Source organism: Pristiophorus japonicus, chromosome 1, assembly GCF_044704955.1.
Source record: "Pristiophorus japonicus isolate sPriJap1 chromosome 1, sPriJap1.hap1, whole genome shotgun sequence".
NCBI classification, from domain to species: domain Eukaryota; kingdom Metazoa; phylum Chordata; class Chondrichthyes; family Pristiophoridae; genus Pristiophorus; species Pristiophorus japonicus.
The window spans coordinates 158,637,397-158,709,485 of NC_091977.1; positions in this window are offsets into that span (position 1 = coordinate 158,637,397).

Sequence of the window (72,089 nt, forward strand, 5' to 3'; positions counted from 1 at the left end):
GGGTTAAGTCATGGCAGGAGAGCCCGGTCGGCTGTTATGCTCCTCCTGTACCATGTGGGAACTCAGGGACACTTCCGGTGTCCCTGACGACTACGTGTGCGGGAAGTGTGTCCGCCTTGAGCTCCTGATGGTCCGCGTTGCGGAATTGGAGATGAGGGTGGATTCACTCTGGAGCATCCACGATGCTGAGAATGACGTGAGTATCACGTGTAGTGAGTTGGTGTTACCGCAGGAGAAGGGTCCACAGCCAGATAGGGAATGGAAGACCAGCAGGAAGAGTAGTGCAAGGAAGGTAGTGCAGGGGTCCCCTGTGGTCATCCCCCTGCAAAACAGATACACCGCTTTGCGTACTGTTGGGGGGGATGACTCATCAAGGGAGGGCAGCAGCAGCCAAGTTCATGGCACCGTGGCTAGCTCTGCTGCACAGGAGGGCAGGAAAAATAGTGGGAGTGCGATAATGATAGGGGATTCAATGGTGAGGGGAATAGATAGGCGTTTCTGCGGCCGCAACCGAGATTCCAGGATGGTATGTTGCCTCCCTGGTGCAAGGGTCAAGGATGTCTCGGAGCAGGTGCAGGACATTCTGAAATGGGAGGGAGAACAGCCAGTTGTCGTGGTGCACATTGGTACCAACGACATAGGTAAAAAAAGGGATGAGGTCCTACGAAACGAATTTAAGGAGCTAGGAGCTAAATTTTAAAAGTAGGACCTCAAAAGTAGTAATCTCGGGATTGCTACCAGTGCCACGTGCTAGTCAGAATAGGAATCGCAGGATAGCGCAGATGAATACGTGGCTTGAGCAGTGGTGCAGCAGGGAGGGATTCAAATTCCTGGGGCATTGGAACCGGTTCTGGGGGAGGTGGGACCAGTACAAACCGGACGGTCTGCACCTGGGCAGGACCAGAACCAATGTCCTAGGGGGAGTGTTTGCTAGTGCTGTTGGGGAGGAGTTAAACTAATATGGCAGGGGGATGGGAACCACTGCAGAGAGACAGAGGGAGACAAAAAGGAGGCAAAAGCAAAAGACAGAAAGGAGATGAGGAAAAGTGGAAGGCAGAGAAACCCAAGGCAAAGAACAAAAAGGGCCACTGTACAGCAAAATTCTAAAAGGACAAAGGGTGTTAAAAAAACAAGCCTGAAGGCTTTGTGTCTTAATGCAAGGAGTATCCGCAATAAGGTGGATGAATTAACTGTGCAAATAGATGTTAACAAATATGATGTGATTGGGATTACAGAGACGTGGCTCCAGGATGATCAGGGCTGGGAACTCAACATCCAGGGGTATTCAACATTCAGGAAGGATAGAATAAAAGGAAAAGGAGGTGGGGTAGCATTGCTGGTTAAAGAGGAGATTAATGCAATAGTTAGGAAAGACATTAGCTTGGATGATGTGGAATCTATATGGATAGAGCTGCAGAACACCAAAGGGCAAAAAACGTTAGTGGGAGTTGTGAACAGATCTCCAAACAGTAGTAGTGATGTTGGGGAGGGCATCAAACAGGAAATTAGGGGTGCATGCAATAAAGGTGCAGCAGTTATAATGGGTGACTTTAATATGCACATAGATTGGGCTAGCCAAACTGGAAGCAATACGGTGGAGGAGGATTTCCTGGAGTGCATAAGGGATGGTTTTCTAGACCAATATGTCGAGGAACCAACTAGGGGGGAGGCCATCTTAGACTGGGAGTTGTGTAATTAGAGAGGATTAATTAGCAATCTCATTGTGCGAGGCCCCTTGGGGAAGAGTGACCATAATATGGTGGAATTCTTCATTAGGATGGAGAATGAAACAGTTAATTCAGAGACCATGGTCCAGAACTTAAAGAAGGGTAACTTTGAAGGTATGAGGCGTGAATTGGCTAGGATAGATTGGCGAATGATACTTAAGGAGTTGACTGTGGATGGGCAATGGCAGACATTTAGAAACCGCATGGATGAACTACAACAAATGTACATTCCTGTCTGGCGTAAAAATAAAAAAGGGAAGGTGGCTCAACCGTGGCTATCAAGGGAAATCAGGGATAGTATTAAAGCCAAGGAAGTGGCATACAAATTGGCCAGAAATAGCAGTGAACCTGGGGACTGGGAGAAATTTAGAACTCAGCAGAGGAGGACAAAGGGTTTGATTAGGGCAGGGAAAATGGTGTACGACAAGAAGCTTGCAGGGAACATTAAGGCGGATTGCAAAAGTTTCTACAGGTATGTAAAGAGAAAAAGGTTAGTAAAGACAAACGTAGGTCCCCTGCAGTCAGAATCAGGGGAAGTCATAACTGGGAACAAAGAAATGGCAGACCAATTGAACAAGTACTTTGGTTCGGTATTCACTAAGGAGGACACAAACAACCTTCCGGATATAAAAGGGGTCAGAGGGTCTAGTAAGGAGGAGGAACTGAGGGAAATCTTTATTAGTCGGGAAATTGTGTTGGGGAAATTAATGCGATTGAAGGCCGATAAATCCCCAGGGCCTGATGGTCTGCATCCCAGAGTACTTAAGGAGGTGGCCTTGGAAATAGTGGATGCATTGACAGTCATTTTCCTACATTCCATAGACTCTGGATCAGTTCCTATCGAGTGGAGGGTAGCCAATGTAACCCCACTTTTTAAAAAAGAAGGGAGAGAGAAAACAGGGAATTATAGACCGGTCAGCCTGACCTCAGTAGTGGGTAAAATGATGGAATCAATTATTAAGGATGTCATAGCAGTGCATTTGGAAAATGGTGACATGATAGGTCCAAGTCAGCATGGATTTGTGAAAGGGAAATCATGCTTGACAAACCTTCTGGAATTTTTTCAGGATGTTTCCAGTAAATGGACAAGGGAGAACCAGTTGATGTGGTATATTTGGACTTTCAGAAGGCTTTCGACAAGGTCCCACACAAGAGATTAATGTGCAAAGTTAAAGCACATGGGATTGGGGGTAGTGTGCTGACATGGATTGCAACTGGTTGTCAGACAGGAAGCAAAGAGTAGGAGTAAATGGGTACTTTTCAGAATGGCAGGCAGTGACTAGTGGGGGACCGCAAGGTTCTGTGCTGGGGCCCCAGCTGTTTACATTGTACATTAATGATTTCGACGAGGGGATTAAATGTAGTATCTCCAAATTTGCGGATGACACTAAGTTGGATGGCAGTGTGAGCTGCGAGGAGGATGCTATGAGGCTGCAGAGTGACTTGGATAGGTTAGGTGAGTGGGCAAATGCATGGCAGATGAAGTATAATGTGAATAAATGTGAGGTTATCCACTTTGGTGGTAAAAACAGAGAGACAGACTATTATCTGAATGGTGACAGATTAGGAAAAGGGGAGGTGCAACGAGACCTGGGTGTCATGATACATCAGTTATTGAAGGTTGGCATGCAGGTACAGCAGGCGGTTAAGAAAGCAAATGGCATGTTGGCCTTCATAGCGAGGGGATTTGAGTACAGGGGCAGGGAGGTGTTGCTACAGTTGTACAGGGCCTTGGTGAGGCCACACCTGGAGTATTGTGTACAGTTTTGGTCTCCTAACTTGAGGAAGGACATTCTTGCTATTGAGGGAGTGCAGCGAAGATTCACCAGACTGATTCCCGGGATGGTGGGACTGACCTATCAAGAAAGACTGGATCAACTGGGCTTGTATTCACTGGAGTTCAGAAGAATGAGAGGGGACCTCATAGAAACGTTTAAAATTCTGACGGGGTTAGACAGGTTAGATGCAGGAAGAATGTTCCCAATGTTGGGGAAGTTCAGAACCAGGGGTCACAGTCTAAGGATAAGGGGTAAGCCATTTAGGACCGAGATGAGGAGAAACTTCTTCACCCAGAGAGTGGTGAACCTGTGGAATTCTCTACCACAGAAAGTAGTTGAGGCCAATTCACTAAATATATTCAAAAGGGAGTTAAATGAAGTCCTTACTACTAGGGGAATCAAGGGTTATGGCGAGAAAGCAGGAAGGGGGATACTGACGTTTCATGTTCAGCCATGAACTCATTGAATGGCGGTGCAGGCTAGAAGGGCTGAATGGCCTGCTCCTGCACCTATTTTCTATGTTTCTATGAATGCAGGGAGAATTGGATACTGGATCCTATGTGAAACATGGCACTAGTCAGAGCATTTTGGAGGGATGCTTTTATTTTCATTAGTTCCCGGGTGCCTGATTTTTCTATTATTGCCACATTCAACAGTACCTGAAAAAAGTTTGAATGAGACATCTGTCAGAATCATAGAAACATAGAAAATAGGTGCAGGAGTAGGCCATTCGACCCTTCGAGCCTGCACCACCATTCAATAAGATCATGGCTTAGGGCTGGATTTTCCGGGGGTCAGCAGGTGCGATCGATGGCGGGTCGGGTGGAAAGCTGTTTTTTTTCCCTAACGGGCCGAGATCCCGCTGTGAACCCGCTGCCGTGTGCCTTTCCCCGCTATCAGGTCTGTCAGCACTGAACAGACCAGACAGACAACGACAGGCGACCCAATTCAGGTAATTAGTGGGTTGTTTAGGGCCACTTTAGAATGATTTTCAGCTCACCTGCATTTGACAACATGCCCATACAGGAGCGTCCTCCAACGAGGTGGAGTGCCTGAGGCAGGAGTTCCGCCCCAGGCCTTAACTAATCCGGGCCCGGAAGGTTACCATCCCCGGACGGGCCGCGGGGCAAATTCTGCCCCTTGTTCTCTGGATTACTACTCCAGTAACATAACCGCTACACTATTATACCCCTAACATAAAGTCAGATGCAAACAAAAGCAAAAAAGTCACTGATTTAAATATTGTGGTAAAATAAGTAGGTGTTAAAATATAATTACAACATGAGGAATCACAATGGCTTATTTCCCACTATAAGGCTGCAGTTTTACTAACCTCAGCGGGTCCAATGTCGGTGGTGGGTCGCAGCCCCACTGCTGGCTCCACCCCGCTCCGTGAAATGAATTTCTCTCGATGGGGCTTGTTAAGACCCGCCCAGCACATTTGCTGGCCAATTAGAGGAAGCAGATCTACTGAAGACATTTGATGAGGTGTCATCAGCCGGTTTCCTTAAAGGAACATGGCCAAATTTATATTGAAGGAGAGGGCCGCTGCGGCCTCTGCATGGTCCTTTGGTGGCCACCACTGGGCCACCAGGGACAATCTCGACCGGACCAGCAGCCCTGCATGCAAAGAGGGGTGCCGGGCTGCATGATGGTGGCTGACGGAAAAGTCGGCAGACAAAAGAAATGGCAGCCCGGAGCGCACATGGCCTCCCCTCCTGGGTCAGCATGGGACGCAAAGTGGTCGGCATGCACGGCGATGACATCATCGCTGGGTGTGCACCGGCCCGGGGAACAAATCGCAGGGCGCAGCACAAATTGCAAATTGCCGCCAAAATCTCGGTGCCTGATTTCGCCCCCGGGCAATAAGGCAATTGTGCCCCGTTGGCACCTACCAGTGGCACTAACCAAGTGCAAAAAGGGGCAATTTCGACCCCCTAGATTAATAATCTAGAGAATGTGAGCTGGGACTATGTCAATTTGAGCATTTGAATTCAGTTAAAGAATAAAAGCTGGTATCAATAAAAGTGACAATGACGTTGTTGGATTGTTCTAAAAACCCAACTGGTTCACCAATAAATTTTAGGGAAGGAAACCTGCTGTCCTTACCTGGTCTGGCCCACATGTGATTCCAATCCCACACCAACATGGTTGACTCTTAACTGTTCTCTGAAGTGGCTTAGCAAGCCACTTAGTTATATTAAACTGGTCTCAGGGCAACTAGGGATGGACAATAAATGCTGAGCTTGCCTGTGTCACCCATATACTCAGAACAAATAAACAAAATCCCAAGAATAGAAAAAAGTTCTAGGACTAGAAATTCTCTACTTTAACTCTCGAAATTCATCAAGGTGTAAGGTCCGACCATTTCTCGGCGATATTCCGGCAGTGCATTGTTTAAAACTGGCGGAATAACGCCGAAACCGAAGACCGCTAGTTTTGTCAAAGTTTTTCGGTGGTATGCGAGCGGTATACGAGCAGTGTGCAGCAGACGGTATGCAGCATTATAGGCGATCAAGATCGACTTTCTTCTTGATGGACGGTGCGGCACTGCACTGCACATGCGCAAATTTTTTTTTTGCTGTTTTTTTACAGATGCTTTTCCCCCGCGATTTCAGGGGTCAGGGGTCACCTGCGCATGCGCAAAAAGTTAGAGTCAAGGGAGAGAGAGTGAGAAGAAGCAGCAACGCATTTGAGGGTCAGTTGTTTTCATCAGAGATTCCAGAGTCAAATAATATTAATAACAAACAATAACTATACAATATCAATAATAATAATACATATTTTATAAATAAAAATCATATAATAATTATAATAAATATAAATATAATGGAAATGCTGAAAAAGAAGTTTAAGCACAGGAACATCAAGAAGGACGGGAGGTTGAGGGCGCCCGTCTTCGACAAAACGGAACTACCTATCCTGCTGGAGAATAGCACGGAGAGATACTCCGACTTAACCAAGGGTGGTCATAGAAAGCCCGCCCCAAAGTTGTACAACAAAATATGGGACAAGATCGGGGAGGCTGTCTCCTCCACAAGTACAATGGTACGCACCGGGGAAAGGTGTGGTAAGAGATGGAACGACCTGGTGTGGGTAGCAAGAGTAAGTAATGATTTTATTTCTGCACCCACCATGTACCATGTAAATGTAGGTGGGCCTATACTCTCTGGAGTTTAGAAGAATGAGAGGTGATCTCATTGAAACATGAGATTCTGAGGGAGATTGACAGGGTAGATGCTGAGAGGTTGTTTCCCCTGGCTGGAGAGTCTAGAACTAAGGGGCATAGTCTGAGGATAACAGGTAGGCCATTTAGGACCGAGATGAGGAACTCCTGCACTGAGGGTGGTGAATCTTTGGAATTCTCTACCTCAGGGGGCTGTGGATGCTGGGTCATTGAATATATTCAGGCTGAGATCGCTAGATTTTTCGATTGACAGGGGCAGCATGGACCAGCTCACACTGCGATATGTGTGCGCACTAGGTCCGTGCAGCAGAGCAGGTCTCCAGTCGTCTTGGTTAATTCTTGCCACTGGATAAAGGCCTAGCTCTGTCGAGCCCATGTGGTGGCTGATGTGCAACGGTCACCACACGTTTAAAAATTCCACGCACAGGCACCTTCCACCCCCTCAATTGGAGTTCAGGACTGGAACATCGGGTCCCTCATTGAACCATCTGTGAACCCATGTGGAAGCAAGTCATCCTCGTTCATGGGACCGCCTATGATGATGAAATGTAGGTTCAGTGTCACATGGATGATATTATTTATCCCAAGGTTACGGCGATGTATTTGTGCATTTCAGGCAATGAAAGAGGATCAACCCAGTTTTTGATGTGTGTGTGTGTGTGTGTGTGCGTGTGAACCTGTATGTTAACGATGTTAAATGGACTGAAGATTTTTACTTACATTTACTTTACTTTCTGCAGAAGAAGACACCTGCAATAGCAGTGGATCAGCGGCATACAGGGGGAGGACCCCCAATGCAAGAACCCTTGATGGAGCTTGAGATCTGTGCTATGTTGCTTGTCGGGGATAGCAACCATGCCACCACTGGCGTTGGAGCTGACCCACACACACAGAATGGTCAGTTCAATACAATCTCCGGTCTGTGTTGCAGTCGTGTAGTGTCATGTAATGTTGGCCTCCTGTAATGTAATGTAAGTTTATTGCACTGTAATGTTGGGCTCATGTGATGTACTGCAATGTTGGAGGCATGTAATGCAATGCACATGTATATGTATATGTGCATTGTCTGTCTGCGATATGTAATGCAGCAATGCAGCAGTGGTGGACATTTATGTAAGAATGAGCTACGTCACTTTACTCGTGTACTCATATAACCCTAACCCCTCCCCTGGGGCCAAGCACTTTTAAATGTGGTTTTGTACTTCCAAACTCGGAGGATTCAGACCAGACCTCTGCAGAGAGAACAGACGACAGACCCACTGCCTTCACCTCTCACATCACCCAGCCCTCTCCCGACTTCACCCCTGCCGGAGATGAAGAAGAGGAAGAGGAAGAGGAAGAGGAAGAGGAAGAGCAGCTCATCTTGGAGCCAGTGGAGATGGGGGTGGAGACGGAGGAGGAGATAACAGTTACATTTGGGCCAGTTGGAACATCCTCCACCACCGAGTCTATATTAATGGGATTCCCCCATGCCTCCTCGGATTTTGCAGGACCAATCGGCGCACAGCAACTCACCCCCAGCATTGAAGCGCCTTTGCTGCAGCATCGAAGGTCCATTGCTGCAAGGCAGATAGGCACGTACCAGGACATGGTCCGCCTGTCACAGGCCAGCATCGACATAGGTCAAGAGCTGCTCAAGGCCATGGCTACAATAGCTGGAAACATCGCAGCGCTATCAGAACGACAGTCGGAGGATGTGTTGCATCTGATCACTGCGATAGAGCGAACCGCCGACTCCTTCGATGCTATGCGGGATCGGGACATGCCGCAGAATCCATGAAGCCGTGCCTTCCGGATCACAAGCTTCTCCTGAGGCCCCATTAATTGCACCTGCAATGTCTCACCCGCAATGACAGCAACAGCACTCAGGGTGCACTGCTGCATGCCGGCTTGGTACCACCACGGGGAGGTCCGGGCTCAGGGGCAGTGGGAAAGGGAAGGGCGGGAGTAAGAAAGGGGGATTGAGTCCGAAGGTTGGGGGAATACCCGGTCGAGGTCGAGGTCGAGGACAGTAAAGGGTGCTTTGTTGTAGTCAAGTATACATTGTTAACTTAAAATAGTTGAAATTTGATTTGTTAAAGTTGTTAAAGTTGTTAAAGTTTTTGCAGTTTTTCAAAGTTATAGTTCTAAGTTTTACAATTGTTCTATATTTTTTACATTTTTATATAAACGTTTCAATTGAATATAAGCACTCTTGTACAGTGTTAAACTTTTGGGGTAACAGTCATCAGGGTCCCACACACTGGGTTCAATTTTCCTCAATGATTGCGCCGTTTTTTTGGCACGCACCGCTTTTTTTTGGCGTAAGTTAAAAAATTAAACTTTCCCCAAGGAATGTGCGCCAGCGTAACTCAGTTAGTTACGATTTTTTTAGGTTTGTTTTTTTTTTGCGCCAGTTTTTGTCAATTATGGAAGTTTGACCCCAAAAAATGTCTCCTAGGTTGGCGTATGTGACCACTCCCAAAAAAACCTTCTGGTGAGTTAAGAAAAAGCAGCGCAGATTGAAAAATCGGTGCAGACAAATGCCATTGTCTTTCAGCGAAGTTTTGGAGGGAGTTAGGAACACTTAAATATGCATCACAAAGATTAAATTATTTTACCTTATAATGCAGTAACTGGAAGTGTTGTGTTCCTAACACAGATGAGACTGCACACAGGGAGGTTAAAGTAACAGTGACCTCAGTCTTTATTAAGATACTCCAGAGTGAGGAACAGGTATTAGGGGCCGGCTTATATACAGTGCTCCCAAGGGATGCTGGGATCCCCTGGGACTTCAGGGGATGGGCTCCCTTGTGGCGGAACATGGGCTGGCGTGTTGTTGGCCCTGCAGGGCTGCTGGGTGAGCCTGGCCTTGCTGGGCTGTTGGGCATGATGGGTTCGATTTCCTGGTCCGGCGTGATGTCGCTGATCCTTTAGGTGTGTGTTGTGGACTCGAAAAAGGTGGTGTCTGCTGTGGGTTGTTCAGGGCAGTCTGTGAACCGCAGCCTCGTTTGGTCCAGGTGCTTTCTGCAAATTTGTCTATTGTCTAGTTTGAATACAAACACCCTACTCCCTTCTTTAGCTATCACCGTGCCCACGATCCACTTGGGACCATGTCCATAGTTTAGCACATACACAGGGTCATTCAGATCAATTTCCCGTGACACAGTGATGCGACCATCGTTTACATTTTGTTGTTGCCGCCTGCTCTCTACCTGATCATGCAGGTTGGGGTGAACCAGCGAGAGTCTGGTTTTAAGTGTCCTTTTCATGAGTAGCTCAGCCGGGGGCACCCCTGTGAGCGAGTGGGGTCTCGTGCGGTAGCTGGGCAGTACTCGGGACAGGCGGGTTTGGAGTGAGCCTTCTGTGACTCGTTTAAGGCTCTGTTTGATTGTTTGTTCTGCCCGCTCTGCCTGCCCATTGGAGGCTGGTTTAAACGGGGCCGAGGTGACATGTTTTATCCCATTGCGGGTCATGAATTCTTTAAATTCGGCACTGGTGAAACATGGCCCGTAGTCACTGACCAGTATGTCAGGCAGGACGTGGGTGGCAAACATGGCCCTCAGGCTTTCAATGGTGGCGGTGGCGGTGCTTCCTGACATTATTTCACATTCAATCCATTTAGAAAAAGCATCCACCACCACCAGGAACATTTTACCGAGAAACGGGCCCGCATAGTCGACATGGATCCTCGGCCATGGTCTGGAGGGCCAGGACCACAAACTTAGTGGTGCCTCGCTGGGCGCATTGCTCAACTGGGCACACATGCTGCATTGCTTTACACAGGACTCTAAGTCAGAGTCGATACCGGGCCACCACATGTAGGATCTGGCTATCGCTTTCATCATTACTATACCCGGGTGTGTGCTGTGGCGATCCGAGATGAAAGTCTCCCTGCCCTTTTTGGGTAGCACTACGTGGTTACCCCACAACAGGCAGTCTGCCTAAATGGACAGCTCACCCTTTCGCCACTGGAACGGCTTGATTAACTCTTGCATTTCAACCGAGATGCTGGCCCAGCTCCCAAGCAGTACACAGTTTTTTACTAGGGACAGCAGAGGATCTTGGTTGGTCAAAGTCCTAATCTATCGGGCAGTGACAGGTGATTTATCATTTTCAAATGCTTCCATGACCATCAACAAGTCTGCGGGCTGTGCCACCATCAACAAGTTTGAAGGCTGCGCCATTTCAACCCCCGTGATGGTCAATGGTAGCCGACTGAGAGCATCCGCACAGTTCATGGTGCCTGGCCTGTGGCGGGTGGTATAGTTGTTTTGCTGATAGCGCAAATGCCCACCTTTCTATATGGGCTGAAGCATTCGTATTTATCCCCTTGTTTTCAGTGAACAGGGATATGAGGGGCTTGTGATCGGTTTCCAGCTCAAATTTGAGGCCAAACAGGTACTGATGCATTTTCTTTACCCCGAGCAAACACGCTAATGCCTCTTTCTCAATCATGCTGTAGGCCCTCTCAGCCTTAGACAAGCTCCTGGAGGCATAGGCGACAGGCTGCAACTTCCCCGCAATGTTAGCTTGTTGTAACACACACCCGACTCCGTACGACGATGCATCACATGCTAGCACAAGTCTTTTACACGGGTTATACAATACAAGCAGCTTGTTGGAGCATAAAATGTTTCTAGCTTTCTCAAAAGCAATTACTTGTTTTTTTTCCCCATACCCAGTTCTCACCTTTATGCAATAACACATGTAGGGGATCTAAAAGGGTGCTTAACCCCGGTGGAAAGTTACCAAAATAGTTGAGGAGTCCCAGGAATGACCGCAGCTCTGTGACGTTCTGTGGCCTGGAAGCGATCCTGATAGCCTCGGTCTTGGCGTCGGTGCGCCGAATGCCATCCGCCGCGATCTTTCTCCCCAAAAACTCCACTTCTGTTCCCATGAAGACGCATTTCGACCTCTTCAGCCGCAGCCCTATGCAATCCAGTCGCTGGAGGACCTCCTCCAGGTTTTGTAGGTGCTCGGCAGTGTCCCGACCCGTGACCAATATGTCGTCCTGAAAAACCACCATGCATGGTACCGACTTGAGTAGGCTCTCCATGTTTCTCTGGAAGATCGCTGCAGCCGACCGAATTCCAAACGGGCATCTGTTGTAAATGTTGTGCGTGTTGATGCAGGTGAGGCCCTTTGAAGACACCACCAGCTCCTGCGTCATATAGACCGAAGTCAGGTCAAGCTTGGTGAATGTCTTGCCTCCTGTCAGCGTCACAAATAGGCCGTCTGCCTTAGGTAGTGGGTATTGGTCCTGTAGCGAGAAACAATTAATAGTTACTTTATAATCGCCGCAAATCCTGACCGTGTCATCACTTTTGAGTACTGGAACAATCGGACTGGCCCACTCGCTGAATTCCACTGGGGAGATGATGCCCTCGCGTTGCAGCCTGTCCAGCTCGATTTCCACTCTCGCCCTCACCATGTGAGGTACCGCTCGCGCCTTGTGGTGAATGGGTCATGTCTCTGGGACCAAGTGGATCCGCACCTTCGCCCCGGAAAAGTTTCCAACGCCTGGCTCAAAAATGGAAGGAAATTTGTTAAGAACCTGGGTACATGAGGCCTCATCGACATGTGATAGCGCTCGGATGTCATCTTAGTTCCAGCGGATTTTGCCCAGCCAGCTCCTTCCAAGCAGTGTGGGGCCATCGCCCGGGACAATCCAGAGTGTCAGTTCATGCACCATGCCCTCGTAGGTGACCTTGACCATGGCGCTGCCCAGGACAGTGATAAGCTCTTTGGTGTACGTTTTCAGTTTCGTGTGGATGGGGTTCAGGGTTGGTCTGAGTGCCTTGTTGCACCACAGTCTCTCAAACATCTTTTTACTCATGATGGATTGGCTAGCACCAGTGTCCAGTTCCATGGCTACGGTAAGCCATTCAATTTTACGTTTAGCATTATAGGTGGACATTTCGTCAAAAATGTGTGCACCCTGTGTACTTCAGCATCTGCCTCCTCTCTCTGAGGTTTGACATTGCTTTGATCCACCATGGACCGATCTTCCTCTACCACATGGTGATTAGCAGGTTTTGCAGAGCTTGCAGCACGTCTGCAAGCTCATTGGAGGTGCCCCATTGTTCCACAGTTCTTGCAAACATACCCTTTGAAGTGGCATGAATAGGCTGAATGGAAGCCTCCACAACACCAACAAGGTGTGAATTGCCTTGCATTCATTCTTTGTTGCGGACTCTGAGTCATCTGGGTCACCTGAGGCCTGCTGGAAGCTGCAGACTCATGGTTTCTGCCCTGTACATTTTTGCTTACAAAAACAGTTCCAATTAATTCACGAACATTGTTAGCACTTGTGTGCTGAGAGATTTTTTTGGTGTTATCACTGGTGGACATTAACGCCTGTGCTATCGCAATGGCCATACTGAGGGTCGGTGTCTCTACAGTCAAAAGTTTTCTTAGGATGGTCTCGTGGCCAATGCCCAGTACAAAAAAGTCTCTGAGCATTTGCTCCAGGTAGCCATCAAACTCACATTGTCCTGCAAGTCGCCTTAGCTCGGCGACGTTGCTCGCCACTTCCTGACCTTCAGATCGCTGGTACGTATAGAACCGATTACTCGCCATCAGCACGCTCTCCCTCGGGTTAAGATGCTCCTGACCCAGTGTACACAGCTCCTCATATGACTTATCTGTGGGTTTCACCCGAGCCAGAAGATTCTTCATGAGATTGTAGGTCGGTGACCCACAGACCGTGAGGAGGACCGCTCTCCTTTTTGCAGCGCTTCCTTCTCCGTCCAGCTCGTTGGCTACAAAGTACTCATCTAGCCGTTTGACATAGGCTTCCCAGTCCTCACCCTCCGAGAACTTCTCCAGGATACCCACAGTTTGCTGCATTTTTGCATTGGATTCGTGTACTCATCGCCAGTTATTGTGTTCCTAACACAGATGAGACTGCACACAGGGAGGTTAAAGTAACCATGACCTCAGTCTTTATTAAGACACTCCAGAGTGAGGAACAGGCCTTAGGGGCCGGCTTATATACTGTGCTCCCAAGGGATGCTGGGATTCCTTGGGACTTCACGGGATGCACTCCCTGGTGGCGGAACATGTGAGTGCATGCTTTTTCAACTGACACGTCACCACTGAACGTTTGCAAACAGGGCTCGAGGGTTGGAGCATCGGTTGGCAGAATCAGTCCCGCACCCGGACACAGGGGCTCAGGGTTCAGCTGCAAAAGCCCGGGGCGGGCAGGGGGGCGCTGTGGAATGCATACAGAAGGCATCATAAGCCTGAACTATGCATTAAATCAAGCCTGGATGGATAGGAGGCTGTGGAAGGCATCAGAAGCCTGCACTATGCATCAAATATAACCTGGGGGGTTGGGGGTTCCAGATCACTGCACCTGCTCAGACCTGGGTGTGGTCCATACAGACCTTATGGGGACAGAAAACAAAGAACCTTGTCCTGCCTGCCTGCCATTTTGAGCTTCTTGCAAAGGTAAAATTTTAAGCATGGGAGCAATACTGATAATGCCATATCTTGTAGAAGCCTTTTGCATGATGGTGCTGCAGAGAAGACAATTGATTCAACATCATCGCATGAGGAACCTCAGAGCACATATGGTGATGGGCAGGAGGCCTTACCCATGTCGGGTATATCAAGACAGGCGTTCATACCTGCACCCGAGTGATGCAGACTGTGTCAGAAGGCTGCATTTCTGCAAAGAAGTTGTAACTGAGATCTGTGAGTTAGTAAAAGCAGGCCTGCAACCGAGAAATGTCAGGAAGACTGCTTTGTCAGTTGAAGTGAAGGTTACAGCTGCACTTTCATTCTATGCATCTGGATCATTCCAAGCTACAACTGGGGATGTGTGCATCATTTCTCAACATGCAACACATGTCTGCATTTGGCAGGTGACTGCTGCACTATATAACTGGAGGAATGACTACATAAAGTTTCCCATGACCGCCCAGGCAATGCGTGACAGGGCTGTGGGCTTCTCCATGATTGCTGGCTTCCCAAAGGAACAAGGCTGCATTGATTGTACCCACATCATCTTGCGAGCATCTTTGAAGGATTCCAAGATGTACAGGAACAGAAAAGGCTTCCACTCCAGTAATGTGCAGCTCGTGTGTGACGACATGCATCGCATCATGTCAATTGATGCGAGATACCCTGGGAGCGCCCATGATGTGTTCATCCTATGCGAGAGCACTATATCTGCCATGTTTCAACAGCAGCCAGAATGGCAGAGCTGGCTACTGGGAGACAAAGGGTAAGTCCTCGCCACCTGGCTCATGACGTCCATTATACTGCAGACCGGGAGAACAATATGTTGCACATTGCGACGTGCAGCATAATAGAGACGACCATTGGCATCTTGAAGCAGCATTTCCGATGCCTGGACCATTCCAGAGACTACTTGCAATACACTCCTGAGATTGTTGGTCAGTTCACTGTTATGTGCTGCATGCTGCATAACTTAGCCATCATGAGGCAGCAGCAGCTGGTAGTAGAAGACCCACCTGAGGTGAGAGTGGCTGATGATGATGAGGAAGATGCAAATAATGAGGAGGAGGGGGAGGAGGAGGACGAGGACGAGGAAGCCATGCAACTACCTGAACCCGGAGTACGACGGCGGAGGAGGGCAGGCCGCCTGTCCCTTTAACATTGCTCGAGTCTTGCGCGAGCAACTCATCTCTGAATGCTTTACTGCCTGAGGGCTCAGTGGCAACTATTCCACATGGACCATGTTTACTGTTTGGACTTGTTCCGTAATGTTGTGTTGTGTTAATGGAACAATTAGTGGAAATGATTTAAAATTATAATTTAAAATATATTTTACTCAAAAGTTTAGCAAACATTTGTTTGTACTTTACTTTAATAAACATATTCTCATATCAAACTTTAAAGTTTTCACTTAAGATTACTTACAAACTTTAAGATCACTTACAAACTTTTAAACTTGTAAATTTACATAACTTACAAAAAACTTTTAACTTGAGAACAGTTACAACATTAACAACAATAATAATAACAATAATAACAGCAGCAACGAAAGGCTGCACCCATTTCTCCTCCACCTTATTCTAAGACCGCCCGCTGTGCTTGGTCTTGGTGACTCCATCACCCCTGCCCGCAGGCGGTGGCACAGTGTTTCTCGGATTGGTACCAAGCTTATACTTTCGAACATCTCGGGTAATGCGCACTTCTTGATGTGGGGGTTGGGGGTGTTGGGGGGGTGGGCAGCTGGTAATGTGGAACGCCCGGCTTGGTCCTCTTCAGAAGCTGGTGTGGGGATTGGAATGGGAGTGGCAGTTCATTCTGATAATGGACGCGGGATCTGGCCGTGTTCCCTTATTGCAGCAGCAAACTCCGACATTCTCTCCCTCATGTGCCCTGACAGTGTCTCAACTATGTTCAACATTCCCTCCCTCATGTTCGCCAACAGTGCCTCACCTACTTGTGACATATCCTCCCTCATGTTGCGCAGAAGTGTGTCAACTACCTGCGACATTCCCTCCCTCATGTGCACCGACATTGTTTCTGCTGACTGAGATATTCCCTCCCTCATGTTCCCGGACAGCATTCGCATTTCTTGTGAGAGTGTTGTTACTTCTTCCAACAGTCCCGATACCTCATCACCCTCCCCACTGATGGTGTCCAAGAATGATCATGTAAGGTCAATGCTCTCATTGCCATCATCTGAACAACATCTGTTCGATCTTGCACCTCAGGAGAGCACAGTCGAGCTCTCTTTCCCCTCCTCCCCATGGGTGTGGCTCGCAACATCCCAGAGGGACCCGCAGCTTAGGATGGTGGGGCCCTGGGTGTGCCTTGCTGCACTCCACTGGAATCCCCAGCCTCGGATGGTGGAAAACCATAGAATGTCCCACCAACACTCGTACCACTCAGGAAAGGGGCTGGCACCTCAATGGGTGGCACCTGCACCTCCTCAAAAGTGAGTACAACAGTGGGGACTTCATCCATCCCCTCCCCCTCCCTCTCACTCTTGGTCTGGAATGTGGGATTGGAAGATGTTTTCCTCTTCTGGCTTGTCCTCATCTGAATCTTCCTCTGCATCATCAGGGTTGGCCTCAAGTTCTGCAAAATATAACAGAACAGACAAATGGTTAACAGCAGAGGAGGGGACAGGGTGGGTGACATGAGTAGGCTCACATAGCGCAGGCAGCAGGCTGATTTGAAAGACCACGATGAATGAAAGCACATTGCATCAAGCAAAGCATTGCTGAGGGAGATATCCCCAGGAACCGAAGCATGGCTAGCCCGCGCAGTACTTAACATTTAGCAAAGCCATACTGTGGAATTTGCAGGACTTACCCTCTCCTTCGAGTGTGGGCCCAGCTTGTGCAGTGGTGGTTGCTTTTCGACAGGCAGGACCCATCAAAGCAGTGGCCCTCTCTTCCAAGGGTGTCAGTGGCTGCAGATTTGCCGAGCCTTCTCCTGTTCGAGTTCTTTCTCGTTTGTTTTGTGCCACTTTCCTCTGCAAAGATGAAAATATAACTTTTTAGAGAGGGTGTCTTTCTGCTGTGTGTAACATATACAGATGGTTACATTTACAATTGCAATTCTATTGAAAAATGAAAATATTACTTACACTAACCACTTGACCAAGGTCCTGCCATTTCTTTTTGCACTGGCCTCCAGATCTCGGGGTGGTCACCATTGCATAGTAATCTTCTGCAAGTTGGTTCCACGTTACTTCATTTCTTTGGGTGGAACTTTTATGCGACCTCTGCTGGCGTCCATCTCCTGCCATCTGCCCTCAATCACAGTAACCAGTGCCTCCACCTCATACGAGAAGAAATTCTTGGTCCTTGCACCACGTTGCATCTTGTATTGCAGTTTCAATTTTTCCTATGATAATTAAAGTTCTCACACAGAATGCAAAGTTCTCACACACACAACTGGCTCTTTAAAAATGGCCGATTGCAGCTGTACTGCGCATACACGCCCATATCAATCACGTCAAAAATGTCCCTTTTTTTCGCGCATGCGCAGAAGTGGCAGCATCGTTTTATCGGCGCAGACATTAGGCCCCACCCACCGAGGCTACAGGACAAGATGCATGCCGCCAATTTAAAAAAATAGAGCGGGAAAACTTGGCACATTTATTTTTGGAGCAAGTGTGGCCTAGAAAAACGGGCGTAACTCTGGCAATGCACCAAAATATGGCTTTGGGCAAAATTGAGCCTAGTGTGTGCAGGAAAAGATGAAATGCAGCTCTCCACATTCATGCAAAGTGTTCATTTATGAGCTGCTGATGTAACAATTTTGCAGTGGCATACACTCTGCGTGCCCTTCACTGTGGTGTTGTGTGGGGGGGGCGGCGGGGGAGTGGGGGGTTGGTGCCATGGGTTCATCTGGAAGCTCCTCCTCATCCTACTCCCCCTCATTTTCCTCTTCTTCCTCCTCCGTCTCCTGCACTCTCTCCTCAGGTGCTCCCGCAGTCCCCTGTGGCAATTCCTGTCCCCGCATGATGGCTAAATTATGCAACATGCAGCACACCACTGTGAACTGAGCAACCGGCACAGGGTGGCATTGCAGCCTGCCTCCCGAGTGGTCCAAGCATTGAAAGCACTGCTTCAGCACTCCAATTGTCTTTTCGATTATATTACGTGTGGCTATATGACTCTTATTATATCGTTGCTCGGCTTCTATGTGAGAGTTCCACGGGGGAGAGTCAAGAGCCAGGTGGCGAGGCCGTACCCTTTGTGCCCCAGCATCCAGCATTTACCTTGTGGCTCAGACTTCAACAGGTCAGACACAGTGCTCTCACGCAAGATGTGCACATCATGGATGCTCCCTGGAAAGTAGGCATTCATTGACATTATGCACTGTGTATGGTCGCATATGAGCTGCACATTGAGGGAGTGGAATCCCTTACAGTTTCTGTACACCTCTTCTTCCTGTAATGGTGCTCGCAGGGCATTATGGGTACAGCCAACAGCACCCTGCACCTTGGGGAAGCCGGCAATGCGTGCAAATCCCAAAGCCCTCTCACTCTGTGCCTCCCTGGTCATTGGGAAATTTATAAATTCCATCCGGCGTGCACACAGTGCTTCGATTACCTGTCGAATGCAGCGATGAGTAGCGTACTGAGAAATACAGCATATGTCCCCAGCTGCTGCCTGAAAAGAGCCAGATGCACAAAAGGAAAGTGCCATAGTCACCTTCACCTCGACAGAGAGTGCAGTAATGGTGGTACTGGGCTGCGGGTCTGCCTTAATGAGCTGGCAAATCTCATTGATCACCTCTTTTTGGAAGCGCAGCCTTCGAACGCACTGTCGATCGGTCAGGTCCAAGTATGAGCGCTTCTCCCTGAAAATCCTTTGGGGTTAAAGCCTGCTCTTCATCAGTCTGCAACCTCCTGCATTACCCTGTTAATTCTGCTCAATAAACCTGCTCCCATCTGGATCCTGCATTAGGCAGGTAGTCAGCAATACAGGCTGAGTGAGTACGACCCCATTCTTTTTAAATCTCCAGAATCTCCTCAAATATCCTGAGATAAACTCAAATGATATTTCAATGCAAGAAATATTAACTCAAATGCCTTCTATCTGAATAATGTACTCACTACCAAAATAAATACCTTTCCCACTGTAAATCCCACTGTAAAGTCACTGTTCACCTCTGAAATACTGAGGTGCTGCTTTTGCTCACTGTTCCCGTTTTCAAAATGCCGGCTCTGAGCACTACCGCCCATTCCCACCCACTTAAGATCGAGTAAAACCATCTTCTCCAGGACGGTGTGCAGCTCCGGTGATATGTCGACGGCATGTCATGAAACTTGCACTTTTTGTGCAGTATGCGGGAGTCCTGCATGGCGGACGGTGTACATCCCGTTCGGCGGTATGTCAATGATGAATCTACCGCCGAGCGGGATGTCGTCGGTGTGTACCTGTTTTTTGACGGAACTTGTATTTTTTGACGCTAAGCGGACAGTAGTGGGCGGTATGTCGATGAATTTCGGGCCCCTTGTGTTTGCGCCATTTTTCTTCAAAATACTGCGGCCGCCTTGCTTCCGCCCGCTTCCAATGTGGAACATGGTGGCTACCATTTTGGTGAGCAGCCTAGCCATTGTCAGTACTTGCCTCTCAAGTTCAAATGAACAGATCGTGCAACGCCAGGTTTGACACCACGACTGTTATTTTCGACATCCGGGATCAAATCATCCGCCTGTGGTACTCGTGACCACAATCGCAATTCTCCTTTCAACATTAGTCCCACATCTTCCCTTCTCTCTATTACTGGCCATCATAATGTCCTCACCAAACTATGCACGGTACAATGTGCACCAGGCAGCTCTGCAGAGATGCTGTCAGCACTTTTAAAGTTTGGATTTCAAATTTGGACCTTTTAAAAAATATTTTATTGAAATAGTGGTGTGGTGCATTTCATTAAAAAAGTTATTAAAGTGTGCAGGGTGTGCTGCTGGACTGTTGCAAGGCTTTGGGTGGTAAAGGAAAACATTTGAGAAGACAGAAAATGCTGGAAATACTCAGCAGGTCAGGCAACATCTGTGCAGAGAGAAACAGAGTTAACGGCCCAGAAATCCCGGTTTCTTCTTCCCGCAGGTGTTCGACTAAAACTGGAATCAATTATTAAGGATGTCATAGCAGCGCATTTGGAAAGAAGTGGCATGATAGGTCCAAGTCAGCATGGATTTGTGAAAGGGAAATCATGCTTGACAAATCTTCTGGAATTTTTTGAGGATGTTTCCAGTAGAGTGGACAAGGGAGAACCAGTTGATGTGGTGTATTTGGACTTTCAGAAGGCTTTCGACAAGGTCCCACACAAGAGATTAATGTGCAAAGTTAAAGCACATGGGATTGGGGGTAGTGTGCTGACGTGGATTGAGAACTGATTGGCAGACAGGAAGCAAAGAGTAGGAGTAAATGGGTACTTTTCAGAATGGCAGGCAGTGACTAGTGGGGTACCGCAAGGTTCTGTGCTGGGGCCCCAGCTGTTTACATTGTACATTAATGATTTAGACGAGGGGATTAAATGTAGTATCTCCAAATTTGCGGATGACACTAAGTTGGGTGGCAGTGTGAACTGCGAGGAGGATGCTATGAGGCTGCAGAGTGACTTGGATAGGTTAGGTGAGTGGGCAAATGCATGGCAGATGAAGTATAATGTGGATAAATGTGAGGTTATCCACTTTGGTGGTAAAAACAGAGAGACAGACTATTATCTGAATGGTGACAGATTAGGAAAAGGGGAGGTGCAATGAGACCTGGGTGTCATGGTACATCAGTCATTGAAGTTCGGCATTCAGGTACAGCAGGCGGTTAAGAAACAAATGGCATGTTGGCCTTCATAGCGAGGGGATTTGAGTACAGGGGCAGGGAGGTGTTACTACAGTTATACAGGGCCTTGATGAGGCCACACCTGGAGTATTGTGTTGAGTTTTCGTCTCCTAATCTGAGGAAGGACATTCTTGCTATTGAGGGAGTGCAGCGAAGGTTCACCAGGCTGATTCCTGGGATGGCAGGACTGACATATGAGGAGAGACTAGATTGACTGGGCCTGTATTCACTGGAGTTTAGAAGGATGAGAGGGGATCTCATAGAAACATATAAAATTCTGACGGGACTGGACAGGTTAGATGTAGGAATAATGTTCCCGATGTTGGGGAAGTCCAGAACCAGGGGTCACAGTCTAAGGTTAAGGGGTAAGCCATTTAGGACCGAGATGAGGAGAAACCTCTTCACCCAGAGAGTGCGAACCTGTGGAATTCACTACCACAGAAAGTTGTTGAGGCCAATTCACTAAATATATTCAAAAAAGAGTTAGATGTCGTCCTTACTACTAGGGGGATCAAGGGGTATGGCGAGAAAGCAGGAATGGGGTACTGAAGTTGCATGTTCAGCCATGAACTCATTGAATGGTGGTAGAGGCTCGAAGGGCCGAATGACCTACTCCTGCACCTATTTTCTCTGTTTCTATGTTTCAATCAGGTATAGTATAATCTCATTCATAATAATGGGAAGTCCGTAAGTTAGGAGTTCCCATTTTTATGAATGAGATATAGCCCCTAAAGCACACATAACCAATAACATACATAATAAAAGATAGAAAAAATGCACAACATATTTTTATTAATTTAAATTAAAGTTTTTTATGTATTTAAAAAATATATATTTTTCCGATTTTTAAAAAAGTTTTTTAAATTATGGTTTAAAATAAACTTACCATAGTGGGGAGGGTTTTTAACAATAACATGTGTTTTTAAAATTTTATTTTACAATGCTTTTGAGTGTTTTAAAACTTTTACGCCTGTAAAAGTAGGCTATGCGTCTGTTTTCATTAGGCGCAAGTGTTTTGAGGACATTTGCTGGGCAAGATATATGTCAATCTCACAATCGTGCCCTTGCAAATGTCCTCGCTCCCGAGATGCGCGAGATCAGTCAAGCCAGAAACTTGACAGATTGGAAAAGCCGGTTTTCAGCGCATGCGCATTGTGCTTTTGCGATGCCTTCCTGGGTCCGTAGAAACTCCGTACATCCCAGGGAGGCCGGGATTTCTGAGCCAACAATTCAGGTCAAGATGCTGCCTATCCTGCTGAGTATTTCCAGCATTTCTGCTTTTATTTCAGATTTTCAGCACCCACATTATTTTGCCTCTAAGAAGACCACTTTCTCACAGTCCTGGGGGGCACATGAAGATGAGGCAGAGGCAGCAAAGGGCACAAGCTGCTCGCATAGGGAAGAGGAAGAAGCAGAAGAAGAAGCAGCAGAAGAAGAGGAAGCGGAAGAAGAGGAAGCGGAAGGAAGGATGTGACCCAGACAGCCCCTTTCTGGCTGAGATAAGCGGGATCGAATCATCCACCTGTGGTACTAGTGACCACAACCCCAATTCCCATTTCAACATTAGTCCCACACCTTACCTTTTCTCTGTTATTGACCACACAGCGTTCTCTTGGCCACAATGCTGAAATAAAAGCCACCACAAAGCAAACTTTCTAATCGCCCTTTTTTCAATATTAGAATGAAGAATCCTAAATTCATTTAGACTAGGCGGATGTGATTTAGAGGTGTAATACTAGGTGCTGGCACAATCATAACTATGCAATATCATGGTACTTCCATGAATACTTCCATTTATGCCACTGTGTTAGATTGAGTCTGGCCTTAATTCAACAGATGATACCCAGTAGGTAAGTATGTGTAGCCAAATTAAATGGCTGCATGCAGCTTTCCCGAAAATTCAAAATGCATGCTGGGATATGTACAGGAAACATGATGCTGCACATTGAAGGAAAAATCTGTTTTAAACATTCCTAACAGCAAGAAGAACTTTAATACAAAAGAGAACTTTTAATGATGGCTGAACCACATTAAAATGCAAATTGTGAAACAGGAATATGGAGGAACATTTTCAACAGACATATCAGACAAAGGCAGCTTATAACCTCATCATCCGAACCAACCGGTATTGTCTTGAGATAAGATCCTCATTAAGCTTCAACAAGTTACACGCATTATCAGGTAACCCCACTAAACTCTGAATCAACCATGAACAACAAGGGGGAAAGCCATGCTGGAAAGAACCAATCATTGAGATGTGCATGCGAAAATCATGAGGGAATTGTAGACTCATAGAATATAAGAACTTAGCAATACCTAACCACTTTACTGTATATGAACATACCAACAATTACATACGAACAATGACGGACAAGTAAAGACCCTCTTGTCCATCGAGGATTAATGTGTCTTGATCTGACGGAAAGAAGACGTCCAAAGATTTCAACAGACTTCGGGTGATCGTTGGTTTGGCCACCGGGCACCTGAAGACTCCAGAACAGGTCTAGAAACCTACATAGAAACGTAGAAACATAGAAAATAGGTGCAGATGTAGGCCATTTGGTCCTTCGAGCTTGCACCACCATTCAATAAGATCATGGCTGATCATTCCCTCGGTACTCCTTTCCTGCTTTCTCTCCATACCCCTTGATCCCTTTAGCCGTAAGGGCCATATCTAACTCCCTCTTGAATATATCCAACGAACTGGCATCAACAATTCTCTACGGTAGAGAAATCCACAGGTTAACAACAATCTGAGTGAAGAGGTTTCTCCTCATCTCGGTCCTAAATGGCTTACCCCTTATCCTTAGACTATGTCCCCTGGTTCTAGACTTCCCCAACATCGGGAACATTCTTTCAACTTCGAACCTGTCAGTCCCGTCAGAATTTTATATGTTTCTATGAGATCCCCTCTCATCCTTCTAAACTCCAGTCAGTACAAGCCCAGTCGATCCAATCTCTCCTCATATGTCAGTCCTGCCATCCCAGGAATCAGTCTGGTGAACCTTCGCTGCACTCCCTCAATAGCAAGAATGTCCTTCCTCAGATTAGGAGACCAAAACTGAACACAATATTCAAGGTGAGGCCTCACCAAGGCCCTGTACAACTGCAGTAAGACCTCTCTGCTCCTATACTCAAATCCCCTAGCTTTGAAGGCCAACTTACCATTTGCCTTCTTCACCGCCTGCTGTACCTGCATGCCAACTTTCAATGACTGATGAACCATGACACCCAGGTCTCATTGTACCTCCCCTTTTCCTAATCTGCCACCATTCAGATAATATTTTGCCTTTGTGTTTTTGCCACCAAAGTGGATAACCTCACATTTATCCACATTATACTGCATCTGCCATGCATTTGTCCACTCGCCTAACCTGTCCAATTCACCCTGCAGCCTCTTAGCGTCCTCCTCACAGCTCACACCGCCACCCAGCTTAGTGTCATCTGCACACTTGGAGATATTACACTCAATTCCTTCATCCAAATCATTAATATATATTGTAAAGAGCTGGGGTCCCAGCACTGAGCTCTGCGGCACCCCACTAGTCACTGCCTGCCATACTGAAAAGGACCCGTTTATCCCGACTCTCTGTTTCCTGCCTGCCAACCAGTTCTCTATCCACGTCAGTACATTACCCCCAATACCATGTGCCTTAATTTTGCACACTAATCTCTTGTGTGGGACCTTGTCAAAATCCTACCATTCGGCCCACCGTGCCTGTGCTGGCAAGTTGTATTTCTTATTTAATCTGTGTGTTAGTGGTTAAAATAAAAGATCTCTGTGAGAGGTATCTGTCTGTTTCTGTTAAGGTGGATTCAGGTCTGTGAATCCCACTCTAACATCCAACATGGGAGGTGTGAAAGACAGAAATAATTCCTGCAACATCAGGGTTCTGAGGTTGGAAGAGGTCAGATGTACAACCAGTATAACGTGGCTACTGTGACTGCAGCACATGCAATAGCATAATCCTTAGGATTTGCAGCTCACCCCAATAGCCAGGTATAAACAGCAGCATGAATCTGCCATATTTTTGAAGTATCTAAAGCAATCTGAATGGTCAGAGCGTCATAGCTTGTAACTGCTTCAAACTGACCAGAGTGATGTATGTCTGTGACCTTTATTCATAGACGTGGAACACAAACCAAAATGAATCGGTTACAAAAGCTAATTCCTGCTGCTTCATGTGAGGCTGCAGATGGACTAACATTGTTGTGTGAATGTGAAGCACTTTCAGATGAGCACTAATGTGAAAGTGGCCATCAGGTAAATCATTTTGACTCTTGATTATACTAAAGAATTGTACACACACCTCCAATATATAAGGGGGCATTTGAACTAGCAGCGTTTTTTGGACAGGCAGAGTGGGCAGACCCGGTGGGGTGGGCAGAGCATTCAATTGACATCATCAGAGTGAAGGCCGAAGGATTTCAACTATTGCCTTTCTTTAACATTTGATTTCCAGATTGCCCACCCACTTATGGGACAATTTTCCTGCAGACTTCTTAAAGGGAGGTAGCATCGCTGAAATTAGTCTGTAGCTTTGCCAGAGTCTTCTGAATACTGAGGATGAGTCAGAAGCAAGTTCCCAGGCTCTCAGTCATAACTGTGGAGCCTCGCTGAGGAGGTGAGAACATGGAAGTACGTCCTGTTTCCATCTAATGGAAAGAAGCTGCAAGCACAGACCTTGATGCAGGTTTGGAGGGAGGTGGCAGAGTTAGTGAACTCTCAGAGCATCACCGCCAAGGCCTGGAGTCAATGCAGGAAAAGGTTCAATGACCTGACCAGAGAGGCAAGGGTGAGTACAGGTCTTCATAGCTCCATTTCTCTGTCTTATACCTGGAAGCGGCACTTGCCCCCTTCCCCAGCATTCTGTACACTTTTCTGCAACACAACCAACTCCACCAATCACACGAGGACACTGCACCACCTCTCCTTCTCATTCCATTCACACATCACCTGTAGCAATCTTCACAACAGGTACTAACAGCATTCTGCTCTCACCTGGCAGCAAATGCCAAATAATGATCTCCTTTAAGGACTACTTTCTCACTTTATAGTCCAGTCACTTTCTTTCTATTCAACACCTCCCCTTCTTCTCCCACTCAGCAAACACACTATATGAAGGCGCTGCACACATAAGCACATCCCTTTTCACAGGACATCACAAACTCTTCCCCCTCTTTCTGCAAGACAAAATAGATCATATTGCAAGGGACAGGAGCAAGACCAGACAAGGACCAACCAACATCCAGGCGCTCACACAGAGCCGACAGCCCTGGAGATAATACACCCATTCAGAGAAAAGAGCATTAAAGATGGTGAAACTGGGTGAGACACTGAGCAGGATGTCTGCCTATTACTTGAACCCTTCTATTGACCTCAAGCAATCACACATTAAACAGCTTGACAACCTAATGATGCACAGTGAAGCCTATCATCTCCGAATGGCCAGCTTTCCAGTGCCATTCTAACTTTTGTCCCTTTCCTCTTTATCCAAGTCCTTCTTAGCACCTGGACACATGGAAAAAGATTTGGAGGAGGACAATACTCCAGAAGAAGCAACTGTGACACTCTACATCTCTGCCAAGCACTAGCAGAGATTGGCACCTCAAGTGGGTTACAAAGTGAGTTCGAGGAATCAGCATTTGGTTAAGCACGAATGAGCAGGAGCAGAGAATAGTGGAAAGGACAGTCCCAAATGTCTGCTGAAGAGGACAGATAGGCTGAATTCACGGGCACAGCCATTAAATGAAAGCTGCTTTTGGCACATATGCAAATGTTCAATGTATTGGAAAGCTTACCCAGGAGTTGTCGTACCATGTCTGAAAGTTTTGAGGCATCCGCTTCAAGCTTGGGTGGCATTCTGTTGTACTCTGCAGTCTGCCAGTCTACAATTTGTGATAGCTAGTGGGGTGCCGCAGGGATCAGTGCTTGGACCCCAACTATTTACAATCTATATTAACGACTTGGAAGAAGGGACTGAGTGTAACGTAGCCAAGTTTGCTGACGATACAAAGATGGGAGGAAAAGCAATGTGTGAGGAGGACACAAAGGGCCCAAGTTTCCACATGATTTGCGCCTGATTTTTAGGAGCAACTGGTGGAGAACGGACTATCTTAGAAATCACAATTCTCCACATTTTTTTTTCTGCAGTTCTAGTCAGGTAGAACAGTTCTACTTTGGAACAGAATTTTTTCTTCAAAAGGGGGCGTGTCCGGCCACTGACGCCTGATTTCAAAGTTTCCACAGTGAAAACGTACTCCAAACTAACTTAGAATGGAGCAAGTGAAGATTTTTGTAGAACTGAAAAAACCTGTTCTACACATTAAAAAATCAGGCGCAGGTTACAAATTAGGCGTCCAGAACGAGGTGGGGGGGGGGGGGAAGTCATTAAATTCTATAATAAATCCTTATTTATACTTCTACAAATATTATACAAATAAATCCAATCTGAATAAACATTTATAAGCAAAGAAAAGATTAAATAAACCATCTTCCTACCTGTGTGAAAGTGCTTCAGCCATCGTTCGTTCCCGCGGGGGAGCCGTTCCGTTCGTTCCCGCGGGAGGGGAGGGGGGGAGAGCCGTTCCGTTCGTTCCCGACGGCCGGGCGGGGGTGGGGAGGGAAACGGCTGCCTCAACTTTCTGAGGCTTGCTGCAGCCTTCTCACTGCTGCAAGAAGCCTCAGTGCTGATGACAATGTGCTTTTATTAAAAAATTTTCAAAAATTAAACAGCTACAAAGAACTACAAAAATGGCCGAGTGCCAATGTTTCCTTCACACTGCGTGTGCGCGAACGCTCCAACGCGCACGCGCAGCGTTGCCGGCAGGAGAAAAACTAATTTAAATGGTACCCGCCCCCTCCCACTTACAAAATCGGCGTGAGTGTAGGCTCCGCCCCCTGGGCGCCGTGCGCATTTTTTTTTAGGCGCCGTTTTAGGCGTGAAAAACAGGCGCCCAGCTCGGAGGGGCGCCCGTTTTCTATTGTGTGGAAACTTGGGCCCATTAAATCTGCAAAAGGACATAGACAGGCTAAGTGAGTGGGCAAAAATTTGGCAGATGGAGTACAATGTTGGAAAGTGTGAGGACATGCACTTTGGCAGAAAAAAATCAAAGAGCAAGTTATTATTTAAATGGAAAAAGATTGCAAACTGCCGCAATACAGCGGGACCTGGGGAGCGGGCGGGAAAGTGGAGCTGAGTCCATGATCAGATCAGCCATGATATTAAATGGTGGAGCCGGCTCGAGGGGTTGTTTGGCCTACTCCTGTTCCTATTTCTTATGTTCTCATGTTCTTATATGGTTGGGTGCTGATGCCCTGTGTCCTGTGCAGCTTCACGTGATTGCGGAGAAAGTTGGTGTTGTTGGTGATGCTGATGTGTTTAGTGATGTTGGTGTTAGGGCTGATTATGGTGGGATTCTGAGGACCATAGAATCATAGAAATTTACAGCATGGAAGGAGGCCATTTTGACCCATCGTGTCTGCTCCAGCCGACAAAGAACTATCCAGCCTAATCCTACTTTCCAGCGGTCCCAGGAGCAGGAACGGGATGTGGCGAGGAGCGGGGGTCAGAAGCGGCGAGGAGCGGGGGTCAGAAGCGGCGAGGAGCGGGGGTCAGAAGCGGCGAGGAGCGGAGGTCGGAAGCGGCGAGGAGCGGAGGTCGGAAGCGGCGAGGAGCGGGGGTCAGAAGCGGCGAGGAGCGGAGGTCAGAAGCGGCGAGGAGCGGAGGTCAGAAGCGGCGAGGAGCGGAGGTCGGAAGCGGCGAGGAACGGAGGTCGGAAGCGGCGAGGAGCGGAGGTCGGAAGCGGCGAGGAGCGGAGGTCGGAAGCGGCGAGGAACGGAGGTCGGAAGCGGCGAGGAGCGGAGGTCGGTAGCGGCAAGGAGCGGAGGTCGGAAGCGGCGAGGAGCGGAGGTCGGAAGCGGCAAGGAGCGGAGGTCGGTAGCGGCAAGGAGCGGAGGTCAGAAGCGGCGAGGAACGGAGGTCGGAAGCGGCGAGGAGCGGAGGTCGGAAGCGGCGAGCAGCAGAGGTCGGAAGCGGCGAGGAGCGGAGGTCGGAAGCGGCGAGGAGCAGAGGTCAGAAGCGGCGAGGAGCGGAGGTCGGAAGCGGCAAGGAGCGGAGGTCAGAAGCGGCGAGGAGCGGAGGTCGGAAGCGGCGAGGAGCGGAGGTCGGAAGCGGCGAGGAGCGGAGGTCGGAAGCGGCGAGGAGCAGAGGTCGGAAGCGGCGAGGAGCGGAGGTCGGAAGCGGCGAGGAGCAGAGGTCAGAAGCGGCGAGGAGCGGAGGTCAGAAGCGGCGAGGAGCGGAGGTCGGAAGCGGCGAGGAGCAGAGGTCGGAAGCGGCGAGGAGCGGAGGTCGGAAGCGGCGAGGAGCAGAGGTCAGAAGCGGCGAGGAGCGGAGGTCAGAAGCGGCGAGGAGCGGAGGTCGGAAGCGGCGAGGAGCGGAGGTCGGAAGCGGCGAGGAGCGGAGGTCGGAAGCGGCGAGGAGCGGAGGGAGCGACCGACAAGGAGCGGAGGTCGGAAGCGGCGAGGAGCGGAGGTCGGAAGCGGCGAGGAGCGGAGGTCGGAAGCAGCGAGGAGCGGAGGTCAGAAGTGGCAAGGAGCGGAGGTCGGAAGCGGCGAGGAGCGGAGGTCGGAAGCGGCGAGGAGCGGAGGTCGGAAGCGGCGAGGAGCGGAGGTCGGAAGCGGCGAGGAGCGGAGGTCGGAAGCGGCGAGGAGCGGAGGTCGGAAGCGGCGAGGAGTGGAGGTTGGAAGCGGAAAGGAGTGGAGGTTGGAAGTGGCGAGGAGCGGAGGGAGCAACCGACAAGGAGCGGAGGTTGGGACTGACGAGGTCTGGAGGTCGGGACCCGCGAGGTCCAGAAATCGGAAGCGGAGAGGAGAGGACAGACGAGGCATGGAGGAACGGAGAGTTCGGAACTCAGAGATGGAGCAGAGTGGACAAGAGCAAGGGAAGGCACAGCACGGGCCAATAGCGAGGCTGTGAGGCCGCGAGGCTCACATTGTGTACAATGAATTCCACGTAGAGAGAGGTTCTATGGGACGGAGAAAGGAAGGAGGACAGTAAGAGTATGTTTGAGTTTGTGTGTATATATGGACATGTGCGGCGGTCTGGTCTCCAGCCGTCTTGGATCCCCTTGCCACTGGACCAAGACCTTGCTCCGTCAAGCCCATGTGTTGGCTGGTGTGCAACGGCCACCCCACGTTAAAAGAATTCACGCACAGGCATCTTCCACTGTTTAAAGTGAGTTCATCAGTCAGCTGAGTACTCATTTTTAGTGTGGAAGCAAGTCATCCTCAACCCCGAGTGACTGCCTATCCCTCTGAATGACTTTCCAGCTCTTGATCCATAGCCCTGTAGGTTATGACACTTCAAGTGCACATCCAAATACTTTTTAAATGTGGTGAGAGTTTCTGCCCCTTTTAGGCAGTGAGTTCCAGACTCCCACCACCCTCTGGGTGAAGAAATTTCCCCTCATATCTCTAAACCTCTCACCAATTACTTTAAATCTTTGCCCCCTGGTTGTTGACCCCTCTGCTAAGGGAAATAGGTATTTCCTATCAACTCTATCTAGGTCCCTCATAATTTTATACACCTCAATAAGGTCTCCTCCTTGGCCTCCTCTGTTCCAAAGAAAACAAACCCAGCCTATCCAATCTTTCCTCATGGCTAAAATTCTCCAGTACAGGCAGCATCCTTATAAATCTCCTCTGTACCCTCTCCCGTGCAATTACATCCTTCCTGTAATGTGGTGACCAGAACTGCACGCAATACTCTAGCTGTGGCCAAACTTGTGTTTTATACAGTTCAAGCATAACCTCCCTGCTCTTGTATTCCATGCCTCGGCTAATAAAGGCAAGCATTCCGTATGCCTTCTTAACCATCTTATCTACTTGGCTTGCTACCTTCAGGGATCTGTGAACCTGCACTCCAAGGTCCCTTTGTTCTGCTATACTTCTCAGTCTCCTACCATGTAATTCCCTTGTATTCCCTTGCCTTGTTTGCTCTCCCCAAATACATTACCTCACACTTCTCCGGATTGAATTCCATTTGCCACTGTTCTTCCCACCTGACCAGTTCATTGATATCTTCCTGCAGTTTGAGCTTTCTTCTTCATTATCAACCACACAACTGACTTTAGTATCATCTGCAAACTTCTTAATCGTACCACCTACATTCAATTCTAATTCATTGATATATATCACAAAAAGCAAGGGACCTAGTATTGAGCCCTGCGGAACCCCGCTGGAAACAGCCTTCCAATCACAAAAACACCCATCAATCATTACCTTTTGCTTCCTGCCTCTCAGCCAATTTTAGATCCAACTTGCCACTTTGCCCTGGATCCCATGGGCTTTTACTTTCGGGACCAGTCTGCCATGTGGGACCTTATCAAAAGCGGTGCTAAAATCCATATACACTACATCAAGCACACTACCCTCATCGACCCTCCATGTTACCTCCTCAAAAAATGCAATTAAGTTAGTCAGACACAATCTTCCCTGAACAAATCCATGCTGACTCCCTAATTAATCTGTGTCTTTCTAAATGAAGATTTATCCTGGTCCCTCAGAACTTTTTCCAATAGTTTTCCCACCACTGATGTTAGGCTGACTGGCCTATAATTACTCGGTGTATCCCTTTCTCCCTTTTTAAACAAAGGTAAAACTTTAGCAATCCTCCAGTCCACTAGCACCACACCTGTAGCCAGGTGAGATTTTTTTGAGGGCACCGATGTTGCTGGAATAGTTGGCAGATGAGGTTGAGATGACAGAAGCGATCTGTCAATGATGAGAGAGGTTGCTCCAAGGAGAGTTCTCTGCAAACACTTCCAAACTGCATACAGCTCAAAAGTGTCTTTCAAATCCTGAAGGCTTCAGCTTATGACATTGGAAAGTGAACAGCTGTGAAATGGTAGCTTTTATACCACTTCTGCAACTGTCAGCTAGTCAAAGCAATGGAGAATCATTGAGAAGTCAACACACTTACCTGGCGTGTTCCCTGAGGGATGGCAAACTCGTCAAAAACTTGGTAAATTGCTAAATGTCTGGTTAAAATCCTTTTAAATATCTTTAAAGTACGTGAAATACCTTTATAGCATCTTAACTGACTGGCCCAATGCTTGCTGTCGGGTCTGCAATCCACATGCAGATCCAGCACTTGAGAAACTGACACAGAAGCGGGTTCAGAGCAGACTTCCAACCATCTGTCAATCAGGGCCATTTAGACAGCGGGCCCGCCTCCAAACCCACACTCGCAGGGCTGGGAAGATTCCAGCCCAGGAGTCTGTGACACCAACATTTGCTGCTTTGTTGGATGCTCGAACTGCTGCCATTCAGACTCTGAGCTTCAACATATGTTCCACCTTGACATATGTTCCACCTTGGAGAGACTTCTGAGCCATATGGATATGGGCTTTAAAAGCAGCAGTGATCTCTTGAGGGCTGGTTTCTTGAGGATCAGTGGGAGTGATGAGCCACAGCTGCATAAGAGTGGTAATGGCTCAATGGGAGTGTTGCCCTCTCTTAGAATGACAACACATCTGCTCCCTCGCTGCCCCCTCAACCAATGCACATCATGGTGTCAGATAGCTAGCTGGGTCACACTACCACAGCAGCAGCCGAGATGCTGCTGCTCTTTAAGGCCCAACTCCCAGAGGTCATCGCTCACAAGTATCACAAGGGTTATCACCTTGCACTAGCAATGCAGAAGCCACCGCAGGAGCATCCTGAAGGAATAATAGGATTAGTTGGAATGAAAAATTGAAAAAAGGCGCTATAGATGGACACATGACTGACATTAAAAACATAAAATGTACTTTTTTCTGTCTGGGGAGAGCAGCTGTGCACAAATGGCCAAGAAAACATGCACTGTCACTGAGCTATACACAAGACCCAATCAAGAGTATAACTTAGATCTGTTGGCCTGCAACCTGAGAAATATCATAAACCAATCTGCCCACACAGCTGTGGAGTTGTACTCAATGGTGAGACCACACAGTATGTTAGTTCCCATGAGAAAACAGTTAACAAAAAGCCAGTAAAGAGCTATCAAAATGTAAAAGAATGTTATCCACATCTCTGTAGAAACCCTTTCTTTTGTGCAGGTGTGAGGGAGAGTGTAGACAATAAAGTTTAAGTAGTCTAGTTTTTCTTTTGAAGTATTAGGATTTTCTTTCTAAAGTCTGTTCTAAAGAGAAAACATTTGGCAAACATTACATGGCAGTTGATGTAGAAATTGAAACCTAGTCTAAAGAAATATCTTTTAAAAATGATTTACAGTTTAAATTACAAATTTAGCACCTCATTCAACATATCCAGGGAATTGACTGACAAAACACAGAACTTTCCACTAAAACAACAACAATTTTTTTACATGCACTGTCCAAAGAAAATCAAGTACTGAAGAAATGGTACATATTTTATTTGTACTGAACAAAAATGTACTCCGGGAGCCTCATGGGCATAAATTGGTAGCTACGAGTAAAGGAACTAGGGTTGCTCCTGGCTTCCAATTACAGTTGAAACAAAAAACCTGGTGGAGCCCTGTGACACCTTCCCATCCCCCTCCGCAAGCATTCACATCACAAGTGTGTGAAACTTCTCAGCTGCTCCACTGAAATCCTCAATTAGCAGAAGTGTCCCTATGTAGTTCTTGTCAGATTTTTGAAGGTATTCACCAGAACATTGTAAATTGCCTATATCATCTAATAGGATTTATATATTAAATGTAATATAAAGGTGTGAGGAAGATTTGTAAAGGTCTGTGGATTGTATGCAACACATTTTAAGCAATCATCATTTTTTTTCAAGAAATCAGTATGCATGCAACTGGGGATAGAGCACTTCTTCGGTATTTTCTTTGCCAGCATTTCCCTTCCCTTAAGATCCTAAAGCAACTCAATTATTATTAGCCAGCCTGGAAGACAAAAGGAAAGAGCAGAGCTGTTAACCCAAGAAATAGTGATGGAGTTCTAAAATCACAATTCTCTGCTTATTGATTTCTTGAAGAGCAGATTGACAAGGAGATGATGGGGAAAGGGATACCACAGAGATCCTTCAGCTTTCAACAACTATCATTAAAATCCAGGCAATTCAAAGATGGTTTTCAGGCATAAAGAGCAAAACTACTAAATCATTCTTGTGCTTCCATTAATTTAAGATGCAGTCACAGGAAGCAGTATCGAGTACTGCACTGCAACAGCCCTGTAACAATTTTGTCATTTGGTTTGGTGATGTTGTATTTAAGATATCAATATGCATCAAAGTGTGTAGCTTTTTATTTTTCTTTGAAAATAAATGACAGAGAGAGAATTACTGCAAGAGGGGTGATTGCTTTTACAGCATTATTCACTGTCAGAGCTGCTGATGGAGCAGTTGTGTGTCTCTAGTGTTGTGATTTGATGGGAGAGGTCTACACTGCTCAATTCAGGGTAAATTGGGGCCTAGCAGTAAAGGCAAGATAAGAAAGCATAGCAAATTAGGATTTTTAAAAAACATTTTGTTGAATCAAATTTCTGGATAAGAATTCCTGTTTCTACTTGTAATAAAGTCTTGTTGACATTCATGCAACTCATTTTGGAAATGTGTTTAACTGATTCTCGATTATTGCCTTGCCATTCTCCTAGAACAGTAACATCGGTTTCCACAGGCATGGTCCTCCTTCTTCAAGGCTCAAAGCCAAACAATAAAGTACACCCTTCACATTCACAGGCTTGGTGTGTGGGATTATTAACCTTGCAAAAACATATTGCTCCTAAATTTATCCAAAAGAAAATGGATTTCACAGGTTACTACTCTCAACTGATAACTTCAAACATTAATAGGAGTACTTCTGCACCACATGAAAAAAGGTAAAAAAATACATTCTCTTCCAGAAGTATTACACATTAAGATCTATTCCATAACCAGTACAGAAGTAATGAAGAATATCCTGTGTGCAGTAATAGGATAACTTACTGTGATAAAACTACAATGGGCATCTGAAGATTAACAGGGCTAGAAATTCAATGCATTTGTGCCTCCTGTTAGGGTGCTAACAGGCCTCAAATGAGTTACGGACCGGGGGCAGCACTGTTAATGACTCCCGCCATATCGTGTCGTCAACACCGCATACATCGCCCCATTAGCGTCCTGGCCCCAAAATTCACTTTTGCCCCCTGCAGCAGCACCGGGCGAAAACACCTGCAGGAGGTGTAGATTGGGTGGCCGGCAGCTACCAGGGCAAAAATTAAAGGTGAGGTGGCCGGTGGAAAAGAAAAACAATAACTTACCTTGTTGTTCCCGCTTTTGCTCCGTTTTCTTCGTGGTGTCCTGGCCGCAATCACTCAGCCCAGCACTCTGCTAGAGCACCAGACTGATCGCGTGGCACCCTTGCTCCATGGTGGTCCGGGTTGATCCCTTTTTAACTTGCAGAGCCTGTAGCATGGACCCTTCCCTTTAAGGGAGGGAAAGGCCCCTTGGATGTGCCAACGCTGTTGAGGCGTTCACTCCGTTAGTGCCCTAAGAAGGAAGTGGAATGCTTGATTTAGCGCTCCACGTCCTTCCGGGAGTGGTAACCTGAATTTTTGGAGAGGGCCTGCCGCTAAGTCTTCCGCCTGCCAACTGTTACCGCCCCTAAATGGGGCGATGATGAATTTCACTCCCATGGTCTCAGAAGGTGGTGGGATGATCTCAATCTGGGAAAATAATAAATGGGAAGTCAAAGCTGAGATGGTGAAACTGCATGAAACCGAATGGAAATGTGACAATGGAGAGAAAAATGCTTGATGTTGTATCTATGACCAGCCTGCTTATGACAGCTAGATATTCTTTGAATTCTCAAGCATATTTGTCTAGTATGACATCTTCAATTAAAAAGATTTAGAATTTGTAGACATCTTTTTCCCTAATAGTTAATCACATTGGCAATGATGTGTGACGTTGTCACTGCCTACAGAATGCTAAGTTACAAAGTCACAGGCTGCAACTTCATTGGCAGCAAGGTACAATTAGTTCTGTTATCCTGGCTAAATTGGAAGTACTTTGTCTCTGAGTCAGAAGATTGTGTGTTCAAGCCCCACTCCATAAGTTTAACACAGGGTGAATTTCTGCAGAGCTTCTCCCGCTCATCCACCTTAACTTTGACAGCCTTTGGAAAACCCAGAAAAATACCACTTAGGCAGATTTTCCAGGGTTTCTGTGGCTTTTCCACTGAAATTACAGCAGGTAAGCGAAAGAACCCCTCACGCAAATTCATTCCATAGCTTAGGCCAACACTGCTGGTACTGGCTGGTACTAAGAGGTGCTGTAGTGTCAGTCTTTTGAATGAAATGTTAAACTGAGGCACCTTCTGCCTGTTCAAGTGGATGTTAATGATCTCATGGTACTATTTAAAGAAGCGCATGGAGTTCTCCCAATATCCAGGCCAGGATTCCTTCCTCAACCAACAGCACCAAAAACAGATTAACTGGTTATCTGTCCCATTGGTATTTGTGGGATCTTGTTGTGTGAAAAATGGCTGCCTTGCTTGCCTGCGTAACCATCCACGCACTTCAAAGTAATTCATTGAGTGTGAAGCAATTTGAAAGATATGATGAGGCTCCATACAAATACAAATCTTTCTTTCAATACCAGAAAGATGCTAGAAATTCACAGAAAAATTATTTTTGCAGATGTTGCTTGGAAGAAACTTTAATGGTCTGAGAGCTGGAAATATAACCGACCGTAGAATTTGCTGGTGTTGGAACTTATTCTGTGCATTCAAAATACAGAAGCATTGATATAAATATATAACAATAAATTTGTAATGCTCAGTATTCTATAACAATGCACATGAATTCAGGAAAAATACTGAGGAAGAAATTGTCTGACCCCTGAAAACGGGCATGGGGATCAGGATACACGCTAAACCCGCAATCGTTCATTGCGTTGCAGGCAGCATGTTAAATTGGTGCTGCCTACTCTTTTACATGATTTCTGCATGCATCCAATGCTCCCTGCATTGTTCATTGGCTGCATGCTTCAGCAAGGGGCCCAATATCATATGTGGTTAGCTCTACTTAAAGGCAGTCTACGCCTCTTAACAGGGAGGTGCATTGTGACGGCAAGAAGTGGTGGGAGTTTTTCAAAAGGCAATATGGGCTGTGATACGTTGAGCAATGGTTGAAAATGCGAGAGAGTGAGCACCAAGGTTTACAGCCAATGCACTCGAGGTCTTCATGGAAGTGATGGAAAGAAAAAGAGATGTCCTATATCCACAGTGGTGGCAGGATTCCCTCGACAGATGTTCAGGAGGCAATGGGAACAAGTAGTGGCAGAGTTCAATGCTAGGAGTATTGCTCCAAGAACATGGATGCAATACAGGAAGAAGTTTAACAATCAAACACGAGTTGTCAAGGTCAGTGCTCTCATCTTCAAATGGCATATCCTACCAACTGCACCACTTTCCTCATCCACTGCACAATTCTCTACACCTCCATCACCCACCTACCAACAATATCTATCAATCAGTGCTCAAACTCATATGCTTTACCTACACTGTTGCAAGCCTCACACCCACAACTCACAGCTTGCACACACTGGCAGCTACTCAACCATGACAGCCACATCACCCAAACATATTACAGGTCACTCACTGACACACTTGCCTCTTTCTTGCAGGAAAAGGTGGCACATAACAGTAGGCAGAAGTAAAGAACTGGACCAGGACAAGCATGCCTGCATGTTTTAACCCCCACGGAGGAGACAGTGCTGCCCATCATGGGAAGGGGTATCACTGAGGCCGTGGCATTTGGTGGGGCTGAAGCAATCAATGATGAGGGTATCTGCATACATAATCAACCTTCTCTCATCCCACTTCCCCCTCATCCCTTCATTTTTTTCTGATTTAGAAGCTGCAGATGGTGCAAGCAGACACTTCTTACTTTCTTCTCTCCCACAAACCAACTCTTGTCCCTTTTTCACTTCAGATACACGAGAACTCCCAGTCTTGGAGGAAGAGGAAGAAGACAGTGAAGATGAAGAGACACCATCACTCGATTTTACACTCGCAGCCAGCAGCTCAGAAACCGACACTGCATGCATTTTAGAGGCTAGGATAGAGGAGGGATCTGCATGTGGGGAGACATTCGGAACAAGTGAGCAGAAACCAGGGAGGAAGGAAAGGATAGTGCAGGTGCCAGCTCTCCGGCGGGCGAGGTTGCACACTCGTTCTACTGTAGAGGACTCAGATGAGGACTTCGATGGGCCAGATTACAAAAGAAGGCTGATGGGTGTATATAACCAAATGCTTCGTGCACTGGAAAGCCTACCAGAAAGTCTGCACTCAATGTCGACTGGTTTAGGGATGGTAGTCCAGGTAAAGGTAGCTGAAAGCTCTATTTGCAGTGGTAGAGTACAGAGAGTGAATGAAGCACAAAAGGCCAGATTCAGAGGATCAAAGTTTATGGGAAGCATATTAGATTGTAGGATGTTTCAGAAGGAGAATAGAATGAGGCCAAGTCGACATTTGAAGAGAAGGACAGGGATTTTAAATGTGATATGCTGGGGGACTGGGAGCCAAGCTAATGTAGGTTAATGAGGTAAGTAAGTAACAAACAGGACTTAGCATAGGTTGCTGCATTTTAGGCAAATTAGAAATTATGGACAGCGAAGGAAGGGAGGCTGATCAAGAAGACACTGGAGTAATAGTGTCTAGAGGTGACATAAATATGGTTAAAGGTTTCAATCGTGAAGGGGCTGAGATAGGAGATTTTGTACTGGTGGGACCAAGTAGTCTTAGTGCAAGGAATTCATTGATTTCCTCATCACCAAGATCAAGACTATCCATGTAACTGTCTCTGCTGTGTCCTCCCCTTCCCCTTGCTCCAAACTCCCAGTGCTTTCCCAGTTTCAAATACATTTTAGTCATGAATCCCATCTCTCTACAACTTCTCCCCTATTTCTTTCCCACCCTTTCAAAGCTCATGATCATGAACCCCACATTATGTTTGCTCACTCTCCTTCCCTCTCAAATCCTGACCACTCACTCCCCTTGTTGGGCTCTATGCTAACTGACATTGTTAGTGTTCTCTTCTCCTCAGACGCCATTCCTCTTCCCTTCAAAGTAGAATTATCGCTCCCTCAAGAAATTAACCTTCTACCCTTCTTTCTTTACCAATTAACATCTTTCTATTTCTTTTTCCTCTCTAAAGTCCTTGAATATGTTGTTGTTTCCTACATCCTTGCCATTTACTCCTGCAACTCCTTCTTAAATTCGCCCAGTCCAGCTTCTGCCCATCTCAAAAAACTGAACTGGCCCGAATCAAAGTTATAAATAATGTGCCGAAAATTCTGGCCTCGCCGGGTCTGAACGAAGTGCGGACGGACTTGGAGAGGCCTCGCAAAAGCTGGTTTTTGGGGCGCAATGCGCATGCGCCAAAAACCGGCTTTTCCGATCTATCAAGATTTCTCTTGACAGATCCTCCGCATCCTCGGGAAAAGGACAATTGTGCGGAAGAGACTGGGCTATTTGCCCATCTCTTGCCCAGCGAAGTCCTTCAAACTTTTACGCCTGGTAAAAGCAGGCGTATAGCTTACTTTTACCAGCATAAGAGTTTTAAAACATATAAAAATTAAGTTTAATCATACATTTTTTGTTAAAAACCCTGTCCATTTAGGTAAGTTTATTTTAAACCCTATTAAAACAAATTTTAAAAAATCCAAAATATATATATTTTTTCTAAAACATTTAATTAACTTTAATTTCAATTAATTTTAAATATGTGAGTTTTTTTTAATTTGTTATGTTGTGTTTCTTGTTTTAGGAAGATTTTCTCATTGATAGTAATGGGAATTCATAAAAACGGAGTTCCCATTATTATCAATGAGAATACTGGACAGTGATTGGTGGTCCAGGCCCATGTGAGTTGAACATTTTTGTACGTGCAGAGAAGTCATCTCCCCATACGCTACACAGCGAATGAAGGCCTCTGACCGAAATTGAAGGTGTTTCCGTGACCACCAGATATTTTCACAAAAACATTTTTGGTCGGAGGGGTTCATCTGAAGGAAGCCTCCGACTGCAATTCCCCCCCCCCGCTCCATTTAATATCTTCTGTCACAGTGTCCATGATGCATTATCCCCAATCAACTCTCCACAGCTGACCATGCCATCCTCCTGGAATGCCTTTTCCCTGTTTGTTGCTGGGCTCCTTGTGTGGTTCCCCTACTACCTAACCACATATAGCCAGAGCATCTTTAGCAATGGCTTCTGTTTCTATCCCCACACCATCATCTCCAGATGCCTTCATCTTCCTAGCCCACATATTGTTCTTTAGTAACATCCTGCAAAGACATGGGGGTCAGTTTCTATATGTATGCCAATTACGCCCAGGTCTACCTCTCTGCCATATCTCTTTTACCCTGAACTGCTTGTCCCACATGCAATCTCATCTCGTATGTATCTTAACTTCTTCTAGTTAAACACTGCAAAGATTGTATTTGACTCCCACTATAAACACACTATACCACTGATTCAATAGCCACTCTTTTGGGCTGAACTAAACTATTCACAACCTCGGTGTGCTGTTTGATCCTCAACTGAGTTTCAGACCCCATATCTCTCCATCACAAAGATTTCTTACTTCACCCACCCACCCCCATTGTCCACCTCTAACCCTACTTCAGTGCTGAAACCCTTATAGAAACATAGAAACATAGAAAATAGGTGCAGGAGCAGGCCATTCAGCCCTTCTAGCCTGCACCGCCATTCAATGAGTTCATGGCTGAACATGAAACTTCAGTACCCCCTTCCTGCTTTCTCGCCATAACCCTTGATCCCCCGAGTAGTAAGGACTTCATCTAACTCCCTTTTGAATATATTTAGTGAATTGGCCTCAACTACTTTCTGTGGTAGAGAATTCCACAGGTTCACTACTCATTGGGTGAAGAAGTTTCTCCTCATCTCGGTCCTAAATGGCTTACCCCTTATCCTCAGACTGTGACCCCTGGTTCTGGATTTCCCCAACATTGGGAACATTCTTCCTGCATCTAACCTGTCTAAACCCGTCAGAATTTTAAACGTTTCTATGAGGTCCCCTCTCATTCTTCTGAACTCCAGTGAATACAAGCCCAGTTGATCCAGTCTTTCTTGATAGGTCAGTCCCGCCATCCCGGGAATCAGTCTGGTGAATCTTCGCTGCACTCCCTCAATAGCAAGAATGTCCTTCCTCAAGTTAGGAGACCAAAACTGTACACAATACTCCAGGTGTGGCCTCACCAAGGCCCTGTACAACTGTAGCAACACCTCCCTGCCCCTGTATTCAAATCCCCTCACTATGAAGGCCAACATGCCATTTGCTTTCTTAACCGCCTGCTGTACCTGCATGCTAACCTTCAATGACTGATGTACCATGACACCCAGGTCTCGTTGCACCTTCCCTTTTCCTAATCTGTCACCATTCAGATAATAGTCTGTCTCTCTGTTTTTACCACCAAAGTGGATAACCTCACATTTATACATGCCTATGTCCCCCCACCCACTCACCCCCCCATTGTCCACCTCCACCCCTACCTCCATGCTGAAACCCTTATACATGCCTATGTCCCCACCCCCCACCCACCCCCATTGTCCACCTCCACCCCTACCTCCATGCTGAAACCCTTATACATGCTTATGTCACCTCCAGACTCAACTACTCCAATACTCTCCTTGCTGGACCATCATCCTCCTATGTTCATAGACTCTAACTCTGTTGGGTGTAACCTCAGTCCTGCTTACCCATCACCCCAGTCCTTGCTGCGCTACCGGTTGCCTGTCTCCCAAAATCCATGCACTTGTCTTTAAATCCCTGCATGGCCTCACCACACGCTATCTCTACACCATCCTGCAGCCCTATATTAACACCCAGAACAGGGTGCTCCTCTGCGCCTGACCTCTTGTACATTTCTGCTTCCTGTACCCCACCATCGATGGCAGAATCTTCACCCGCCTAGTTATAAACTCTGGAATTCTCTCCCTAAACCCTTTCACTTCTCTACCTCTCCTTTCCCTTAGAAACCTTCTCAGAAACCATGGAATGGAGTTTCCGCTCGATTGCACTGTTTATTCTTGGCGCCATTCCCCAGATTCCGATGTAATTGTGCAAAGAATCGCGGATTCTTGAATGCAAATTGCATTGAGCACAACTCGAATTTGCCCTATTTTTAAAAACATCATGCTAGAAGCAGGCCCCGCCCACAAAACTGGCTACACCCCCAGGGAGAATTCATCACTTTGGGAGTTTCTACTAATTGAGTTTGTTTGCAGGCCTTCAAGGAGGCTCTTTTGGGCATATGAACTCTAATAGGTGTGTTTGCAAGGTTTTGAATGAATTTTGTTTTAACATTTACTAAGGAACTGACTATTGTACCCCAATGTAATTAGAAAATAGTTTTGTATATTTTTTTTAAGTTATTTTCAGTGCTACAGTTGGGTTGATTTAAAGTGCTTATTTTTTGTGATAAACCTGTTTTCAACTGTAGTAATCAAACCTTACCAAGTTACCACTCTTAAATCTATCAAGGTATATTTTTTAAAGCAAAATTTGTTCGAAAAAAATCATTACATTTTAAAAAGCTACCTGATTGTGCTGGTTCATGGCAGACATTGCATTCAGCGATATGGAGAAAGTAAACACTTTTCAAAATGGGCGCAATTTTGGGCACAATTTGTGCCAGAATCGCTGATTGCACCCAAGACGGATACACTACCCCTGTTTGTTTTTCCAAGCATTTGGTCACCAATATCTCAATTCCTAACTTGGTATTTGTTTCCCATATGCCTTCTGTGAAGTGCCTTTGGATATTATTTAAGTGAAAGGTGCTATCTAACTACGAGTTGTTGTTGCAGTAGATAGGATGTGGGATTTCAAGTTCAAGTATCAAAAGGGATGTCAAGATTTTGCACAGTTTAAAGGAGTGACTGGGGAAGGGAGTTAAGTCAGTGGCAATAGAACAAAGTTTATAGCGGAGCCGAAACAATGGCTTTGGTCTTTCTGAATTTCATTTGATCAGCACAGTACCTTAAACACCTGAGCTTAAAATATTTTCTTTTCTTTATATTCTTATTCTTTTCTTTGAATATGTTAGCAGTGATTTCAGGCATTAATCATTAGAACATTTGCAATGCTGCTATGTTTTTTCATAACAAATGTTACAGTAATCCTCAAAGAGTTAAATAAAACAAGCATTTTATCAAGAAGTACACATATTGTATACAGGAAGTTTCTTTACAATTTATAAACTGAATCAAAATTACTTTAATATTACTCGTAAATACAAACTTTATTTACCTTAATGTATTATAATTAGTGCCATCATGGTCAAGTTTATCAGCTAATTCTATTAATCTTATACAAGTGAATTCCATCTTCCCGGCGTCGCCTAGCTATCTGTCACTGGTCTATATCAACAATCTTGTACTGCGTCCAAAAAATTAAATTTTCCACTTTATTCAGCAGATGCTGCCATGGGAGAAATTGCTGTGTCTTGCCAGTTTTGTAATCGGTCAAAACCTTCTTTATAATACTCTGATGTATGACTTTAAAACATTTGTCAAAGGGAGTATATGATGAAAGAATGTGCAAAATGTGCAATCTAATGAAGAAATCTAGTGCACAATCTGACCCCTTACCACCACCACCTGGAAACAGCTATGCCCTGATGGCCACTTCTGAAGTGGTGTTGGCCAACAGCCAGAAGACGTTACACACTGTGTCTGCCTGCTGGGAAGCACAGTAGCCTCTTCAGTTCCAGAGTGGTGTTTCATATTCAGTTCAGACCTGAACTGTTGCCCTTTCCTTTGGAATTCTATTATCAGACTTTCAGATCTAACTCTGTGCTGTACTTCTATAGCTCTTTTGTCAAAGTTAAAAAAAATGTTAAATAAGAAAAGAAAACTCTATTTCTCCAGTTAATCGTTCAAGTGTCTACAGGTAAGTCTAGAGGGGTGACGGTTTCCAATGAATTTATGGTCAGTTTACACCACAAATCACAGCGCTGTGCTGGTTTACTTTCCACCTGGAGGGGATTTCTTTCATATCGCGTGACCTTAGGTCACCAGGAGTTACAAGATCTCCCACAAATCTGAGGCTGAATTTTCCTCCTCCTGTATATAAATGCAAAACTAGGCATAAATCTATCTTTTCTGTATGGACTTACTGGTTTTTCCAGAATTTTCTGGTTTTATTTCAGATTTCCAGAGCTTGTAGTTTTACATTTTGTATATGTACACACAGTCACAATTTATATCTATAAGCAAAATTGAAATTTTCCCTTCATGTGCTACAAAGGAACATGTAAAGCAACATGCACTTCAAGGTCATGTTTAAACAGTATTAGGAACAGAGCATGAAAGAAAGGGCAACTTAGGTTGAATTTGTGAATCTTGCTTTGGGGGGGGGGTGTTTTAGTGTTTGGTGAGGTTGTTGATTATGTGTAGGCCAATAGTTGGTTAATCAGATATTATAACACTTATGCCACATTGAAGTACTGAGTGTAGCCATTTTTGATCCTTCTGATACAAGGCATCTGGTATAAGGGGTAGGGCTTTCTATTTACAACCAGGGTATGTCTCAGAGCATCTTCACCTCAGAGCTGGACAGTGATCTCGATGAGAATGTGAAGGGCGAGCTGGAGCCCAACCTGGAGGTAAAGAGATAGTCAGGGATTGACTAAGGGGAGCAAACTGGGCCTTGGGACTAAAAGGTGAGGGGAGCAATGGGGACTAATGATCAATTTTGGGTTGTGGGGTGGGTATCAGGGTTGGTTTAGGGATCTGGGGTGGGTATCAGGGTGGGTTTGGAGCTGTGGGGTGCATATTCGGGTGGGTTTAGGGGTGTGGGGTGGGTATTGGGGTGGGTTTAGGGATCTGGGATGGGTATCAGGGTGGGTTTGGGGGTGTGGGGTGGGTATTCGGGTGGGTTTAGGGATCTGGGGTGGGTTTAGGGGTGTGGGATGGGTATCAAGATAGGATTGGATGGGTGGGTATCAGGGTAGATTTGGGGGAAAGGGGTGGATTTAGGGCTGTGGGATGGGCATCGGAGGGGGGGGTTTGGGGGTGTGGGGTGTGTTTTGGAGGGTGGGTATCAGGATGGGTTTGGGGTGGGTATTGGGGTAGGTTTACGGGTGTGGGGTGGATTTGGGGGTGTGGGGTGGGCATCGTTGGGGGTTGGGGTATGGGGTGGGTATTGGGGTGGATTTGCGGTTGTGGGGTGAGCATCAGGGTGAGTTTGGGGCAGGTATTGGGGTAGGTTTGGGGGTGTGGGGTGGGTATCAGGGTGGGTCTGGAGATGTGGGGTGGGTTTGCGGGGGTGGGGTGGGTATCGGGGTGGGTTTGGGATTGTGGGGTGGACATCGGGGTGGGTTTGGGGGTGTGGGGTGGGTGTGGGGCCATTCTGTCACAGAGGCAGAAGGTGAATTTCTACCTTTGCTGTTTGTGGGAATTGTTGTGTGCAAATTGGCTGCTGCATTTCCCACAATACACCAGTGACTGCAATCTGAGACGTCGGTGGTCATGAAGGGCGCTATAGTAATGCAAGCCTTTCTTTTTTCTTTCTTTGTATGTGGATAGCAGCAAGGAGGCCGTGAATCACATGGGCAACCCAGACGTTGGAGAGACGAGTTTTGCAGTGGCTTTTTAGCGAAGCCATTGCAATTGAATCGGACTTCCGAGTTTCCCGACCAATTAACTGGAGCGGGTCCGATGACGTTGCAGATGACTCGACTTCAGCTGAGCTATTTAAAGGAGCAGTGCACTTGAAGGCTGATGGAGGTGGAAGACAGGTAGTGGGAGCAGTGAGTTGGTTGTGCTCTAACAATTTGATAAATCTCTAACCTTAATTATGCAGACTCAGAGGCAGAAAGCAGCCCCAAAATTCAGTAATGCCTTTGGAGTCAGCCCGCAGGAACGTCCGCTTCCCTGCTGATGGGAGGAAGAGGCCAGCTGATCAGACTAAAAATGCATAGCTGGAGATTGCTGAAGAAGTGAGCAGCAGGGGTGTTGTTGGCAGGACTTGGACCTAGTTGGAAATGCTTTAATGACCTCATGATAGAAACATAGAAAATAGGTGCAGGAGTAGGCCATTCTGCCCTTCAAGCCTGCACCACCATTCAGTAAGATCATGTCAGGAAAGGTGAGTACAATGCCACATTGCCCTACTTCCTGCTGTGCGTGTCACCCCAACCCCCTCACTCTACCTTCCCAAACCTACTCCTGTACATCACTTCTCAGACCAAGGTACCTTGCAGATACACCCATCCCTCACTGTCTATGCACCTACTCACATCCCCATCTGACCATCCACCACTGACACGCACCCTCATCTTAATACAATGTCACGCCTCACCCTCATAGTCATTCTCAACAGAGGTTCTCCATCCATTCCTTCCACTCATTCCATGACTCTCACTCAAAGCTCTCATGTTTCCCACCATGCAGGAGAATAGAGCACAAAACACCAGGGAAAGACAGAGAACCGGAGGTGGCCCTCCAATCACAACACCGCTCACTTCAGTAGAGGAGGAGGCCATGGAGCTGAACCACATTGCAGAGCTATTGGCGATGGAAGATGGAGAGAGAGGTACCTCCCGGGAGAGGGGAAGCTACCTGTTGATAGAATTAAATATCAGACAGCCACATGGCATACAATATGTTGTATGTTGACTTGATATCAGCAGCCAGTGAAATATGATCACATGCATAATGTTTACTTAAAACATTCTTCTCATAATAGTTCTGATTCATGTCTTTACTCTCCCACAGGCCCCCTGCACTGTCCAGCCAGAGGAGGAAGACGGCTCCTCAGAGGATGTTGCGAACTCTGAGTGTGCATCATCAAATGACCCATGCACACCAACCACTAGTGCATATACGCATATCGATAGGCCCAGTAAGTGAGAAAGTAGTGTTGTCACTTGGTGTCCTACAGACCACATGTGAGCAAGAGCAGATGGAGGAGACAGGGACAGCAGTGGAGAGTCTTTGTCAGAGGGCACAGGATGCTCCTAGCAGTGCTCAGCTGGACAAAGATGCTGAACCTCGGGGGACATTGACAAAGCGGATAATTCTTGAGGCACAACTGAAAATGTGGGAGGCTCTGGCGGCTTTCCCAGCCAGAAAGTGCTCGATTGTGGGGAGAATGAAGGAGTCCATCTCCAGAATGACCAGCTTGATGTCACAGGCTATGATGTGTTGGTCCATGGAACAGGTGGCCACCATGGAGCATCAAATGTGCCAGCCAACGAGTGCATGCTTGCTGTGAACAACAACTTGCAGACTCTGATTGCAACCATTTCTTTGATGGATAGAAACCTAGACTTGACCATTCATTGCCTCACTGATGTGCAGCAAAGTGGTCTCCAACTTCTTGCTCGCAAGGAAGTGCAGGTGGCAATGAGAGGGATGATGGTGAGAGGGGACATGGAAGTGGGGGCTCTTCTCAAAGCACTTCCACATCTCCCCTGTTGTACCCTGCCCCCAACCCCAATCAGAGCCCCACATGCTGCCATGTATCCTGATGGCAGCGTCTTCCCCTGCAGGAGGAGTAGTCTTTGGTGGGGCCCTCACAGGTTCCAAAAGTCAAAGAATATCCGCCAAAAGTGTCTAAACAATCAGAGTGGGGAAGTGAGCCTGCCTCTACCTCTGCTGAACGGGTTGGAGGAAGACAAAGATGACACAATAGTAGATACACAAGGGTATGCACATGGATGTGTTATAAAGTGTTAGATGGTTAAGTTTCTGTTGAATTTTTGAGCCACATAAAATTATTTATTTGCACTACTTCCCCGTCTTGTTGATTTTTGCCTGCTGCCTGGCAAGTGGACTAGTTAGTTTGAGCGAATGGTAAAACATTACTTAACCTTGAGCAATGGGTATGTGTGACAGGAATGGTTTGGTCATTTTAGGACTGCTTTGTGGTGTTGGTGGCCAGGGGAAGTTGGTTCAGCACCTGGGTGCTATATGGGTGCACTGCATCCTCAACCAGGCCAACATCCCCAGCATTGAAGCACTGAGCACACTTGATCAGCCCCGCTGGGCAGGCCACATCGTTCACATGCCAGACACGAGACTCCCAAAACAAGCGCTCTACTTGGAACTCCTTCACGGCAAACGAACCAAAGGTGGGCAAAGGAAACATTACAGGGACACCCTCAAAGCCTCGCTGAAAAAGTGCAACATCCCCACTGACACCTGAGAGTCCCTGGCCAAAGGCCTAAGTGGAGGAAATGCATCTGGGAGGGCACTGAGCACCTCGAGTCTCATCGCCAAAAGCATGTAGAAATCAAGCACAGGCAGTGGAAAGAGCATGCGGCAAACCAGTCACACCCACCCTTTCCCTCAACGACTATCTGTCCCACCTGTGACAGGGACTGAGGCTCTCATATTGGACTGTTCAGCCACCTAAGGACTCATTTTAAGAGTGGAAGCAAGTCTTCCTCGATTCCGAGGGACTGCCTATGATGATGATGACAACCTAACTAAATCATGCCATTATGAAGCCATCCCGGATCTCCCAGATGGCAATGTGCACCACTGCTGGTGCCATGTCCACTTCAGGTTTCTGCACTTTGTGCCTTGCTCCTCCTGCAGTTCCAATCCTCGCTGCAGCACTATGTTGTGCAGAGCGCAGTACACGACGATCATTCTTGCGATCCTGGCTGGTGCATACTGAAGGGCTCCTCCATATCTGTCCAAGTATCTGAAGCGCATATTCACCTTCCCGACTGCTTGGTTATTTCACATCTCGTCATCATTTGGCTTTGATTATAGCATTCCTCGGCCTCATTGCTTGGCCTTCTCAAAGGTGTCATCAGCCACGTCTTCAGTGGATAGCCCTTGGCTCCAAGCAGCCAGCCGGTAAGTCTAGTCAGAGGTGCAAAGAGCTGAAGGAGGGTGTATTGGCGCAGGAGAAATGAATCATGACAGTGCCCTGGGAATCCGGCAGATTTTCATGATGATCTTGTTGTGGTTGCAGGTGAGCTGCACATTGAGGGAGTGGAAGCCCTTATGGTTCACAAACACTCCTGGGTGATCTGGGGGTGCCGTGATGGCCACATGTCGATAACGTCCTGCACCTGTGGGAAGCCAGCCAGAGCTGCAATGCAAGCGCCCACACAGTCTGACTGGCTTCATCAGTGGCAACATGTACATAATTGCCTGACTTGTCAAACATGACATTGGTCATCTAGGGGATGCATTTGTGGGTAGCTGATTACAAGATCCTGCAAATGTCTCCTGCAGATCACTAGAAGGAGCCTGAGGCGAAGAAGTTGAGGGTGGTGGTGATTTTTACAGCCACTGGTAATGTGTGTTGACCAGATCCACTTGGCAGCAGGTCTTCCAGCAAGCTACTAATGTCTGTGATGTACCATGACCTGGCCTGATAGCCTGAGCCTCCTGAAGCAATGCAGTTCAGTTATGTCCAGGAAGCTGATCCTCTGTCTGTATACCCTGTGGTGGGGGTACTGCCTTCTGCGAGCTGCACCTTTGTGCTCATCCCCTCTCTCCTGAGGAATGGCAGGTCAGTGAGGAGAAGGCTGCTGCTGTATGCTGCTTCTGCTGGTGTTGCTGATGTTGTCGCTGCTGGGCTCATCTTGGTCCTCATCTGAGATCCAAGGTGAAACAGCATAAGCGGCATCCATGCTGATCTGATATATGACAGAGGTAAAGTAGAGATCAGTTGCATAATGCTCCATTGGAGTGAGAGTAACTTCCAAAGTTGTAGAAATCACCTGCAAACTCCTGAAAGTGAATTCTCAGCACAAATGATGTCAACAAAAGCCTTTCTCTTAGGCAAGGAAGCAGGTGTGAGGTGTGAGTGTTCTGTGATTTTTCTTTTAACTGTCATTTGTTCAACTCCCACAATTGCCGCTGTGCTCTTGCTTTACTTTCACTGACGAGGTTCAGCAAGCTCGGGAATCCCATGGACATCCAGTAAAAGCTGCAACGTCAAGGCAGAAATTTTGCCAGTGCTCACTGGACCCGATTGGTGGCGGGTCAGCTGTGAAATTTAAATTGATGGACAGCGGGTCAGGAATCCGCCGTCAAAACGCACACACCTGAATTTCCCAATATTGGGTCTGCCAGTGCTGAGCAGACCCGACAGGCTGCGGCGGGGGACCCAATTCAAATCATTAGTGGCTTGTTTACAGTCACTTAACAATGCTTTTTCCCCCAGAATGTTAAATTTGACAGTTTCCCGCTGTGCCTGGACCTCGTTTGTGAAGCTGAGGCAGGAGGTCAATGGCTACTGAATCAGCTGTTGAGGGGACAGCTTCAAACGTCGTCAAAGCTCCCCGATGATTAAGAAATGTTCTCTTAACCACTATCTTCATTAAACTGAATTACCATTACAGATTCAGATTGCTAAAAGTCTTTACACAAGTCTCCAACCAGTCTGACCTCATTACGTCTCCCAACATTGCCACTGTCATTTCAAGTTCACCTGCCATCTATTTCATCAGCATGGGTGCGCACATAAAAGGTTGCTGCACAAGATCAAAATTCACGGAGTTGGGGGTAATATATTAGCATGGATAGAGGATTGGCTAACTAACATAAAACAGGGAGTCAGGATAAATGGTTCATTCTCGGGTTGGCAACCAGTAATTAGTGGGGTGCCACAGGGATCAGTGCTTGGACCCCAACTATTTACAATCTATATTAACGACTTGGAAGAAGGGACTGAGTGTAACGTAGCCAAGTTTGCTGACGATACAAAGATGGGAGGAAAAGCAATGTGTGAGGAGGACACAAAAAATCTGCAAAAGGACATAGATAAGCTAAGTGAGTGGGTAAAAATTTGGCAGATGGAGTATAATGTTGGAAAGTGTGAGGTCATGCACTTTGGCAGTAAAAATCAAAGAGCAAGTTATTATTTAAATGGAGAAAGATTGCAAAGTGCTGCAGTACAGCGGGACCTGGGGGTACTTGTGCATGAAACACAAAAGGATAGTATGCAGGTACAGCAAGTGATCAGGAAGGCCAATGGAATCTTGGTCTTTATTGCAAAGGGGATGGAGTCTAAAAGCAGGGAAGTCTTGCTATAGCTATACAGGGTATTGATGAGGCCACAGCTGGAATACTGTGTGCAGTTTTGGTTTCCATATTTACGATTGGATATACTTGCTTTGGAGGCAGTTCAGAGAAGGTTCACTAGGTTGATTCTGGAGATGAGAGGGTTGACTTATGAGAAAAGGTTGAGTAGGTTGGGCCTCCACTCATTGGAATCCAGAAGGATGAGAGGTGATCTTATCGAAACGTATAAGATTATGAGGGGACTTGACAAGGTGGATGCAGAGAGGATGTTTCCACTGATGGGGGAGACTAGAACTAGAGGGAATAACTGAGATGAGGAGAAACTTCTTCTCTCAGAGGGTTGTAAATCTGTGGAATTCGCTGCCTCAGAGAGCTGTGGAAGCTGGAAGATTGAATAAATTTAAGACGGAAATAGACAATTTCTTAAATGATAAGGGGACAATGGGTTATGGGGAGCGGGCAGGGAATTGAAGCTGAGTTCTTGATCAGATCAGCCATGATCTTATTGAATGGCGGAGCAGGCTCGAGGGGCCGTATCGCCTACTCCTGTTCCTATTTCTTATGTTCTTATACTGTCTCATCTTAGTCCTCAGAATCTGACCATGATCGGATCCAACACCAGCATCACCAGCAACACCAGTAGCACGAACAATCACACCAACATTCTCCGCAATCAAATGATGCTGCACAGGACAAAAGGTATCATCAGCACCTGACCACAATGCTGCCTGGAAGGCCAGGGATGGCCTCACCATGGCCAGATTTACTTCACCTGGCACTGTACAACCTGGCTGCCACATGACATGCCATCACACACCAACAACATAGAGCATCCCTACAATGCCCACGCCATTCCTTTCACACTCATCAGCATTGCGGGGTGTACCATTAACCATTCACGCAAACTCACTAAGCCACTTCCAAAGGTGCACACAAATCTGTCCAAAGAACGCAAAGTATTGAAAATAAAGATTTCAATGTTTGACAGCACATTAACAGAAACTTCACATGAACATTGGCTAAAACACATGTGCCTACCCTTGTGTGTTGTTAGTTAGTATGATTGGAAAAGGATGAGGATGAGTGTGAGGGATGGCTAGTGAGGTGGGGATGTGATAGTGTAGATAGAGAGAGAGGGATGGGTGGAGGTGCAAGGTAAGTTGGTGTGAGTAAAGATGTGCAGGAGTAGGGTAGGGAAGGCAGAGTGATGGGAATGTGATGAGTGGCACAGCAGGATGAGGTTGAGTGTGGCTTTGCAGTAATGTTTTGTGATCTGGGATCATTGAAAGGATTGCACCACTGTAGCCTGGTCTCTTTCTCTCTCAGTTCTTGCCCTATGGGTGAGATTGGGAACCCGTTGACTGGGGTTCATTGGACATGTGCCCACACAATTCAGTGATACTCCCACGCTCCAGTGCACACTAGACAGGGTGCCACTCTCCACGTTTCATTGAGTAATGCTTCACCAGTAACGCCAACTCTCGCAAATTAATCACGAGTCACACGATTTTTTTAAAGAAAACTTATCCCAACTCATGAAGCATGGTGCTAATGGGTAGGATTTTAAAAAAGCTTTTTGTAAAGTATTTTCAGATGCAGTAATATAGTTTTTTTTTAAAGAGTTGTGACCTGCTAGAGATTACATAAAGCCACTAATGAGATTTATAAACCAGAAAATACCAACTCACGATTTCTTACCAAATCTCATGGTTTTTAAGAGTTTGTCGGGAAATTGCACGAAGCGAGAGTTCCTGCACCAGGCACGGCACTCTCGCCTTGCTCGCTGATAGAGTATTCAAACAGGCTCATTTAGACAGACTGTGAAAATTCACAGACCCCCAAGTCAAGGCTGCTACATGCAGTTTGGCATGTTGCATTAACTCATCAATCAACTTGACATTTTCGGACCTTGGGTAGCAAGCCAATTAAAACGTTAAAAGAATATTGATTGAGCCAATAAGGTCAAAGAAGGCGAGTTCTTTTCTGTAAATTGAACCCGGTATAAAATACAGCCATTTTGACCATGTGTCTCAGTAAGACAAAGGAACTGGCAATCAGCCAGCAGTTTGTTGCTCTCTGCCAAGATTAAAAAGTTAAAACTACCATCGGAGTTCGTATTTCATTGGAAATTAAGAGATCTAACACTCGCAAAATTGGGGTTACCGACCCTGAGAGAAAGTGGAGTGCTAAGGGGGCGGAAGCAGAGGGAGTGGGGCGCAGCGCTGCTCGCTAGGACACATTGCGCTGCTGCGTAGCAAGGACCTGCACCTTCATTAAAGGGGAGGGTCAAGCTGCAGACTCTGCGGGGCCCTACCTGGACCACTAGGGAGCGGGGTGCCATGGCATCAGCGAAGTGCCAGGCTGCCAGATCACGGCACGGAACCCGAGTTCAAGGAGCCAATGGGCCGCGACAAGTAAGTCAGCTGATTTTTTATTTACACGCACACCACCTCCCCTTTAACTAGCCGGCCCCTGAAGCTATCGCTGACACCACCCGGCGCAGCTTCAGGGGGCGATACTGAATTTTTGCTCCAGGGCAAAACGGGTCGCTGCATACGGTGATGACAGGAGACGCAGACAATCCCAATTTCTCTACCTTTGTCCCATAATTTATAAGATGTTGGGGTTGGCATTGCAGCAGACAAGTTTTTAGATTAATGCCTACCTAGCCAGAATTTATGGCCAAATCATTTGTTTGGGACATATAGTTTCTGTGGGGAAAGAAGTGGGCATCGACAGAAACCTGGCGACATCACCACAGCCTCGGGTTTACGGCTGCTAAAAATGGCCACAGCGTTACCGGACAAAATTAGTGCTGGGGGCTGGAAAATTGTATCATAGCGCTAGCCTACAGTGTACCTCCCTCCTGGTTGATGTTCCCATCCACAGTCGGCATTGTAACTTCTTACAGCCTCTGGGAGCAAGGCTGTGGCATTTAAAATGAATTGTGGGCAACTAAAAAGGAGATGAATTAAAGTGGCACTGCATTCAAAACGAATAAAAATTTAAATAAAGTGAAAATCTGCATTTTTCAGCCCTTATTGTCTTTCAAATAAAACATCAACATTAAAAATAATTACCAAATATTAGTCTTCACCTTTTAAAAAGTAGAATTCTCTTTCGCGCCTAAAGAAATGCTAAACATGCTTCCGCACTAACATAAGTGGCTCATCAAGCCAGGGACATGGCACCCAGGGTCTCGCACACAGCACTCCAGCTTTTTGCAGGTGGTCAACACTGCAAGAAATGACCTCCACCCACAGGGGCCAGGAGGCCCTCCAGAAAGAACAATGTGGGACCAGATCATCAAGGCCATCAGTACCAGCAGGGTCGCCCCCACCACTTCGATCCAGTGCCTAAAGAAGCTCCATGACCTCAGATCACTGGTCAAGGTCAGTGAATGCATCTTCAAAAGCCATCTCCTGCTCACTGCATCACTAGCCTTACACACTGCTCAATGCACAAGTACCCTCCTCTCCCTCCCACAATCACTTACCTACCAACAATCTTTAACGATCACGAGGCATATCTCCCATTCCTAGCTTCACCTCACTACCTTGGAGGAGCCGATGCAAGCCATTCTTGGAGGGGCATGACTGAGCCCTTGGCCAGCGGCGGGGCTAAAAGGATACAAGATGCCAGTAGCCTCATACTTTATTCTCTTTCTGGCATGAGAAGAAAAAGAAAAAGAGAGGAAGGAGAAGAAGATGGAGGAGAAGGAGAAGGAAAAGGATAAGAAGAAGGAGAAGAAGAAGTCGAAGAAGACAAGGTCAATGAGCAAGGCCATTTGCAATGTCCCCCACTGAAAGCCACCAGCCTTCCACCAGCCATGCTGCAGCCTGTGGGGTAACACTGTGTAACATCAGTAGGCTAGGCAAAGGCACTCACAAGACAGTCACTAAGAGAATGCATAAGTGTGAGTTCATTTCTTGCTGTCATATGGGATGGATCAAGGTTTAAATTTGGATTGGAAAGTTTGCTTTGTGGTGGCTTTTATTGTAGCATTGTGGCCAAGAGGACATTGTGATGGTCAGTAACAGAGGGAAGGTAAGGTGTGGGACAAATGTTCAAAGGGGAAATGGGGTTGTGGTCACTGGGACCGCAGGTGGATGATTCTATCCCGGATATTCTGGTCAGAAAGGGGCTGTCTCAGTTACATCCTTCCTTCTGCTTCCTCCTCTTCTGCTTCTTCATTCTTCTGTGTCTTCTTCTTCTCTCGGCAAGCGGATGCTGTAAATCTGAAATGCCAGCATAAAATGCTGAAAATACTCAGCTGGTCAGGCAGCATGTCGCCCTAAGACTTGAACTCTGTTTTTTTCTCTCCACGGATGTTGACTGACCTGCTGCGTATTTGCAGCATTTTCTGTCTTCTCAGAGGCCTTCCTTTACCATCCAAGACCTTGTGAGCATCGAGCAGCAATCCCTACACACTTAAAAAAAAACTTTTAACATGTGTTGCAGCAAACCACTATTTCAATAAAATCAAAAATACTCAGTCCAAAAGTTTAATTGCAAACTTACCTGAAAGATGTGTGTGTCCCTTTAAGAGGTACTAACAGCACCTCTGTCAGTCTGCTTGCGTGCTAGGTTTATCTGGCATGCTTAGGACCCAGCGTTGAACTCAGCACTAGGGTCGAAGTTCGCAGTTGTGACGTTAAGTCGACATTGCATGCCCGCTGACTTCACCACTCTGCCATTTTCTTTTGCAGGGCGCTACTGAAGAACTTTGCAGGGTGCTACCGGGACCCGCCACCACCTGGCGGAAGAGCAGCGGCCGCCGCTTTCTTCATTAACACCGCGCTAACGGGTGGCACTAAGGTAGGGAATTTTTCCCCCTGTGGATCTTGTCTCATCTTTATTTGGTCTGGATTGCAATCAGATGTGTTTAACTGCGACAAGATTGAAACCAAAAAAATCTTCCATATGGAATATTTAGAATATCCAGACCTCTTGATCAATATCTTTGTTTTCCAAATGAAATATGTTTTGCTGTGAAACAGTTACAACTGTCTGAGAGATTTGAATAAACTACTCCTCAGTTTAGGCAAACACTTTGAACTGTTAAGACTTTGTGAACAATTCAACTCTCTAATAAAATTTCCACATCAATTGTAAGTACTGCAGTATATCCTGTGTCAGGAATGCAAGTGAAAGCCCGAGCATATGTGGAAGATCAAACCAGCGGTTCCAGCTAATCAAGTAAAACGTTTTGAACTTGTTTCCAGTGTCTGGTTTACTCTGTAGGGCATTTTCATTGGAGATAACCATGAATAATTATGCAAAGCAAATTAAAACTCTGAAGTTGAATCTTGTGAGCAATCTTGCACAATCCTAACGTGTGCTCTTTTACAGTGAAATTCAGTAGCCCTCTTGATGACAACATGTATAAGTGCAAATCTTTGTCTGTTTGCATGTATCTGCATTTTATTAAAAAATCTTATATCTGTACGTATTTCCTTTCTACTAACTTTACTTCCTATTGCTACATCTTTTAATCATTCTTTAATATCAACTTTTCCAATTGTAAATTCCTGTGTTCACATTTCTCATTCAAGTTCCCTACGTCAATTTTACTATTTTTGTTTGCTTATTGATGAATTAATTGAATCGCTCAAAATGCTTTTACAAAATTTCCAAATATTTTATTAAATATCTTTCAGCCATCATCTTGCTTTCCCTACTAAGTTCAGAACTTACTACTTGAAATAAGGCTTGTAACATTAAAAAGACATTGAACTTTACAAAGCTCACAACTAAAAGATTAAGCTTACATAATATTATTTCTGTGCTTAACATTTTCTGCCAGAGGCCTGTGTCTGTCTGAAAAGCCTGATCCTTGAGTTCATGGTGGTTACCAAAGCCATGTGCTTCAAAGAAAATCTGGAAATAAAATGCTTGTATCAGTAAATAGGACCGTGAAGTTGTTGGATTGTCATAAAAACCCATCTGGTTCATTAATGTCCTTCAGGGAAGGAAATCTGCCGTTTTTACCCAGTCTGGCCTATATCTGACTCCAGACCTACACCATCATAGTTGACTCTTAACTGCACTCTGAGGTGGCCTAGAAAGCCACTCAGTTGTATCAAAACCACTATCAGGGCAACTAGGGATGGGCAGTAAATGCTGGCTTTATCAACGACGTCCCAATCCCGAGAATGAATAATTGAAAAAAAATCAAAAAGGCTTATGCAAATTATGCTTCAGTTGTACAGAGCCTTGGTTAGACCCCATCTGGAGTACTGCATTCAGTTTTAGGGAACAAGAAAGATATATTGGCCTTGGAGAGGATATAGCACAGATTGACCAGAATGATACCGGGGCTTAAAGGATTAATTATGAGGACAGGTTGCATAAACTTGGCTTCTATTCCCTTTAGAAGATTGAGGAGTGATCGAATCGAAGTGTTAAAAACCATAAAGAGATTTGATAGGGTAGATACAAAGAAACTATTTACTTTTGTAGGGGAATCCAGAACAAGGGGTCATAAATTTAAAATTAGAGCTAGGCCAATTTATAGCAAAATCAGTAAACACTTTTTTACACAAAGGGTAGTAGAAATCAGGAACTCTCACCTCCAAAAGTCTGTGGATGTTGGGTCAATTGAAGGTTTCAAGACTGTGATGGTTCAATTTTTGTTAGGTAAGGATATCAAAGGATTTGGAACAAAGATGGATAAATGGAGTTGATGTATAAAGCAGTCATAATCTAATAGAACGATGGAACAAGCTCGAGGGGCTGAATGGCCTACTTCTGTTCATAATGTTCCTATGTTAGGCATGTTGCAGCAGTGCTTCAGATGTCTAGACAGATCAGAACGATCCTTCAATACGTTATAAGCCAAAATCTTTTGCATTCACCGTAGTCTCACAACTTTACCATCCAACAAGACCGTTAATATACAAGAACAAAGGCCTTGACTTTATTCCCCCCACCCACTGAAGGGTGGGAGTGGGTCGGGGGAGGTTAAAATATAGGAATCGAGCAACCTGACCCCATTCCAGCCCATTTATAATTTTACAAACACAAATCAGACCTTCAACGAGGCTTTCTCAAAAGGCATGTGGGATCCTAATTAATACTCAAAAGTTACATTTAACTTTAACAGTAAGTGAGGGGGAAGTCAGCGCTGTAGGATTCCTGCCAGTTGATCCGAGGCAGAAAGTGCCACTGGCCAAGGTAAATGCTGAAAATCGGTTCCTTTTAGCACTGTGGCTCAAGAGGAGTAGTAGTGCTCACCACAGGCCTCACAAGGAAACCTTTAGCCCTTCCACCCACTCCCCCCCACCAGCCCCAATCAAGGCCCCAATGTCCTGTCTCCTCCACCCCATCCCCGCCTCCCCTCCACCCGTCAGCCCCAATCACAGTTCGGAGCCTTCAGCCCGTCCCCACAGTCCCCAGCTATGGGCTTCTGCCATTTGCTTGTGCTTCCACCCACTGGTGAGGCTGTTAATTTAATAGGCTGTTGGCGGGGATCTACAGATGATTATTTAACTGAGGCCCTGCCATTAAGATCAGCAGGGACTCTGCATCCCTGGCCTTGCCGGGTTCTTCCCATATTCCCCCACACCCTCCGCCCTCCCCATTAATATTGGGGCCAAATCAACAACCTTGACAAGCAAGAAAAGATGAAGATGTAACTGCTGCAGCTCCATTGTCAACTCTCATTGAGGAGATCTTCCCCCATCCATGATAGCCTACATTTTCAGTGTACCCTCAATAAATATACTTTAAACTACATTATATGTAGTTCCACCTGAACCACTAAATAGATCATTCTTATCACATTATCAAACATCATAACAGGAACACTGTCTGGACACAGTACAACTTCAGTGCAATTATATTTTATTACCTTAAATATGGTCTGTGTGCCTGCCGAGCATTCAGCATCCAGTGCTTTGTTTTGGTGATGGCATCTGACTGATGTGCTCTATAAGCTATCTTTGCGCCTTTTCTATGTGCTCCCCTGTGACAGGGGTTTTGTGAGATGGTTGACTGCTATGTGCCCAGGAAAGGATCTTGGGACAAAGTTGGCTGTCAAGATCTGTGAGCTGGGTGCTGACAAAGCTCAGTTGCTGGCTCCGCCAGTTCCATAGTTGTGAAGTGCCTTGGCCATATCCACTTTCTGGCATGTACAAACATTGGAGAGGGTTGGTGGAAGGATCCAGATGTGTTTTTAGCCTGAGCCACAGCATCGTTATCCATGTTGATTCCATCCATGCCCTTGCTACTGAGCACCATGGATTTGCATGGCAGCAGGCGTAACAGCCACAATAAGATTGTTGAAGCACCAATCAACAGCTTCCTCCATGCATTCTAAAGACAAACCAAAGTGGAGCATAGAACCTGTTGCACACTGGAGCTCAAGGCTTTATGGCAGCAGTCTGAGTAATGGTGAGATATGCTACATCTGGCCTTCGAGGCTCTGCAATGGTAGGGCATGGGGGCTCCACTTCAGAGGTCCCTTGCGCTGTCTCACATTCCATGGTGAATTGCAGTGTCACGATTCTATTCATCAACACACTGCAGATAGTGGAAGATTATTCGGCAAAGTCGTCAATGACTGCAATAATATTTGATGTTCAGAAAGCACCATTTTGAATTTAGGTTCCCTTGAGGTCTGGATCCATTCTCCATTTCACCATCCTCACTTCCCCACAAATGTAGTCGGTTGTAACTTTTTGAACAATATGGTTTACGCTAAATAATATTTGTTTTGCCTACATTGTATTCATTGCATTGCAGAAGTAAAATAGTATGGCGCAATATTATTTGTGGCGACACATAAAATGGTAACTAACTTGCCTGAATGTATGGAGGTATTTCCCATCTGCAGTTTTTCCACATCATGCGAAACATTCTGACGGGAAGAGTTGTAAAACTGACATAATCACTTGCAGATGGTCCACCTTCTACTCCTCTGGAATTTATCCTCTAAAAGCTTTTTCTTTCTTTCAATACATTTCATATCATTAAACATATGTGGCTTGCTGTTGGTATTCCATGTAATCCCTTTTGGATTTGGGATTTAGCGATTATTTATTGCTCTTAAACAGTGCCATCTTTCTGGCGATTGCCTGCTCTGTTAATAGTAGTCCCTTCCTTTCTGTATACCTTCATTTAATCATTTATATATTTCAACATACTTTTCTGGCTGGGTTTGTAGACAGAATTTCTGAATGCATGTAAAATTCATTATTTCCTTCTGATTGTGGGTCAATAATTGTTAATTGTGCCGACATTCCATTACACATTTCCGTTTTGTTGATGGAAACATTTACTATGTCAATTAATTTTTTAATGGTTTTGCGATTGACAGTATGAGAAAAAAGGCAGATAGATTTTATTTTCTCTAAGCCAAATCAAAATTCTGCCTGAATGGCCTCTCCATACTGAAGAATGTTATCCTTAATCTTTGTAGCTTTAATACTGTTCCACTGGTGCTATGTTGCTCATTAAATGTCCTGCAGTTTGAGCAAAATTAAATTGTACAAGGCCTGTAGAAGAGATCAGAATCATGGGGGGCAAAATTGGATAGCTCCCGAAAACAGGCGCAGGGATCACAATGTCCAATTACACCTAGCCTGTTCAACGTAATGCAGGTGGAATGCCATCTCCGTGCTGCCTGCTCATTATCATGATTGCTGCATGCAGCCACACTGCTCATTAGCTGCACGCATCAGCAGAGGGCCCAATTACATTACTTGCTAGCACTACTTATGTTATGTATGAATAAGGAGTCTGACTGGATACTGTGAGCTCAACGTAAAGTGTGACCTTAATCTTTTATTGCAGGACTCCAGAGTGCCTCTCCAGCCTGTGAGGCCTCCTTAACGTACCTGTGCTCCCAAGGGGTTGTGGGATCCCTTGGGACTCCAGGGGATGAGCCCTCTGGTGGCTGTACAAGGTATATACAAGTTTACATATATAACAACACTGCACCCTGCCCCCCCCACCCAAATTCAACAGTGTAACTATTTACAAGGTGAGTTGATCTGGGGCCTTTCTTTCCCTGGTTGATCGTCTCGGTGCAAATGCTGGTTTTGGTGAATCATTTGTTGGGCCCTCGCTGGGCTGCTGTGCAGCTGGCCTTCCTGGGCTGCCTGGTATGGTGAGACCTGCTGGGCTGCTGCGGATGATGGGTTCTGCTTCGTGGCCAACCGCGGTGTCGGTTGCTACTGGTGTGTATGTTGGGGGGGGTCAAAGAAGGTAGGGTCCAAAGTGGTTTGCTCAGGATAGTCCGTGAATCTGAGTTTGATTTGGTCCAAGTCTTTCCGGTGATTGAGTCCATTTGAAAGTTTGACCCGAAACACCCTGCTCCCCACTTTCACCACAATAGTGCCGGAAAGCCACTTGGGACCTTGTCCATAATTCAATACAAATACAGGATCATTGATTTCAATTTCACGTGACACATTTGCATTATCATGATATACACTTTGTTGAAGCCGCCTGCTCTCTACCTGTTCATGTAGATCAGGGTGAACAAACGAGAGCCTTGTCTTAAGTGTCCTTTTCATGAGCAGTTCAGCAGGTGGAATCCCAGTGAGCGAGTGGGGTCTCATGCGGTAGCTAAGCAGGACTTGGAATAGGCGAGTATGCAGTGAGCCTTCAGTTACCTTCTTCAAACCCTGCTTGATAGTTTGCACTGCTCTCTCTGCCTGACCATTGGATGCTGGTTTGAATGGGGCAGATGTAACATGTTTAATCCTGTTACGGGTCATGAACTCTTTGAAGTCGGCACTGGTAAAACATAGCGTGTTGTCGCTCACAAGGACATCAGGTAGTCTGTGCATGGCAAACATGGACCGCAGGTTTTCAGTGGTGGCAGCGGATGTACTTGCCGACATTATCTCACATTCAATCCACTTGGAGTACGCATCTACACCACAAGAAACATTTTTCCCCAAAAATGGGCCTGCATAGTCGACATGGACCCTGGACCATGGTTTGGAGGGCCAAGACCATAAACTTAGTGGTGCCTCCCTGGGTGCATTGCTTAACTGCAAGCATGTGTTACATTTGTGCACGCAGGACTCTAAGTCCGCATCGTTACCGGGCCACCACACGTCGGATCTGGCTATCGCTTTCATCATTACGATGCCTGGAAGGGTATTGTGGAGGTCACTGATGAAAGTGTCTCTGCCCTTCTTTGGGACTACTACCCGATTGCCCCACCGAAGGCAGTCTGCCTGCATAGACATTAATCTTTGCGCCGCTGGTACGGCTTTATCGCTTCCTACATTTTAACTGGGACACTGGACCAGCTCCCGTGAAGCACACAATTTTTTACTCGGGACAGTAAGGTGTCCTGGCTCGTCGAGGTTCTAACCTGTCAGGCTGTGACGGGTGATTGCTCACTCTTGGATGCTTCCATAACCATGAGTAAATCTGCGGGCTGCTCCATTTCCACCCCTGTGGTGGGCAACGGCAGCCTACTGAGAACACCGGCACAGTTTTCTGTGCCTGGCCTGTGGTGGATGGCGTAGTTGTAGGCGGACAACGTGAGCACCCATCTCTGGATGCGGGCCGATGCATTGGTATTTATCCCCTTACTCTCGGAAAACAGGGATATTAGTGGCTTATGGTCAGTTTCCAATTCAAATTGATGCATTTTCTTTACCCCATAGACACACGCTAACGCTTCTTTTTCAATCATGCTGTGGGCTCTCTCAGTCTTAGACAGACTTCAGGATGCATAAGCAACCGGTTGCAATTTTCCAGATTCATTAGCTTGTTGCAATACACACCCGACGCCGTACGGCGACGCATCACATGCTAGTACCAAACGCTTACATGGATCATACAACACAAGCAATTTGTTTGAGCATAACAATTTTCTAGCTTTTACAAAGGCATTTGCTTGTCATTTGCTCCATACCCATTCATCACCTTTACACAGTAAGGCATGCAGTGGTTCTAACAGTGTGCTGAGACACGGTAAGAAGTTACCAAAGTAGTTCAGGAGTCCTAGAAACAACTGCAGCTCCGTCACGTTCTGTGGCCTTGGTGCGTTCTCGATTGCCTCCATCTTCGAATTGGTGGGCCTGATGCCGTCCGCCGCGATTCTTCTCCCCAGGAACTCCACTTCAGGTGCCAGGAAAATGCACTTCGAGCGTTTTAAGCTGAGACCTACGCGGTTGAGTCAACTAAGAACCTCCTCCAGGTTCTGCAGATGCGCGACTGTGTCCCGACCTGTAACCAAGATATCATCCTGGAAGACCACCGTGCGCGGGACCGACTTCAGTAAGCTTTCCATATTTCTCTGGAATATCTCTGCGGCTGATCGAACTCCAAACGGGCATCTGTTATAAATGAAGAGTCCTTTGCGCGTGTTGATGCAGGTGAGGTCCTTCAATGATTCCTCCAGCTCCTGCATCATGTAGGCCGAGGTCAAGTCCAGCTTTGTGAACGTCTTTCCTTCCGCCAGCGTAGCAAAAAGGTCGTCAGCCTTTGGTACTGGGTATTGATCCTACAGGGAGAAACGATTGATAGTTACTTTGTAATCACCACAGATTCGGACGGTGCCGTCTCCCTTGAGGACTGGAATAATCGGACTGGCCCACTCATTAAATTCGATTGGCGAAATGATGCCTTTTCTTTGCAGCCAGTCTAGCTTGATCTCTACACTTTCTCTCATCATGTACGGTACTGCTCCCGCCTTGTGATGGATGGGTCACGCCCCCGGAATTAGGTGGATCTGCACTTTTGCTCCTGGGAACTTCCTGATGCCTGGTTCGAACAGCGAAGGGAACTTGTTTAAGACCTGGGCATACGAAGTGTGGTCAGTGGGCGATAGTGCTCGGATGTCGTCCCAGTTCCAGTGTATCTTTCCCAGCCAGCTTCTGCCGAGCAGCGTGGGACCATCGCCCTGTACCACCGAGAGGTAGCTTGTGCACCACTCCATCGTAGGAGACCCTTACAGTAGCACTGCCGATTACGGGAATCAGTTCTTTTGTGTAAGTTCTCGGTTTAGTGCGAATGGGAGTCAGGACTGGCCTTGAGGCCTTGCTGCACCACAATTTATCGAAAGTCTTTTTGCTCATAATGGACTGGCTCGCGCCCGTGTCCATTGAAACTGGGAGTCCATTTAATTCAACCTTCAGCATTATCGGGGGACACTTTGTGGTAAATGAGTGCACCCTATATACCTCTGCCTGCACGGTCTGAGGCTCTGGTTTGTCGTGATCCTCCGTGGATCTGTCCTCCTCTGCAACATGGTGGTTTGCAGGATTAACAGGGTTTTCAGCTCGCCTGCACACTCGTTGGAGGTGTCCCATTGTTCCACAGCCCTTACAAATGTACCCTTTGAAGCCACATGAATAGAAATGATCATCACCCCTGCAGCGGCAACAGGGTGTTAATGGCCTTGCATTCATCACCGGTGATGGTGGACTCTGAGACAGCTGCAAGCATTTGGGGCCTGCCCTGTACGTTATGATTTAAAAACAACATCATTTTGTTCACAGTACTAATCACAGCACTCGTGTGTTGAGAGATTTGCTTAGTATTGTCACTGGTGGCAATGAGCGCCTGGGCTATCGCTATGGCCTTACTCAAGGTTGGGGTCTCTACAGTCAAAAGTTTGCGAAGTATCACTTAATGGCCAATGCCAAGTACAAAAAAGTCTCTGAGCATGTGCTCCAAATGTCCTTCAAATTCGCAATGTCCTGCAAGACGTCTTAGCTCGATGACATTACTCGCCACTTCCTGGCCTTCAGACCTTTTGTAGGTGTAGAACCGGTACCTTGCCATCAGAATGCTTTCCTTTGGGTTCAGATGCTCCCAGTGTGAAGAAATCATCGTACAATGTCTCTGTGGGTTTCGCTGGAACAAGCAGATTTTTCATGAGGCCATACGTTGTGCCCCGCAGACGATGAGGAGGATCGCCCTTCGTTAAGCAGCGTTCGCTTCTCCTTCCAGCTCATTGGCCATGAAGTATTGGTCGAGTTGCTCCATGAAGGTTTCCCAATCATCTCCCTCTGAGAATTTCTCCAGGATGCCCACTGTTCTCTGCATCGTTGAGTTCGTCATCTGTATCTCGTCGCCAGTTGTTATGTATGAATAAGGAGTCTGATTGGATACTGTGAGCTCAAAGTAAAGAGTGACGTTAGTCTTTTATTGTAGGTCTTCAGAGTGCCTCTCCAGCCTGTGAGGCCTCCTTAAGTACCTGTGCTCCCAAGGGATTGTGGGATCCCTTGGGACTCCAGGGGATGAGCCCTCTGGTGGCTGTACAATGTATATACAAGTTTACATATATAACAGCCTGCACCTCTTAAAGCTAGCCTGCATCTTAAAGCGAAGGTGCAGTGTGGCTACTGGAGATGTTGACATTGTTCGAGTTGTGCTGTGTAACAAATAACTGACCTTGGGAGAGAATGTGCACCAAGGTTTTCTGTGCTGCACTGAAGGTCTTGGTGGAGGAGGTGGAAAGGAGGAGGCGTCCACAGAGGGGGGAGGAGGTTTTCCAGTCTCATGATGAAAAGATAGTGGGAACAGATAGCTGCGCAGGTAAATGCCAGGAGTCAAGCCCTGAGGACCTGGATGCAGTGTTGCAAGAAGTTTAATAAACTCACATGAGTGGGCAAGGTCAATGCACCACTAGCCTCAGCTACTACTCAATTCACCACAACCCCATCACTCAACAATCTCTATGAATCAGGACTCATACCTAACATGCGTGTGCTTCACCTCACCCTCAGACAATTAGCACTGTTGCAAGCCTCACAGCCACATCTCACAGCTTGCACACACTGCCAGCCATTCAACCGCATCACCCAAACAGATTTCACAACACTCATTGACATAGTTCCCTTTCTCTTGCAGGAGAAGGTGGTGCACAACCAGAGACAGCAGGAACTAACTGGGGGAGAGTGGTGCACCTGCCTGTCCGAATGCACATGAAGGAGTAGGTGCTGAGCATTACTGGAAGGGCCATTGCTGAGGCCGTGGCTAGTGGCAGGGCTGAAACCTTTGAAGATGACGGTATCCTCAAATGTAATCCTCCTTCTCACATCCCACTTCGTCCCCGTGCACAATTTGTTCTGATTTACAAGTTTCAGATAGTGTAAGCATGCACTTCTTACAAAGGTGGTGGCAGGAGTCAAAGATAGCGCGGATGCCAGCTCGCCAGAGAGAGAGATTGCACACGAGTTCTGCTGCAGAGGACTCAGATGAGGACTTTTATGGGCCAGGCTACAGAAGAAGCCTGTTGGGTCTACACACTGAAATGCTTGGTGCATTGGGAAACCTGCCAGAAAGCTTGTATTCAATGCCAAAGAATATGCAGGAGTCTGGTATCAACTTGGCACAGGGCTTTGCACAGAGCTTGGAGTCCATCCTTCCCAGCATGGAATTGGTGGCCAACTCCATGAGCACATTTGTGGACCCAATCATGATGCAACATCTGATAGTCGATGTCTCAACATCAATTGCAGCACAAGCAGCGTCCACCAAAAGTCTGATAACTGAAGTGGAAGCTCAGTCTGATATTATGCAAGCTCAGCTTGATGCCATGCAAGCTGAAGCATGGCTGTGGATACCTGTGTTCAAAGGCGCTCGCAGTGTTGCAGAGCAGTCCAGCAATCTGTCCTCCAACAGATTAGTACGGTTGCTGAGGGTGCCACCTTGTTAGAGTGGCAGTAGCTCCATGGAACACAAACTTGCTGTCCTCTCTCAGGATGACAGCATTCGTGATCTCACCCCTGCCACTCCACTGGGGCTGTCGAGGTTAGCCCTCCCAGTGATATCTTCTCTGTGACATCACAAACACACACATACAAGATGGCTCAACAGGAACTTGTCAGGTGACCTTTATTGTACGCAAAGCAGCAGTTGCATTTTCACAGTAGTCCACTAGGTGCAGCAGTGGCCCACTTCCGCTTCCTCCTCATACTCCGTATGTTCAGAATTAATATGTCCTTACTATACAGTACAAATGCACATGAGGCCCATACTAGAGAGAAGGTCACTCTGCGACCTTAGCCTGTACTGAAGTGGAGAAGATGGGTGAAGCTTCCCCTTTTATACCTGAAAGTCCAGGTTAGGAGTGTCTCCCACAAGTTCACCACCTAGTGGTCAGTGTTCTCACGGTGTACAACTTAGGTCAGTTTATACATGGATTACAATGACAGGTTAAGTCTATCCGGTGGTTTACGCTCCCTTGTAGAGCGTCAGAGTTGGGGCTCCGGTTGTTGGGCGCTGGCCTGAGTGTCTGCTGTTTGCGGTGCCTCAGGCCTGTCCGGACTGCCCACAGTGACTGGGCTCTCCTCCACTTGGTTCCGGTGTTCGGTCACCTGTGGTGGAGTAAACTCTACCTCGTGTTCTTCCTCTGCTTCTTCTATGGGGTTGCTGAACCTCCTTTTTGTTTGATCCACGTGTTTGCAGCAGATTTGTCCATTGGTAAGTTTAACTACCAGAATCCTATTCCCCTCTTTGGCAATCACAGTGCCTGCGAGCCATTTAGGCCCTGCAGCGTAGTTGAGGACAAAGACAAGGTCATTGACATCAATAAATCGCGCCCTCGCATTCCCGTCATGGTAGTCACATTGTGACCGGCGCCTGCTCTCAACAATTTCTTTCATGGTGAGATGTATAAGGGATAACCTGGTTTTGAGCATCCTTTTCATTAGCAGCTCTGCGGGTGGAACCCCTGTGAGCGAGTGTGGTCGGGATCTATTGGTCAACAGGAGGCGTGATAAGCGGCTTTGTAGGGAACCCCCTTGGATTCTGAGCGTCCCCTGTTTGATTATCTGCACTGCTCGTTCCGCCTGGCCGTTTGAGGCTGGCTTGAACGGTGCCATTCTGACATGGTTGATACCATTTCCTGCCATGAAGTCCTGGAATTCAATGCTTGTAAAGCACGGGCCATTATCGCTGACCAAGACGTCCGGTAAACCATGGGCGGTGAACATTGCCCGTAGACTTTCTACCGTGGCAGAGGATGTGCTTGAATTTAAAATGTCACACTCGATCCATTTGGAGTAGGCGTCTACTACAACCAAAAACATTTTTCCCATGAAAGGACCTGCGTAGTCCACATAGATGCGTGACCATGGCTTAGCGGGCCAGGACCAGGGGCTAAGGGGGGCTTCCCTGGGCGCATTGCCCAGCTGGGCACACGTGTTGCACCTGCGAATACAAAGTTCCAGGTCTGCATCTATCCCCGGCCACCAAACGTGTGACCTGGCAATTGCCTTCATCATGACAATGCCCAGGTGCTCATTGTGGAGTTCTCGGACGAACACATCTCTGCCCATCTGTGGCATGACTACTTGGTTTCCCCATAGTAGGCAATCGGCCTGAATCGAGAGTTCATCCTTGCGCCTGTGAAATGGTTTAAATTCCTCAGGGCATGCCCCGTACATGGCTGCCTAGTCCCCATTCAGGACACATTTCTTGACTAAAGACAGTAGCAGGTCTCTATTTGTCCAGACTTTGATCTGACGGGCTGTCACAGGTGAGCCTTCGCTTTCGAAAGCTTCAACAGACATGACCATCTCAGCAGCATGCTCAGTTGCCCCCTCGGTGGTGGCTAGTGGGAGCCTGCTGAGTGCATCGGCGCAGTTTTCACTGCCCGGTCTGTGCCGAATTGTATAGTCATAGGCAGCTAACGTGAGTGCCCACCTCTGTATGCGGGCCGACGCATTTGCATTTAAGGCTTTGTTGGCGGCCAAAAGGGATGTTAGGAGTTTGTGATCTGTCTCCAGGTCAAATTTCCTGCCAAGCAGATACTGGTGCATTTTTTTTACTGCATATACACATGCAAGCGCTTCCTTTTCTACCATCCCGTAGCCCCTTTCTGCCTGGGACAGATTTCTGGAGCCATAAGCAACCGGCTGTAACTGACCCTTGGCATTAACATGCTGCAACACACACCCGACCCCATAGGACGACGCATCGCACATTAAAACAAGTTTCTTATATGGGTCATACAGTGGTAACAGATTGTTGGAGCATAACAAATTGCGTGCTCTATCAAAAGTCCTTTCCTGGCTGTCCCTCCAGACCCATTCATGACCTTTGCGTAGGAACACATGTAGCGGCTCTAACAGCGTGCTCAATTTGGGAAGAAAGTTACCAAAATAGTTCAGGAGCCCCAGGAACGAACGCAGCTCCGTCGTGTTACGGGGACTGGGTGCTCTCTGGATTGCTTCCGTCTTGGATGCAGTAGGGCTGATCCCATCTGCTGCTACCCTCATCCCCAGGAATTCTACCTCTGGAACTAGGAAGACGCACTTCGCCTTTTTCAGTCGCAGACCTGCCCAGTCCAGTCTGCGTAGCACCTCCTCCAGGTTGTGAAGATGTTCTTCAGTATCGCAACCCATGCTGAGGATGTCGTCTTGAAAAACCACTGTCCTTGGAATCGACGTGAGGAAACTTTCCATGTTTCGTTGAAAGATCGCGGCGGCCGAGCAAATCTCGAATAGACATCTGTTGAACTCAAACAACCCCTTGTGTGTCGTGATGGTGGTCAGCTTCTTCGACTCACTCGCCAGCTCCTGGGTGATGTAAGCTGAGGTCAGATCCAATTTTGAAAAAAGTTTGCCACCGGATAGCGTTGCAAAGAGGTCCTCCACTCTCGGTAGCGAGTACTGGTCTTGGAGTGACACCTGATTGATGGTGGCCTTGTAATCACCACATATCCTGACCGACCCATCCGCCTTGAGCACCGGCACAATCGGGCTCACCCAGTCACTGAATTCGACTGGCGAGATGATGCCTTCCCTCAGCAGGCGGTCCAATTCGCCTTCTATCTTTTCCCACATCACGTACAGCACCGCTCTGGCCTTGTGGTGTACTGGCCTGGTGCCCGGGTTTATGTGAATCACTACCTTGGTCACCATGACAGTGCCTATGCCGGGTTGAAATAGTGAGTCAAATTTGTCCAGGACCTGTGAGTATGATATTCGCTCCACAGAAGAAATTTGCATTGACATCGCCCCATTTCCAGTTCATGACAGCAAGTCAACTCCTCCCCAGCAGTGCGGGACCATCCCCTGGGACAATCCAGAGTGGCAACCTATTCTCCGAATCTTTTGGGTCACAACTACCATGGTGCTGCCTAGCACTGGAATGATCTCCTTTGTATATGTCCGTAGCTGTGCGTCAATCGGCAATAATTTTGGCCTCCTGGCCTTGGACGCCCACAACGTCGAATTGTTTGATACTCATCAGGGACTGGCTGGCCCCCGTGTCTAGCTCCATTGATATTGGAATGCCATTGAGGAGCACTTTCATCATTATCGGTGGCGTCCTGGTATATGAACTGTATATGTGCTCCACATGAACTCGCTGAACTTCAGCTTCCAGCAATTTCCTCCAGTGTCCATTTGGCCTTGTAGGGCTTACATCGGGCCCATCCTCCTCATACATCAACCTGGCAGCAGGCTTCCTGCACTTACACACCAAGTGACCACTGACGTTGCAGGTTCTGCAGGTATATTGCTGATACCTGCAAGCTCTGGCTGTGTGTTTGCCTCCACACCTCCAACATGAGCTGTTGTTGGAAACAAAAGGTCCATTACCAGTCGATCGTCTCTGACTGTCTCTGTAACTGTCCTTAAACGCACCATTGACAGGTGTTGATGGCCTCATTACTGGCCGCATTGTCCCTTGCGATGGCATGAATCGCTGTTCAGCTAGCCATTGTTTCTGTTGAATTCCCCCTTTGGGTTCGACTACATGCTCGGGCATGTCCAGTTGCCCCTGTCTGCCTGGAGAACTGTGTGCCACGTTAACAATGTTGACTCTCTGTCCATTTGCTGCAGTTAAACCAAGATTTTTGTCAAACATCATTCTGGTCTCTTCCTCCCCTGAGATAAATGTCTGGGCCATCAAAGCCGCTGTTTCCAGGGTCAAGTCTTTGGTCTCAATCAGTTTCCTGAAAACCCCAGCGTTCCCGATGCCCTCAATAAAAAAGTCTCGCAGCATCTCCGCTCTGCATGCATCTGGGAACTTACATAGGCTCGCCAGTCGCCGGAGGTCTGCCACAAAGTCTGGAACGCTTTGCCCTTCTCACTGCCTGTGCGTGTAAAACCGATATCTCGCCATGTGCATGCTGTTCACTGGCTTAAAGTGTTCCCCGATCAACTTACTGGCTCTTCAAAAGTCTTGTCCGCCGGCTTCTCTGGCACTAGAAGTCCTTCATCAGGAAGTATGTCCTGGTTCCACAAACCGTCAGGAGATGAGCCCTGCATTTGTCGGCCGAATCCTGTCCCATCCATTCCTTATTGATGAAACTTTGCTGTCGTCTCTCAATAAAATCGTCCCAATCATACCAACACAGTACCTCCCGTCTGTGCTGCTAGTGGCCATGCTCACGTGGTTTAAATCACAAAGTTTCTTGTCGCCAATAATATGTCCTTACTATACGTTACAAATGCACACGAGACCCATACTAGAGAGAAGGCCACTCTGTGACCAGTAGCCTTTATTAGCCAGTACTGAAGTGGAGAAGATGGGTGGAACTTCCCCTTTTATACCTGAAAGTCCAGGTTCGGCGTGTGTCCCACAAGTTCACCACCTAGTGGTCAGTGTTCTCACGGTGTACAACTTAGGTCAGTTTCTACATGGATTATAATGACAGTTGAATACATGACAATAATAAATCCACAGGAGTGTATTGCAAGCTCAAACTGTTGTGACCTTGGTCTCTTTATTCAGACTGTAGAGTGGAGAAGCAGCATGGTGAATCACCTTTTATACCTGCTTGTCCCAGGGCGCACAGGTGACCCTTAGGTCTCCCACAGGTGTGCCCCCTAGTGGCAAATCTTATATTTTGGTGAGGTTACACACATACATAACATCAATCCCCCCGAAAGTCTTATGTGCAAGTTATTTGCAAGTTGAGGCAATCTGGCGCCCCGCTTCCCCAGGTCGATCGCCTGGGTTAAAGTCCTGACGTGGTGGGTTCATCCTCTTGGTTGACGGTGAGGTCGATCGTGTTAGTGAGTTGCTGAGGGCCAGGTCATTTCACAGTGGTTCCTGGTTATCTGTAGTTCATAGTTTGGTCTTGTCCAAATGCTTTACGCGTTAGCCCAGTACATGGTTTCACAATCAACCGCTCCATTTTCATCATATACTCTCCATTCCCTCCC